This window comes from Manis pentadactyla, chromosome 11 (genome assembly GCF_030020395.1).
Source record: "Manis pentadactyla isolate mManPen7 chromosome 11, mManPen7.hap1, whole genome shotgun sequence".
NCBI lineage: Eukaryota > Metazoa > Chordata > Mammalia > Pholidota > Manidae > Manis > Manis pentadactyla.
This window is the reverse complement of record NC_080029.1, coordinates 24691192-24763280: the sequence shown is the minus strand read 5'-3', so window position 1 is coordinate 24763280 and position 72089 is coordinate 24691192. Positions and strand designations below refer to the sequence as shown.

The 72089-nt window shown below is 38.6% G+C and overlaps 3 protein-coding genes and 1 pseudogene across 3 annotated transcripts; 2 read left to right on the top strand and 2 right to left on the bottom strand.

Annotated features, from left to right (window-relative positions):
• Positions 1-15359: 15359 nt before the first annotated feature.
• Positions 15360-34730, bottom strand: ALKBH1 (alkB homolog 1, histone H2A dioxygenase). The gene is made up of 6 exons (XM_036913036.2): positions 34455-34730; positions 32147-32255; positions 27811-27973; positions 20202-20292; positions 17337-17530; positions 15360-16535 (listed from the first exon to the last, which is right to left on the bottom strand). The coding sequence occupies exons 1-6, from the start codon at positions 34728-34730 to the stop codon at positions 16106-16108; spliced, it is 1263 nt and encodes a 420-aa protein (XP_036768931.2). The 3' UTR covers positions 15360-16105.
• On the top strand, positions 28872-29941 carry LOC118926355 (ubiquitin carboxyl-terminal hydrolase isozyme L3-like; annotated as a pseudogene).
• On the top strand, positions 34704-40672 carry SLIRP (SRA stem-loop interacting RNA binding protein). The gene is made up of 4 exons (XM_036913037.2): positions 34704-34841; positions 37615-37673; positions 40012-40119; positions 40565-40672. Exons 1-4 carry the CDS (start codon positions 34745-34747, stop codon positions 40634-40636), a joined length of 336 nt encoding a protein of 111 aa, XP_036768932.2. The 5' UTR covers positions 34704-34744; the 3' UTR covers positions 40637-40672.
• SNW1 (SNW domain containing 1) lies at positions 40670-71407 on the bottom strand. The gene is made up of 14 exons (XM_036913035.2): positions 71287-71407; positions 67052-67205; positions 63479-63640; positions 53804-53899; positions 53599-53705; positions 52579-52683; positions 51723-51792; positions 50988-51053; positions 49403-49519; positions 48223-48364; positions 45541-45637; positions 43719-43836; positions 41426-41589; positions 40670-41348 (listed from the first exon to the last, which is right to left on the bottom strand). The coding sequence occupies exons 1-14, from the start codon at positions 71298-71300 to the stop codon at positions 41150-41152; spliced, it is 1611 nt and encodes a 536-aa protein (XP_036768930.1). The 5' UTR covers positions 71301-71407; the 3' UTR covers positions 40670-41149.
• Between the last annotated feature and the right edge of the window lie 682 nt (positions 71408-72089).

The following is a 72089-nucleotide window of genomic DNA, read 5'->3' as shown; positions in this document are numbered from 1 at the left end:
AGGTTTTCCAACTTGTTGGCATATAGGTTTTCATAGTAGTCTTTAATAATTCTTTGTATTTCTGTGGAGTCTGTCGTGATTTTTCCATTCTCATTTCTGATTCTGTTGATTTGTGTTGATTCTCTTTTTCTCTTAATAAGTTTGGCTAGAGGCTTATCTATTTTGTTTATTTTCTCAAAGAACCAGCTCTTGGTTTCATTGATCTTTGCTATTGTTTTATTATTCTCAATTTTGTTTATTTCTTCTCTGATCTTTATTATGTCTCTCCTTCTGCTGACTTTAGTCCTCATTTGTTCTTCTTTTTCCAATTTCAATAATTGTGATGTTGGACTATTCATTTGGGATTGTTCTTCCTTCTTCAAGTGTGCCTGGATCGCTATATACTTTCCTCTTAAGACTGCTTTCACTTCATCCCACAGAAGTTGGGGCTTTGTGTTATTGTTGTCATTTGTTTCTATATATTCCTTGATCTCTATTTTAATTTGTTCATTGATCTATTGATTATTTAGGAGCATGTTGTTAAGCCTCCATGTGTTTGTGAGCCTTTTTGTTTTCTTTGTAGAATTTATTTCTAGTTTTATACCTTTGTGGTCTGAAAAGTTGGTTGGTAGAATTTCAATATTTTGGATTTTGCTGAGGCTCTTTTTCTGGGCTAGTATGTGGTCTATTCTGGAGAATGTTCCATGTGCACTTGAGAAGAATGTATATCCTGTTGCTTTTGGATGTAGAGTTCTATAGATGTCTATTAGTTCCATCTGCTCTACTGTGTTGTTCAGTGCTTCCGTGTCCTTACTTATTTTCTGCCCGGTGGATCTATCCTTTGGGGTGAGTGGTGTGTTGAAGTCTCCTAGAATGAATGCATTGCAGTCTATTTCCCCCTTTAGTTCTGTTAGTATTTATTTCACATATGATGGTGCTCCTGTGTTGGGTGCAAATATATTTAGAATGGTTATATCCTCTTGTTGGACTGAGCCCTTTATCATTATGTAGTGTCCTTCTTTATCTCTTGTTACTTTCTTTGTTTTGAAGTCTATTTTGTTTGATATTAGTGCTGCAATCCCTGCTTTCTTCTCGCTGTTGTTTGCCTGAAATATGTTTTTCCATCCCTTGACTTTTAGTCTGTACATGTCTTTGGGTTTGAGGTGAGTTTCTTGTAAGCAGCATATAGATGGGTCTTGCTTTTTTATCCATTCTATTCCTCTGTGTCTTTTGATTGGTGCATTCAGTCCATTTACATTTAGGGTGACTATTGAAAGATATGTACTTATTGCCATTGCAGGCTTTAAATTTGTGGTTACCAAAGGTTCAAGGTTAGCCTCTTTAGTATCTTGCTGCCTAATTTAGCTCGCTTATTGAGCTGTTATATACACTGTCTGGAGATTCTTTTCTTCTCTCCCTTCTTATCCCTCCTCTTCCATTCTTCATATGTTGGGTGTTTTGTTCTGTGCTCTTTCTAGGAGTGCTCCCATCTAGAGCAGTCCCTGTAAGATGTCCTGTAGAGGTGGTTTGTGGGAAGCAAATTCCCTCAGCTTTTGCTTGTCTGGGAATTGTTTAATCCCGCCATCATATTTAAATGATAGTTGTACTGGATACAGTATCCTTGGTTCAAGGCCCTTCTGTTTCATTGTATTAAATATATCATGCCATTCTCTTCTGGCCTGTAGGGTTTCTGTTGAGAAATCTGATGTTAGCCTGATGGGTTTTCCTTTATAGGTGACCTTTTTCTCTCTAGTTGCGTTTAAAACTCTTTCCTTGTCCTTGATCTTTGCCATTTTAATTATTATGTGTCTTGGTGTTGTCCTCCTTGGGTCCTTTCTGTTGGGGGTTCTGTGTATTTCTGTGGTCTGTTCGATTATTTCCTCCCCCAGTGTGGGGAAGTTTTCAGCAATTATTTCTTCTAAGATACTTTCCATCTCTTTTCCTCTCTCTTCTTCTTCTGGGACCCCTATAATACGGATATTGTTCCTTTTGGATTGGTCACACATTTCTCTTAATGTTGTTTCATTCCTGGAGATCCTTTTGTCTCTCTCTATGTCAGCTTCTATGCGTTCCTGTTCTCTGATTTCAATTCCATCAATGGCCTCTTGCATCTTATCCATTCTGCTTATAAATCCTTCCAGAGTTTGTTTCATTTCTGTAATCTCCTTTCTGGCATCTGTGATCTCCCTCCGGACTTCATCCCATTTCTCTTACGTATTTCTCAGCATCTCTGTCAGCATGTTTATGATTTTTATTTTGAATTCTTTGTCAGGAAGACTGGTTAGGTCTGTCTCCTTCTCTAGTGTTGTCTCTGTGATCTTTGTCTGCCTGTAGCTTTGCCTTTTCATGGTGATAGGAATAGTCTGCAGAACTGGGATGAGTGATGGCTGGAAGGACTTCCCTTCTTGTTGGTTTGTGGCCCTCCTCTCCTGGGAGAACAGCGACCTCTAGTGGCTTGTGCTGCACAGCTGCGCGCAGACAGGGCTTCTGCTTCCTGCCCGGTTGCTATGGAGTTAATCTCCGCTGTTGCTGTGGGCGTGGCCTGGCTCGGGCGGCTGCTCCAAAGTGGTGGAGTCGCGTTGGAGCAGGAGCTGCTGGGAGGCTATTTATCTCCGTAAGGGGCCTCCCTGCTCCCTGCAGCCCAGGGGATTAGGGTGCCCAGAGATCCCCGGATTCCCTACCTCTGGATTAAGTGTCCCGCCCTGCCCCTTTAAGACTTCCAAAAAGCACCCGCCAAAACAAAACAACGCCCACCAAAAAATAAATAAATAAATAAAATAAAATAAATTTAAAAAAAAATGGCCGCTCGTTTTTCTTTATTCTCCTGCGCCAGCCTCAGGCCTCTGCTCACCGGTCTTTCTGCCCTGTTTCCCTAGTACTGGGGTCCCTATCCCTTTAAGACTTCCAAAAAGCGCTCGCCAAAACAAAACACCAAAAAAAGAAACCCAAAAATGACCTCTCACTTTTCTTTTGTTCTCCAGCACCAGCCTCCCATACCTGCTCGCCGGTCTTGCTGCCCTGTTTCCCTAGTATTGGGGTCCCTTCCCTTTAAGACTTCCAAAAACACTCACCTCAACAAAACAGCAACAACAACAACAACAACAAAATGGCCGCTCGCTTTTCTTATGTCCTCCGGCACCAGGCCTCTGGTACCCCTCACCGTTCTTGCTGCCCTATTTCTCTAGTGTCCAGGGCCCCGCGCACACACTGTGTCTGCACTCTGGCCCGGATGGCTGGGGCTGGGTGTTCGGCAGTCCTGGGCTCCGTCTCCCTCCCGCTCTGCCTGCTCTTCTCCTGCCGGGAGCTGGGGGGAGGGGCGCTCGGCTCCCGCGGGGCCGGGGCTTGTATCTTACCCCCATAGCGAGGCGCTGGGTTCTCGCAGGTGTGGATGTGTCTGGATGTTGTTCTGTGCCCTCTGGTCTTTATTCTAGGAAGAGTTGTGTTTGTTATATTTTCATAGATATATGTGGTTTTGGGAGGAGATTCCCACTGCTCTACTCATGCCGCCATCTTGGCTCCGCCCCTAAAGAAACATTTTAAGACTCTTTAACAAAACAGACCAGTAGTCTATATTTATATTACACCATTTATTTTGTTTTGCAACTGGCACATTCTCCAATTCGTTATAAAATAAAACTGAAGTGATTGTCACCATAAAAAAAACTCAAAAAACTCCCCAGAGAGTTATGAAGTATGGTTCTTAACAAACTGTTCAGCAAATGAACAATAACTCAGCCCACCTTGAGGGCAGGGCAGGCAGTCTTGACTGGTATGCTCCCAGACCAAGAAGCTGCTATTCTGGGAAAGAATCTGCAGTAAATTTCTTATGTTAATTTTGCAGAATTATCTGAAGGACTGATGAGAAAAGAGACTGAATGTCTCATCAAGGATGAACACTCTAAGACCACCTAATAGGTTCACACCCCTAGCCGTTGATCACATTCCTAAAAATCCTCAGCTGTCTATAAATCCCCTAGACAACGCACAACTACGGACTTTCTTGTCCTCTCCTGGCTTGCACCAGGAGCTCTTTCCTCTCACTTTATCTCTAAATAAAAGCCTCTCCTACCTTGAGTGTTTGCTAAGTTCATTCTTCAACTCCGTGAACAAGAACCCCAGCATAATTTTCAGGGAGAGTCACTCCACTTTATGGGTGGGAATGTGGTTCTGGAAATTACTTAATGAACAGCAAGTAGTGGCAGAGAGCCAAAAGAGAATGGAAAATGCTGTTGTCCAGTTTGGTAGATCATCCATGACATGCACATCTATTTTGTATGTACAGCTATTCCAATGTCTGATTACATTTCTTTCTTATCATTAGGAATCTAGTGAAATATTGATACTTCCTTCCTTTGCTCTTTCTCTAAAGATTCGTCTTTCTCACCCACTGAACCACTAGTCAGTCTTGTCATATCTCTAGCCTTGGACATTCCAAGCTCCATTTCCCCATGTTTGATTGAAAAAAAAAAGCTTTCCACAATTTTTCTAGACTGTAACCTTGAGGTTAGCTTTTACTTTAAAAAAAATTTTTTTTAGCTTTTACTTTTTTATCTGAATTATGTGTCAACAAATCCTCATCACTTTCATATGTCTCTTGGATATGTTGGGGGGTGGTGTTGTGTATTTTCCTCTGTTCCTGTCCTTGCCACAACAAAGAACTGAAGGGCACAGACACAGTAGTGAAGCAGAGTAAAAGTTTTATTTAAAGTTAGTTAAAGAGAGAAAAAATACAGGCAACCTCAGGGAGGAGAGGTACTCTGAAAGGTTGGAGAGAGAAAGTTGAAAGCTACACACTTAGAAAGTGCAGGCAACCTCAGAGGAGCACACTGAAAAGTTGGGGGTTCCCCACTTGTGGGTGAAATTGCAATATTTCCAGAATCTCTCACCTGGCTTTAGTGCATCTGTGTATCAATAGGTGTTTCCAAGGGGTGGAGAGAATTAGACCATTTACATATCAATAGGTAATTACAACAGTGAATGAAGGCTTTTCTGGTCCAGAGAAGTTGGGTGGAGCCCCTCTTCTGCTGCAGCCTGGTCAAGAGAGAGACCGGACTTCTTGTAAGAAATAAGCAGGTTTCTTAACTTTATTTCTTCCTTTGACTGATTTTGGTTTTAAAGGTATTTTGCCCCAGGATTCCACCCCTGGAATTACTCCCTTTTAAGGATTTTTCAGGAATTTGACAAAGGGCTAGGTGTGCAGACTTGTTAAGTTGTCCCCAAATATTTAAAATTAACTTAACCCAAGAAATTTACTGCTCTGATTTCTCCCTGAGATACCAGCTTCTTGGTCCAGGAGCATATCAAACAAGACTGCCTGCCCTGCCCTGCCCCCAAGGTAGGCTGTTTATTGTCTGTTTGCTAAAGAATAAGTTAAGAATCTTACTTCTCAACTTCCTGGGTTTTAAAATGCAATCTTTTCTGTAAGATAGAATCCTTCCTGCCTTTTACTATGTTGTTTACGGCTGGGCCTGCTTGATAAATGAATTGCCCAGGTTGCAAATTACTCGATTAGGGCTAAAGGAGGAAAAACAGCATATAGGTAAAGTTAAAAAATTAAGCTGGGCCTTTTAGCAGGCTAAAGTAAATCTTACAATGGCATGATCTAATTGACACAATGAAGACATGGGCTGTGCTCAGATACTTTTTCTTATCAGGGGAATATTCAAATATTCCAGGCCACATTGCCGCTGGCCTTTTGAGCTTTAACTGATTAACTCATTAACTTTGTGATTCTTTTCTGGCTCTCTAGTTTTAACTGGTTAACTCTGATTGCCTTGTAGTGGACTTTACTGGCCTTAATTCTCTCTTTACTCTGCTCATATTTATTTTCCTGCCTAACAGATACACCCTTTCATTTATTTTCTTAAGTTTACCCAAGTACCACATGAACACAAAGTACAGAATCATAAAAGTAAAGAGTGGAAGATGCCCACAGTCATTTGTTTAATGCTACAAATTCTCTGCACGGCAAGCCCTGCACCTCTTCTCAATGTAACTTTGCCATTCATCTTATTAAGAGGTGGAGCCTATTTCCTCATCCCTTAAAACTGGGCTGACCTTTGACTTGCTTGAGCCAAGAGCTTGCTGCAGGCACGATGTTATTGAGTTCTAGAGCCTGGGCCTGCAGAAGTCTAGCTGCATCTGCTTTCACCAGCTTGGAAAGCTGCTTGGGACACCATGTAAGGAAGGGGCTACACCACCGCAGTGAGAGGCTATGTAGACTGAGGCAACCTGGCTGGCAGCCATCACCAACAGAATGCTGCTGTGTCTGGGAGCTCAGAGGGAACCAGCAGGGGAGTGACCTAGCAGCCAACCTACAGAATCAGGAAATATAATGTTTTTGGTGTTTAAATCCCTAGTATTAGGGTGGTTTGTTTTGCAGCAAAGGATAACTGAAACCACTCTCATCACCCCTCTCTTGATCCCAGTCTTCTCAGCTCTTTCCCGGCGCATTATGAATACCCATGTGTATACAACTACAAAGCTAAGATGTGTAAGTGGAATCACACTTTACATACTGCTATATTTTCATGTGGATACATATGGATTATATAACTCTTTAAAATCTCTATGAGGACTTATTATGCAGATGTACCACCATTTATTACCTATTCCGTGTTAATAGGCATTTAGGCCATTTCCAATTTTCCACTGCTACAAATTCTATTGCAGTGAATATCTCTGTCCCCTCCCTGTCTCCCTGCTCTGACCCACCCTGTCCACCGCTGCCTGAGTTAAGGGAGGGGCAGAAACAGAACAGCAGGTGCTTAGGGGCCCCTGGGTAGGTACCTGCAGGGTTTGGGTCTAACCCCTATTTTCTCAAGAAAACAGAGCAGCATTTGTGCCAGAGGGCCACCACTTCTCTCCCTCCCTATCCTCTTGGACATTGTCACGGGGGTGGAGATGACACATAAAGGAGACTTACAGGGGAAGATGGAGATAGGGCTGTGTGCTAGGAATGCTGGGAAAGCCTGAATCCCAGTGTGTCGCCTCTGCAGGGGCCCGTCACAGAGGGTTTGCGCCCGTCCAGCGCTCCCAGTTCCCTGAATGTCCTGTGCTGTCTGCGGGAGCTTCTGGAGTCTCTCTGTGGCAAGGTGCTGCAGGATAGGGCCTGACATGGGTATCTGTGATGGGGTGGTGAGTGCAGGGCATGGGCTGCGCTTCTGCGGAGGGATTTCTGCCAGAGGAGTGTGTGTGCATCACGCGGCTGCGGGGCTGCAAGCAGGGCGCTAGCTGTGCCTGAATGTAGATGTGACCCAACTCAGGGATCTGCTGCTGTTAAATGAAGCGAGGCATCGCCATGGCAACACAGTTCTCTGCTCCCAGGCAGATGCCAAGCCCTTAAATTATATTTTTTTCTGGCTGAGAGCTTCGCAATTGCTTCTGGTCTCCAAAGCAGTGGGACTGTCAGGGCACCAGATGCCTCACCCTCATCTCCAACCTTTCCTCAAAGCCTGAGAGGTGATAACTGGGGGAGCTGTCTGGGCGGCACGATGAATTTTGTTTGGGGGAGTAGCCTCTGGTGAAGGGGGTTGGGCAGAGCCACGGACAGCCCACTTTGATTCTCTCCTGGCCCAGGGATGGGGGATTAACTTGCGCCAGCACTGCGTTCTAGGAGAAAAACTGCACAATGAATGTCAGTGGAAGCGCCAATCATCTCTTCCACCAATCATTTCCTTTCCTTCCACTCATTGTCTTTCCTTTGAAGAGGAAAGCATCCCCACCTCCTTGGCCACAGCCGACTGGAGTGTGGGTAGACGACTGGCCCGCAGAAAACCAGGCCAGTTCTCTCCGAGCGGTTCGGATTCTGGCTAATGTCTATATGCAACCAATCTGGGAGGCCAGAGACAGAAGGTGCCACTTGGGGGCAACCCTGTGTAAGTAGAACCAGCAAAGAGGGTCCACAGTCAGATGGCAGACCGCATGGGAAATCAAAACCAGAGGGGAAGGAGGGCAGGAGAGAGAAATAGGGTGTTGCTGATGCCTTTCCTGATTCCAGTTTATAGGGAGGCTGAGTGCACTTCCTGCCTTAGGTTGTTTTTTGTGATGTGGTAGGTTTGAGTCTTGTAGTGGAATGACCCCTGGTTAAGGCATGAGGAGGACTTGGATAGGGTCTGGCTGATGAGGCTGGAAGTGCCTTTTCTAGCTGCATTCCCACTCAGGATAATCAGTGAAGCCCTCAGAAAAGGCTGCTCAGGCACCTGTACATGCAAAAGGATGCTGCTACCTTTCTGCAGCCCGTTGACTGCAAAGGAGTTTTGTGTTATACATTGTCACATGAAAAGTATGACAAAGAAAATTTTATTCAATCATCCAATGACATTTTATTAAGCAGCTACTCTGTACCAAGCAGTATTTCAGGTGTCAAGGAAATATCAGTGAACAAGACAGAAAAAAGCCTGCCTGTAGGGGCTAATTTTTGGGAGAACACACATAATAAATTGAAGATGTAATAGCAGACACTGTTAAGGGCTATGAACAAAATAAATGAGTCTCTCAATGTGAGTTGTATAGAATCATAAACTAGTAAGGTTTCAAAAAGTCCTCAGAAGTTTCCAGATGAAACAATAGAAATAATAAATGGCCTTTAGCCAAACAGGAGGGTAGTGAGGCTAACCCAAGCTCATTCTTTGTTGGCTTTTATGTCACTTCCTACAGGAAGCCTTTCCCTACCAACTCTGGATTAAGTGCCCCTCTCATTGCACCTAGTATTTGGCCCATCACAGCATACTTTATGGTGATCACCTGTTTATATAGGTATCTTCCCCACTCACTGTAGGACCTGAGGTCAGAGACAATGCCTGTCACATTCACATAACACAGTGAGTCCCACTTCATAGATGCTTACTAAATAGTCGCTGGATGAATAAATAACAAGGGCTGATGCCTGACTGACAGCATCAACACTGATACTTGTTTTACCCTGTAGGCAATCCTTCCACCAAGTGACCCCTCCAAAGGCAGGTGTAGTTGATGACAGACATGGCATGATGGTCTTCAGAGATGAGAAACATCTTCCATAGCCAGAAGCCCAGGAGAGGTGTTTCGTTCACTCTTTTCCAGCTCTTGAGATCGGAGCCTTCAGGTTGACCACCTCTTAAAGATGAAGAAGCAAAGTCTGTAGGGCCTTTATCTGGTGGCTCACAGGAAGTGCTTGGTTACTGTTGATGGGAGCAAATGGAAGCAGCCAGCCATTGGCTGGCCACACTTGGCAGGCCTAATCTCAATGTGGGGACAGGACAGTTAATTCCTAAAGGAACACACAGAACACCCAGGAGAAGTGCACATGCACAAACACTCACCAGTGTGCCAAAGACAGCAAGATTTTACCTCTTGTCCCTCTTGCCCCCCTCCCTCCCCCAGAGCTTAAAGGCAATAAATTTTAGGTCCCTATGGACCTCAATGCTACCTGTTCACCTATGGCACGAGAATACAGTAATCCTTTTCAGAAGGGGATGGTGGCCCTTACGAATTGGTTCAACCTTAAGGTTGACTGGTTATGGCCAGCAACTGAAGCCTGCAACCAGTATGGTGGAGGTAGAACAAGATTTCTTGGATCCTTTAAGTTCAGCAAGCTACCTGAACTTGAGATATACAAAAACACGATGGAGGCTGGCTCCCTTGCCTGGATGGGCAGATCACATAGTCTCTAGCCAGCCCATGGGGACTCGAAGCCAGAGATCAGAACTAAGCCTTTGTGATAGTAAATAAACCCAGTTGCTTTCTGCATCTTTGAATGCAATACCAGTTCTTATTTATAACAGGAAATTTCCAGAGTCTGCAGAAAAATAAATTTCCTCCATTTTTATTATTGCATGATTTTTTATTGGGTTTGCTGTGCATGTTTAAAAAAATTTATGTAAGTAATGTATACATAATATGTTCTTATAAATAATCAGACAACACAAAAGCACATAGAGTAAAAAATATCTTCTACCACCTCCCAATCTCTCCTCTCCACTATTACATTTAGATGTATTGTCTTCCGTGTTTACAAACATGTATGTGCATACACATATAAGTCCTGTTTAGTTTTTACATATTAATCTTTTATATATATACATAATACAATAGTTCAACATATTATTTTTATACTGTATATAACATTTTATAATTTCATGTTTTTCAATAAACAACATATCTTGGAGCTCATTTCATGTCAGTGCATAGTATTAATGTTCCATAATGTGTATGAACCATACTTGAGCTCTTTCCCCAATTAACACTGACTGGTTGTTTTGTTTTCCACTACTATGAACAACACTATAATGAACATCTTTTTACACATATCATCATGTCCTACTATAGGCATTTCTATGGGGAAGATGATACCTAGTAGAATTGCTGGGTCACGTTTAGCTAAACACTCATAATTAATAAATAGCTTTATCAATTTCATTCTCACAGTAGTGTGAGTTCCCATTTCCACACATCCCATAAACACTGGATAGCAATTCACTGAAATATATACTGAGTAACTGTGAGCCAAGCACTGTTCTAGAATAGGGTACATCTCTGCCTTGTGGCACTTAGTCTAATGGAGGGAAACAATGAACAACCTATCATTTATCACATCTTCTTAAAAAGTATTATTTCCTTATTTAGGAAACTACGTGGAATTTTATGTCATAAGTGCTATGAGAAAATAGAGTATGATAAAGGAAACTAGAAATGCCAGTGGGACTGAGATCGTGAATAGGGTAGTCCGGGAATGCTTCACTCAGGCGATATTTGCTCCTTTCTTGAATGAGGTGAGTGTAACTCTTGCGAAGGAGAGGGTTCTGGGCAAAGGCTGGGGGCAAAAAGTGCTTGGTTTGTTCAGAGTTGCATCAAGGCCAGTGGAGCTTGAACAGAGGGGGGTATGAGGACCAAGAGGAAATGGGCCAGATTGCGGAGGGACTTGTAGGCAACAAAAAGGACCTAGTGTGAAGAGAGTTTTGAGAACAAGAGTGACATGATCTGCTTTAGGTGTTAACAGCTTCCCTCTGGCTGGGATGTTAAGAATCAACTGTGGAGGTAGTATGTGGGGACAAGCGAGGAAGGAGTCAAGAGGTTATTGCAATAATCCAGTTGAGAGAGAATAGTGGCTTGGGCCTGGGCAGCAACACTGAGGTGGACAGAAGTGGTTAGATTCTGGATACTTTGAAAGTAGAGCCAACAACAGTTGCTTAGAAATAGGGTGTGAGGGAGGAGTCAAGAAATTATGATCTCCTTAATTTTGCCAAATGGAGGGATACAAATCTATACCTCATTAATTTGCACTTCCCTAACTGCTAGTGAGGCTAGCATCTTTTCACAGGTTTACTGGCTATTTGTATTTTCTTGATACAGTTTTGTTTCCTTTCTTTTGGTTAATGAGTGATTTCCTTACCAAAAATCTTGCCCATGGGGTAGCTTTGTTTTCTGCTTACCCAAACTCTGGGATTAATTTCTCATTTTAGAAATACAGTATTGGAGAGATGTGTCTTGCCAATGGGTTTCAGCCCCAGGCAAGTTCGCTATGGATTCAATGTGACCAAACAAATTGACAGCAAGACGTCCTTTGGGGTGAAAGGGTTTATTAGCCGGCTTGTTCTCCCAGCGGGAGGCCGAACACTAGTGTCTCTGCCTCCACCCAGAGCACTGGGCCGAGCTCTCTATACAGCGCAGTAATAGCTTATTGCCTAAAGGTGTGGAAGCAGTAGCCTAGCAACAGGCCAGTTACATCATCAGGTGGTTTAAGTTCACTTAGGATCGTGGCCATAGGAACCTCAACTTCCCCACAGATGGTATGCTTACAAATGAGAAAACGGGGGCTCAGTTGAGTGGCTTTTTCAGTCTCACAGCTAAATGTTGGAGCTGTAATTAAAATTTAGCTTTCCTGATAACCACTTTATTTTACTTTCCATCTTACTATACCATCTTATCTTATCTTATTAAATCTGTTTTACCAATAAAAGTAATTGAGAGCCAACAAACTCATCTCCATAAGGGCTCAAATTTGGATGGGCTAGTTGATCAAAAGAAGTGTCAATGAAAATTTACTACCCAGGCTAAGAAACTAGATTTGCATTGCTTTTTTGCACTGTAGCCTTTGAAACAGGAGAAAACAGTAGAGGCAGCTTTCCTGCCTAGCCCACAGCCCCACCATGCTGAGATCAATAATCATTCCCCTCCTTTCCGCCTCATCACCATTCTAATTTGCCTTAATCGAATCCACCTAGGGCAGTAGAGCTTTTTTTTCCTACTCTAATAAACCGACCTTTCAGATTAAGAGAAAAGAGAAAAGACCAGCTTGTTTTAGTGGAAAAGGAATTGGGGAAATTAGAACATGGCAAACCAAGTCTTGCTGAGTCTGTCCTGTTCAGCCGACATCTGTCTCACTGCGGGCCTGGGATCCTTCTAGGAGAAACCTGATGTGGGGGTGCAGGAAACACGCAGAGGTGCTACTGAAATAAGAAGCAGAGAGTATTGAGAGGGTCCATCTCAGCCAGACATATTTTAAAGCAAGATTATCAGAGACTGAAAGGGCCCAGACTGGAATGCAGCTGATGAGGGTGCACATTTGCAAAGGTGAGTGGACACTACAATGCCGCTGATGGGAGGCTTAGGGTGTGCCTCATCTGACCCCTTTAAAAAGCAGCACAAAGGCCTTCTTCCAAACAGCAATTTATACTGGCTACAAAGAATTTGGAAGAGATAAGATTATTACCCTTTAGCCTTTTCTGTGCGTGTACACACTGCATACAAAACACACTGGTAAAATGCTGTGCATATTATATTAAATGGTTTTGCTCAGTTAACATATTGAGCATTTCCTTCAATTATAAATCTCTCTTTAAAACATGATTGATAGTGGCTGTGTAGTATCTTATTACATGAAATAAGTCTGTCAAGCCCCTTTTGTTAGGACAATGTTGATGTTCTTAGATTTGCATTCTAACAAATTTCAGGTAGAGGCAGAATTACCAGAGTATTTCCCCCCCAAAAAAAATAGATTCCAAAGATTTTCAATGGAATAATCAGAAATGTAGAAAGGCACAAATAAAACCAACATCAACTATAATTTCACCTCTGTTCATTTTGCTTTACATACCCATTGTTTTTAAACAAACATGTAAGCATTCTATAAAAGGCTACTATGCAGTTCCATAATTGGATTTTCTGACAAATAACAGCATAATAACGTCCCCTATATCTGTTCTTCCAAAACTTAATGGCTACAGTTTTCTACTGTGTAGTAATGCCATATCCACTAGGCTAGTAAGTGACACGGAGGCAGGTACTTGGTGCAAAAAACAGTGCCTGTTAACTCAGGGCAGTGTTCAATAACCACTTAATCAAATGAATACATGAATTTAATCAACCTGTTGCTGGATATTGAACTCATTTCAAACTTTGACTATTATGACATTTGTACACAAAAATCTTGGGGACAGCTCTATTTCCTTAGATGCAACTCTTAGACATGAAATTTATTGGGTTAAATGGTGTATTTTAAAACAATTAGGATAACCATATAATTTATCATCAAGCGAGATCACTTCTGAGAGGAAAAGGGGGCATAATTCAGGACTATCCTGGCCAAACTGGGATATATAATTAGATGTTACGTGATGCTAAACACTACCTTAGAGGCTACGGCAATTTAAATTCCCACTAGCAGAGTATTAGAGCACCAATTTCCCCAGGCCTAACATTTGTGACTCCACTCTCGACACCACATTATGTCCTAGATAACAGTGAATATCTACTTGGTATTTTTGACATGAAATAATGAAGAAAATAAGACAATCATCCCCTTGGTTACTTCTGGCTTCAGGTTCCTTTCTAGGGGTCTAATTTTCCTTCCCAGGTATTGGCAAAAGTTTTCTATAAAAGGCCAGGTCATATCTTTTAGGGTTTATTAGTCTATATGGTCTCTGCTTCAATTATTAAACTCTTGTTATTCTAGCATGAAAGCAACCACAGATAATCTGTAAATTAATGTGGTTGTGTTCTAATAAAACTTTATTTATAATACAGAATTTTGTATTTCATATAATTTTCATGTGTCACAAAATATTATTCTTTTGATTCTCCTCTTCCCCAAACCATTTAAAAAATGGTTGTCATTTTTTAAGTTGGTGGGTAGTACAAAAACAGGAGGTGGGTCATAGTTTGCTGACCCTGACTTAGAAAATGTTTGGTAGACAACTGAAACCTAGGGGATCATCCTGGGGTAAATGTAGAAAAATCTCCAATTTTTACTTTTTCCTTAATTGTACACTTTTCTGTGTATTGTCAAAGTAGAATGCATTATATACACCTTCAACTCTACGTGCTTCACAAAAATAAATGGAAGAAAGAGACACACACAGAGAGAATTTAATTATGCAAACAATTCTGCTCACCATCCCACTCAAGCACATCTGCACAGCGAGCCTGGGCTGGGAGAGGGGAATCTGCTACCCGGCCTCAGTTTCCACATGCTCCTCATGGCATCTTGCTTCATGGAGTGTGAGTTTACAGTTGGAAAATGTTATTTTTGTACAACACTGCTCCCAAACACAAGCCAACACTTTTTTCTGATACTCAATTGAATGAACAGCCATCTAACGCTGAAGGATAAGCTGACCCATTAGATTTACAAAACAGTATGCTGGTTTCCAGTGGGTCACATATAATGTACATTATGGAAAATTTAAGGGATTCTTTTCCAGCAGTAATTTTAATTATATGACATTTTCCTATCATGCACTAATTTAAAAATCCGGTTACACACAAGGGATGAATCTATTAATTTTTACTACATTAAAAAACCTATGAAGGATTATGTTATGAACACAATAGTCAATGCTTTTAAGAAACAAAAAGGCAAGACCAAGGAGAAATGCAAATTCAGCAAGTCATGCTGCAAGCAGCAGGCATCAAGGTGGCTTCCAGCCAGTCACCCACACAAACAAGCTGGGATGTTCTAAGAGCCCACAGAGGAATAAAATATTGGCACATCATGTTTTTAGAAAGGAGCACTAAATTCTCAGTATCATTTGAAATATTAATATCCCTCTAGAAAGATGGTAGTAAATATTATCTTCATTTTATGAATGAGGAACCAGGCCCAGTGAAGTATAAAATAACCAACTCAGGGTAGATCGAGTTGAGTTGGTGGGGGTGCAAAGATTAAAATTTGGTGCTTCATCCACTTTCCAAGCTGTCTCCAATCAAAAAAGACAGCCGTGACAGGAATAGCAAGGAATATTCTCATCGGTGAGGCAGCACAAAGAATACTTGGGGCAGAGCAGGATGGTGCAGGGCAGAAACAGCCAGGGGCCCCAGTAGCACAAACAGTAAATACTGCAAGGAATAACAGGAAAAGAACTAATCCATGATACACTAACCTTTGAAAACAGATACAGATCTTTAATTTAAAATAGATTAAGTTTATTCATGGAGAAAACAGTTATATAACACCCTTGGGACTTACAATTAATATTGCACTAAAAAGCCAAGAGGAAGACATAAGAGACCGAGAGACATCTGGCGAATCCACTGTTCCCCTTTCCTCGGGTTTACAGATTTACCTTTTAGCTGAGAAAGCTGTAACTTCTCTTCTACGGGATGGCACTTCCAGTCCCACTGTCTAATTGTGTGCAGAAGTCCTCTATCAAGGCGAGAAAAGATGGAAGAGAAGATCACAGAATCTGATGTTGACTAGAAGATTAACGAAGGTGATAGACTCACGGTTGGTTCATGGAACCACAATTTTACCACAGATCACTAGATGGGGTGGTGGGAGAGTATTGTATAATGTTTCCCATTAATAAAATATGAGGTATTTAAAGACTCCATAGATATGGCAACTCACTTCTACCTCCCTCAGAGGTAATGGCTGAGGCTGAGAAGGCAGTTGTGGAAAGTCATACTTCCTTGGACTTCTCCCATCGGTGCCAACACCTACCTAGGACTGGACCATATCAAACACTTCCCTGAACAAACTGGTCAATCAGTTTACTCCTCAGGATGGGTTCCAAGGCAACAGTGTGATCAATGATGATTTTCCCTGCCTGTTTTTGGCTTGTCTTGGTGCTAAAGTCTACGGCAATACAAAACATAACGGTAATTTACTGTAAGACCTGCTTGAGTAAAAGAACTGGTTCTCCAAGTCTCAGCTGTCAGCGGTTAACCTAGCTCGTTTTACTTGGCTCTTCTCATCATCCAGATGGCAGAAACCTTCTGTACTGGCGTCTCTTATATTCTCCTCCACAGGTTCCAGAGGGAATTCCTGGTCTGTGGCCAGTACCTGTCGGACGGTCATGTTAACACGAGCAGTTTTCAAGTAGCTGGTGCACACCTGCCAGTCCTCCACTGAACAGGGCTCTGCCACTGAGTCTCTGGGAAGGTCAGCTGGTAGAGGTGTCTCCAGGCAGCAAGGCAGGCTTTCCCCCTTGGGGCTTGGAAGAACCTTTGGAACTGCATGGTTCAGCAGACGGCTGAAACCTGACATTACCATTATGTCACCACTGTGCATGAACATGGCTGTTGGAGCTTCATCTCTTTTGAGGCCACCCAGGAGAAAGATGGCCGACTGGCCGAAACTACAAAAACACAAGTAAAACAATGAACAACAGTTTCTGTTAGCAACCATGGTAGGGAAGTTACTGTTAATGGCATTATTTTCTAACTTTAGCTCAATACATATTGCTACCAAATCCTCCTTTTTCAACTGAGCTAAGATCCTTCTTTTTTGGCTTGTGTCTATGAGTGACCAATCCACGATCTGCTACTTAAATTTATGACAGCCCACAGGACTGCTGGAAAATATGAAGTAATTTAATACTCAAATTAAAAACTTAGTTTTAACATTACCCATATACACATTATTGATGCATCTTTACGATTTAAGTCTTCCAATGAAATTATTTGAGTCCTTTATGTTATGTGTCATTCCTGATCATTTTAAAGATAGGGCAATTAACAAAAGATTCTCTTCAGGTGCTTTCTTTGTGAGATACACGTGTAGTAGTTTGCACAAATTTAAACTTATGTTCAGGGAGACAAGGAGAGCAAACTATTCCAGCTTTTAGCTTTGCTCTTCTCTAGTTCAAAAAAGATTGCTCACTCTGCCTTACGGCTTTCCACTTGTCTGTTCTACAGACACTGACAATACCTGTCATTACAAAAGGCAGACTCCATGAGTCTTAAACAGAAGTATTTACTGTAATTTGGTCATTATTCTTAGAGGACTAGGCTAATTTTACTTATGATACGTTGTTAAGATGCCCGGAAGTAAAAGATTAGAGTTCAACTATTTTGTAAATCTTAATGTATTTATTTATTAGCTTAAAAATGTGTTAGAAAAAAGTGACAAAAATTCCAAATCCCTAGAACTAACTTACCTGAATGACAACAGGGGTTTGGAGTAATCTAGTTCAGATTTGTCTACATGGATTCCCAGTGTGGAGTCCAATCGGTAGTAATTCAGGATACCTGCTTCGGCCTGGAAACTCTGAAATCCACAGGCTGCAGCTACTTGCTCTGAGAGGAAAGCCAGGTCAGAAGGGAAAGGTGTATAATGATCTGCTGAGTATTTCTTTGATAAAAGTAGGGAAAATAAGAAAAATAAACAGTGACCTCAGGAAAACAGAAAGCTGTGGCATAAAATCAATCACCACTTTAAAATCATCTAACTTACATGTAGTATTAACATAGCATGATTTATCCATCCATTTTTAAGGCACTTAGTAATCTAATGATGAGCTATTCAAGATACTGGGCACTGATTATATGGTAGGCACTGTGCTATGATTTATATAAATTAGACCGATTCACCCTGCATGGAGTCTACACATGAAGCAATTACCACACCTCTCTCTAGTATACTTTAATCCCCAACAGGATAGTTCTCTTAAGCTGAAAAGGCAACTCAAAACTGCTACTGCCAAGAGATTCCTAAGGGAACATGACAACTAAATGTAACTGGCATAGTGGATGGGATCATGGCACAGAAAAAGGACATAATTAAAAATAAGGAAATGTGAATCAAGTATGAACCTCATTATACAATAACATATTGCTATGGTTTACTAATTGAGACAAAGGTACCATATTCATTAATGTAAGATGTTAACAGTAAAGAGAATTGGTTGTAGGGTATATAGGAAGTCTCTGTATTTTCAACTTTTCTGTAGATTTAATAATACTATCTTAAAATATAAAGTATTAAAAAAAAAAGACCACTCAAATATTTTAGCCAGTTTGGTTTTGGGGCTTTCAACCCTGCAACATGCTTAGTGTTGATTTCACTGGTGTACCTGATGGTATGACATACTCAAAACGTCAAACTGACTGACACTGTGCGTCAAGGCAGGACTTTAAAATACAAGTGATTTTCAACACTTACCTCCCAGAAGTGTCTCTATTTTTAGCACCTAGGGATCACAAATATTTGTTCTAAAAAAACCTCCAAAATCTTCAAACTCCCCTCTACAATGCCCCCCAAAACCCAAACCTCAAAAGGCCAGAATCTCTCTACAAAAGCTATACAATCCCTGAGAGTGACAAGGCAGCCATCGCCGGCGCTGGTGAGTGTGAGGGCTCTGTGGTCATGTAAGCGGTAGCAGCCCGACACTCTTGATGCCCCTCTGATGTCTCCCTTTGCTCCACCGACCTCAAATCTGACTGGAAATTCATTTGTGTCTCTTATCTCTGCTGGTTTCCTAAAAATGTATTCTAGCTGGAGCAACAGATCCATAGCTCTGGAGAGAATGTATCTACTTTGGCTAGAAGTGAGCTTTAACTTGAGGTTAAGGAAGACTTTTCTAAAGTCTTTGATGTCTGGCCAAGCCTTTTCAGTTTTAGTCTTTATTTTTTTTCTACTCCTGTTCCTGAACTGCAAATACAAGAGTTTTAATTTAATTTCTCAAAGCTAAGGGTGTAGTGAGAGAACTTCAAGGATTTCTCAACTATTTTAAGTTTTAGTTTTTCAGAAGAGCTGCTATCGTAGCATTAGGTCGCTACTGCTGTAATGAAATAATTACTTTCGGGCTTTTAGCCCTATCCGAACTGTGTGCACTATCCTTGTCTCTGATTACTCATTCAGAGTTTTTGATAATTTTCACTCCAATTCTCTTTAGTAAATGAGGATTACTTCGAGGACCTTATAATATAGTAATAACAATAATCCTAATAGTATCAGCAATAAAAATGGTAATATAAAAAATAAGCTAACATTTACTGTGTTAATGCACATAAGCACTTAGAAGACCTAGACACTGCTGTCATCACTATGTAGGCATTCATCATTTAATTCTCACAGCTACCTTATGAGGTAGGCCCTATCCTTACTGAAAGCAGGCTTCAAACCTAGGCTGTCTAACCCAAAGAAAATTACATGGCATTTCCCCAGATATATATATCTGGTTTTCCATTAAATCTGTATCACTGAAAATAAGAATTATATTCATGATATCATTATATTATGAATATTTTTGAGAAACATTTACCATTATTTTGACCAGTTAATATATAACAATTAATATATCTGTTAATAAGCTGGGTTCATGGAACCATGGAACTTTAAAAAAGTAACTGGTTAGTAGGAGGACGGTCTATAACACTATTTTATTCAGTTTACTCTTAAAATTAGTCCTTCCACTTGGTGTGAACATCTCAGTGAGACAAGAGACTTCTCTGTCAGTGATAAAGGAGGCATTTTCTGAAACACAGAGGTCAGGAAAGAAGAAACTGTACCTCAAGAAAACATGGAACTCTGTTACGTGCAGGCCCTTCCTTCCCATATCTCCTGCTCAGATCTTATATAGCAGCAAAAGTATCTAGATCTTGAAAGTTCTTTTGTGAGTTGATGGAGAACACCAGAAGTATATGGAGCATCTTTTACTCCAAGCAGATACTTTGTAGAAAATAAATTCTTGGCAACATTAAACAATAACAGAAAAAAGGACTGTAATTGAGAGCTGCTCTTAAATACAGTAAAGAAAAATTTGTATCCCTGAAACCTGTTTAGAGAAAGCACTGATCTCTGTTGAAATAATACAACCTGAGGGCATATGAAGAAATTTTCTCTTGATAAATATTCATTCCTTTTGAGATAATTTATCAAGAGGACTTTGGGAGGTTAATGAAAGAGATCTTCCCACAAATGGATAATCTGTTACTTTAAGCTTAGACAGGAATAAATCACACAATGGGCCCAAGAAACATAAACTAGGGAAACAATGAAGCTAGCAGGAAAATTTGAATACCTTACTGTCCCAGTTATAATGGTAGCCTAGGGTCACCCAGCGCAGTTTCTCTAGTAAACTTCGGGGTCTCCGTTTATTCACTTCCTTACACCTGTAATGATTGGAGACAAAAGAGGACTTATTTATCTTAAATGGCAGCAGTGGCCCTTTGTACAGACCATGAAGTCTAAATATGGTTCCATGGTGTAAGTTGTTAGCCAAGATCTTGACAGCGGTTAATGAGAACAGATAAATGAGTTGACCAAGAATATACTAAAAAACATGTTAGCATTTTTTAAATTAAGGTATCACTGATATACACTCTTATGAAGGTTTCACAAGAAAAACAATGTGGTTATTACATTCACCCTCATTGTTAAGTCCCCCTATACCCATCTGCAGTCACTGTCCATCAGTGCATAAGATGCCACAGAGTCCCTGTTTGTCTTCTCTGAGCTAGTCTTCCCATGATCCCACACACACCATGTGCACCAATCATGATACCCCACAATCCCCTTCTCTCTCCCTCCACCTCCAACTCCCCTACCCGCCCCTTGGAGTCTGCGAGTTTGCTGCTATTTTGTTCCTTCAGTTCCTTCAATGAGGGAAATCATTTAGTACTTGTCTTTCTCTGCCTGACTTATTTCACTGAGCATAATACCCTCTAGCTCCATCCATGTTGTTGCAAATGGTAGGATTTGTTTCTTTCTTATGGCTGAATAGTATTCCATTGTGTATCTGTACCACATCTTGGTATCCATTCATCTACTGATGGACACTCAGGTTGCTTCCATATCTTGGCTAATGTTAAGTTGTGCTGCAATAAACATAGGGGAGCATGTCTTTTCGAATCTGAGAAGTTGTTTTCTTTGGGTAAATTCCTAGGAGTGAAGTTCCTGGGTCAAATGGTATTTCTATTTTTAGTTTTTTTGAGGAACCTCCATGTTGGTTTCCACAATGGTTGAACTAGTTTACATTCCTATCAGCAGTGTAGGAGGGTTCCCCTTTCTCCGCATCCTTGCCAGCATTTGTTGTTCTTAGTCTTTTCTATGTTGGCTATCCTAACTGGTGTGAGGTGTTATCTTACTGTTGTTTAATTTGCATTTCCCTGATAATTAGCGATTTGGAGCATCTTTTCATATGCCTGTGAGCCATCTGAATTTCTTCTTCGGAGAAGTGTCTGTTCATATCCTCCACCCATTTTTTAATAGGGTTATTTGCTTTTTGGGTGTTGAGGCATGTGAGTTCTTTATATATTTTGGATGTTAACCCCTTGTCAGATATGTCATTTACAAATATGTTCTCCCATACTGTAGGATACCTTTTTGTTCTGCTACATGGTAGCATTTCTAATTTCTAGTCTTTGGTTCTAAATCTTCTGCTGATTGTGATCAATATTAAATGGCAAATCTCTAGCATCACTGATAAAACAAAAATGACAACATAAATGTCTTTACCTATCCATGGGAAATGGGGCCATGGGCACTATGGGTAATTGAAAATTTGGCTAACAGAACATATTTAATTTGGTTTGCTAAAAGTGGGGTATGATCAATCACAACTATCACTATGTCTATAATGATGGTAGCTTCCCAGAATTGCAGGTTGTCAGCAAAATGTAGTATATAATAAAAAATTACTGGTCTAACATGACTTCTTTAACCCTGTATAACAAAGCTTAGATAATTGAGGCTTAGCTAATGATTAAGGACCACTGTAATTGATTTGGTTTCTGACATCCCCTTGTTCAAAACACAGGTTTCTGTAAAACAGAGAGGTGCCTCTTCTGCAATTAAATCTTATCTGATCAAAATCTACAGGTTAACTACTCTTTTCTAAAGAGGAAGCTTGTCTGATTTACCTCTAAATATCTAAATACAAGAATGCTAGTCTTAATTACTCTATTTAGTGTATTCTGTATAACTTACATAAATAATAAAATTGTTTTTTTGTCCAAGAACTAAACACCATACTTGGTTTGAAAAAGAAGAGTTGACTGCTTTAAAGAGTTTATATTCTGACAGGAGATGACAGGTTAGTATTAGAAAAATGAGGGGAAAATTCAAGGCAGCATAAAATCTAGTACTAAACTGAAGAGCCCAAGACTGACAGCCACCAGAATTAAGAAGAGGAAAGCTCAAAGTCAGTTGTCTAATCACTTAGGGCTTCATGGCAGAGTTGGGAGCTGAGCATGGCACTGAAGAATGACCAGCATTTAAACAGGGAGTGATGCAGTAAGCAACGCTGGCGTACAGCAGAAGCAGAAGCAAAGGATTTGCTATTAGAGACTCACACTGTAAGTGGTACTCATCTTGATGTTTGACAAAGACTTTACAGAACAGACGCTATCTGTCCTCATGCAGTTTACATTCTAAGGACATCGTGACACATACATACATCAAGAGCAGTAGCTACAATGGAATCAACACTCATTTATTTAGGATAGCTGTGCAGCAAAGAGGCCTAGCAGGTCCGTTATTCCTTGAAAAGCTTGCTTACAAGGCTGGCCCTTGGCAGGTGACTGGGACTTGGATTTTGGGATGGTTCACACCATTCCTGGAATTGTAGTTTACTGCGCTTAGTGCCTGTACAACAATATGGGTTTACGTTAACACCTGTTTTTCTTGTGGGAGTTTAGAATTTTGGGACATGTTACGTTAACACCTGTTTTTCTTGTGGGAGTTTAGAATTTTGGGACATGTCGGGCGAGACTACTTATGTGACAGCCCCCAGGAAAAACCTGGGCACTGAGCTTCTCTGGTAGACGACACTTTGCATGTTATCAAAACTCACTGCTGGGGGAATTTAGCACATCTTGGAGAGCAGTCTGGAAGCTTGATCCTGGTTTTCTCTGGACTTTGTTCAATGTACTTTTTTCCTTCACCAGTTTTGTTTTGTATTCCTTCACTATAATAAATCTTATTCATGAGTACATCTATATGCTGAATCCTGTGAGTCCTCCTGGTGTACCAATGAACTTGGATATGGTCCTGTGGATTCATGGTACAAGAGACAGACAACTATTACCAATTTAGGGGAAACACATACACAGGCTTAGCCAGTGACTACAACTAGCTGATGTGAACAGTCAGTATGTATAAACAGCATTCATTATTTAAATTTTCTGTGTGTAAGTAAAAATACAAAACAAAACAAACTTAAAAAAATGTAATGTAGTTATCAACACAACATGATTTCTATCAATGTTTCTTCAGCTAAAGGTACAAATAAATGAATTCCTTGATGTTCCCCTCTGGAAAGCATGCTAGTAGTCTTGAGACAGAAAAATAACTACCCTACAGAGGTGATCCATTCTACTTATGTCTCTTGCCAAAATATTATCTGGTCCCCAAGGGCCTCTTGGGTAGTAAAGAATGCAAAAAATTCACTCTTGGGCATTGTGAATAGTGTAAAGCCAAAACCAAGCTTAACACATTCCCAGATCATTTCCAGGTAGAAAATCCTGATGGACTGATGAAGGGGCAGGCTGCCCTCTTTTTAAACCTGATTTTGTCCAAAAAAGAGGCCAAGAAGGCTCAGTGCCAACAGAGCTGCCATATCCACTGTAAGGAATGCAGGGAATATGTGGCACCTAACTTAACTTTAAATCCTTATCTAATTATCCAAAAGAATGTTTTCAAGCAGGTAGGAAGGACCCTAAATACTGCTCCTCACTGCAAACAGAAACACACTAGGCTCTGTGCCCCTGCCGCTCCTCCACGCACTCATAGGACAACCACAGGCGAGCTGGCTACCTTCTCCCCTGGGGAATGTGCCCACACAGCAGTGCACTCACTTGTCGTCACAGATAAGCGCTTTATTTCAGTGCTAGCATTTCTCTCAGCGATCACGTTCCACAGCACTGTTTTCAGCTGAACCCTTATCGGGTGTAAATGAACTCCTATGCTGGGTAGTTTGGGTGTCATAACTAAACAGTGGTATTTTCTTTTCTTTTCTTTCTTGCCTCAAGGGATATTAGTGAATCACTGTGAAAGCAAAAATACTCAGGACAGAGAAAGTCTGAGGTTATTTATGATAAAAAAAATGTCTTCAAAATCCTAGTCCCAGTTGTGTTCTCACAGCACCTTGCCACTTGCCCTATTCAAGTATGTGGCTTTGGTGGTGTAAGTTTCTTACACTAGGTACCGGCATTCCTACTTTAATAGTCCCTTCCTCAAAGGAAGAGATGGAATTTTAATCTTACTATCTGTTCTACCACCAAATATTTCCTAAAATACAAATGTACATTATTTTATTAATCAAAATAAGATAGAAAGTGCTACAGTCTTTAATTGATCTTTCTCAAATTTAGCACTATGCTTTTATTAATTTAACTAAAGTAGTATTTCCTGAGCATGTTTTAATATATACAAAGAACTATGGGTGGCATCAAGACTGCAAAAATTGCAAGGCCTGGAGGTGGGGGCAGGGGCACAGTGGGCAATGGGAGGGAGAAGGGCCAGATGAGTGGATCCACTGTCATAAATGCTATCATAGATAGCATCATAAAACCTAAAAGGAGTAGAAAGGAGAAGGGATTAATTCTGCTTCCACATTGAAGTTATCAATGGAAAAAAGCTTTCATATATGCAAAAATGAATACAATGCATTTCATAAACTATTTATGGAATAAATACATAAGTTGCTTTATTTAAACTTGTATTTCCCCTTGTCCTGTTCTTTAAAAAGTTACCTTTGAGTAGATAATATATTCGCAAAGTTCAAGTTACAAAAAGTTAACTATTGACTAATTAATTCACAAATATTTATTTGGGAACTACCAGGTACTTTAGAATAAAAATGGAGGCCAAGGGGATAAAGAGGGGAAACTGGGGACTAATTTTAACTGAATGATAAGGAATCATGTCTCATAAGATGATTATTAGGACAAAGACCTAAAGGAAGCAAGCTGTTGGTTGTCTAAGGAAGGAGGTTTTCACTAGAAGGAACAGCTTGTACATAGAATCTGAGCATGTCTCATGTGTTTAAGGAATAGCACGGAGGTCAGGATGGCTGGAAAAGGATAAATAGAAAGCACTGGTAGATGAGGTTAGAGAGGTGGCTGGGGGCCAGATTATGCAGGTCTTGCACTCTATGGTTAAGACTTGATTTTATTCTAAAAGAAATGGGATTGTATAACAAAGAATTTGACTGGCCTTTGTTCCTGATTCTTGGGAGGGAGCTTTTGAATCCTTGGCACTTTTAGGAGATAAAGAAGTATCTGTTACTCACAGTGGGCCCTAGGACCACACCTGAGTTTATGCTAAGGTGATGACTCAGGATGTGGTCTTGTCAAGCTACAAGGACCAAGCATGTGATCAGAGGGTTGAAGTTCTGCGTCAAGTGTTATTAGTCAGACCTTAGGGGATAGGTGGGAGGCTAGAGATTGAGTTCAGTCATACAGATAATGATTCAATCAATCATGCCCAAGTAGTGAAACCTCAATAAAGACTCTGAACACTAAGGCTTGGGAGAGCTTCCTGGGAGGGTGACATGTCCTGATTCCACGGGAAGAGGACCTGAAAGTTCTGCATTTAAGACCTCCCTGGACATCATCTTATGATGTCTGGGAAAATGGCGAGATCTGGCATGTACTGTCAGGATGACTCTAACTGACCATGATTCCAGCATCTTGTAATGGCTTATCCAGTCTAATCCTTTTGTTTCCCTGATGAGGAAAGTGAAACATCTATCACATAGTGACACAGAAGGGGAAATAGGGCAGTCATCTATTTTCAATGCCACCAGCAATGTCTGGGCATATCATTTTCTTCAAACTCTTGACAACAGAAGTTATGACCATCACATTTTTAATTTTTGCTTATTTATGAGACAAAAAAGTATACCTCACCATTGTGTACAGGATGATTTAGTAAAGAGATTCATCTGAGCTATCTTAGATGACAACTGTGAGGAAAAAATCAATTACTTAAAAACACAGGCTGGTTTAATAACAAACTTGAAAGCTCTCTTTGACTAATTTTTCACTCAACTATGATCTTCCTTTACTTTGCTCTCAATTCTAAAGACACTACTGAAAGCTTAATGAGGCTTTCCTCACTGCTCCTGCCTACAGCAACCTACAAACCAAGGAGGCTTTAAAGGAAAACCAATGGATTTTAGTTTTCCTTTCCCCTTTCAACTTAAGAAACTTCTATTTTCCCTAGTAGAATTAGCATGACAGTTTCTGAAAACTGCATCACCAGAGTCACTAAGGTCCAAATTTAACAGACAAAGCTGGTATAATGGTCTTCACAGGCTGTTTTAAGGATTTCTCACATTTTATCTTGTTCAAGCTCACACTATTAAATGAGGAAAGGACTACCATGAGGCACGGAGAGGTTAAGAACTTGCTCAATTCACAGAGCTAGTAAGTGGCAGAGCTGGGATTTGAAGCTAGGCAATCTGAGTCTAGAACCAGTGCTCTACATCACTAACTCTTTACACTCTGACCCTGACCTACCTGTCCTGCTTCATCTCTTACCAATTCCACCCATGACTTCTAGGAAGCATTTTGCATAACCTACCTCCAATTTAGTCACCTAAGGGACCATTCCTGTAATGCCTTATAAACTTTATCCCTGTCAAATTGTATTTAATTATGTATCTCTGTTTTTGACTAGCCTACAAAATTCCTTGAAGGCAGGAGTGTCTTATCTGTCTTTGAATCTCTTAACACTCAAGCACAGTGTCTGATATGCAGTGGGACTCAACAGCCATTTGCTGAACAAACACATGAATGCACACACCCTGTGCTTCTATCTCATGTAACAACTTATTAAATATTAACTCTTTCTCAGGCTGCTTTCTCTAATCAAAGCAGTCTTCTTGCTTTTCCAACAAGAAAAAGGCAAACTCCTAATCATTTCTGAAGACCCAGCACAAATGGACAGAGAAAAAAGAGGATAATGGACCTAATTAAGAAATCTTTTTTCCCTTTTCACACCTGCTTCCTGTCCTGAAAAATTCTTTTTTTGGCTCTCACAGCACTTTTCTAAACACCTATCGTAACACTTTCTGAGGCTCTATTATAATTATTCCTTTGATACCTAGTTCCTGCTATAGACTGCATTTCTGAGTGCAGGGACGACATCCTATTTATCTTTGTATCTCCAATGCTTACCATCGCCTGGTACACAACTGACCTCCAATAAATTTTTGTGGAATGAATGAATGTTGAAACAACATTAAAGTATAAACATTAGTTCTCATAAAGAACAACTAATACCAAAAATGGCTAGTAGCAATGACTTCATCTGTAAGAATAAAGAGCTTTCAGTGTCACTTTTTTCTGGTATACCACAAGTCTTCAAAGGAACTTACTTTAAAAAGAAAAAAGGGCTGAAGGTGAATGAAAATGGGTCAGCTAATGATTAATGAGGATGAAGTCACTATCTAAGCTATGATAAGCAAATCTTTAAAATGGATTGCAATTTCACATAACTGTCAAAGCATTTGTCCATATGTTCCTGGGGGAAAGAATATAATTGTGCTTGCTGTACTTGTGTGGAAATGAAGGAAAAACAAACAGGTCAGTCACTTTCACTGCATTACTATACAGTAGTTCCTTTCAAGATCTGTGATGACCACAGCTGAATAGTAACCCTTTATTGTGACTGATATGACTTACCTCAGAAACTCTTTGCTCTGTTCCCAGAGATCTTGAGTTTCTTCTTCAGTCATGTGTTTGTCCAGGTTACACACATTAGGTTTCTGGGAATATAACTTAAGGCACTGCTTCACCCAGTGCCACTGGTAACCGGGGAGAAAGGGGTTTGGTATAAAAATAAATCCTATATAAAAGGGCAGGGAAACAAGAAGGGGAGGGAATGCTGCATAAGTTATTAAGATAATTTATTTTTGCTGACATCTTTATAGTCACCACTTTGTTAATTACTCCCCATCCTCTTTACTCATGCCTCGAGTGATTTCCACACTTACAAGCAAATGCTCTTGTTCCTATCCTCCAGTTTTCCAGGAGCTCCTTCAAATTAATAAAAAGCTAAGTTTTGATCATGAACCTAAGACATTTACCATTATGCAAATATTTGGCTTTCTGGGTTATTCGTTAGAGAAACAAATATTCTGTAACTACCCAAAACAGTTTTATTGTTTTTCCAACAAGAAAAAGGCAAACTTCGAATAAGTTTTGAAGACCCAGCACAAAATGGACAGAGGGGAAAAAAGGATAATGGACATAATTAAAAGAATCTTTTTTCCTTGTTTGATAACTCCTTCCTGCCTGGAAGAATTATATCTTCTTCTGGCCCCCACAGCATTTTTCTCAACACCTATCACAGCATTTTCTGAGATCTACTATAAAGCAAACATTACTGAGCAAACTTTAGAAAAGAAACCATCAAAGGTCACTCCTGAAATTTTCACCAGGTCTTGTCATTTATAGAGGTGGTAACTGCTTCCTGCAGGTACTACCTTCGGGACTCAGTGTTCTCTTTTTGCTTTTTCTCTTTTCTGATATCTGGCTAACGATACTTTATATAGAATTGTCTCAGAATAACTGGTGCTGTGAGGGGCGGAAGTGGCAGCGGTGGCTGTGACAGCTGGTGCAGGAGGAGCCGGGCAGGGCAGCCCTGGAGGATCAGTGACCAGTGCTAGCTGCTGCTGGAGGCCAATTCTGAGGTCACCAACCAGATTCTCAAACAGTTAGGTTCACATCCTAACTGGCAGTTTGTTGATGTATATGGAATGGATCCTGACCTCCTTAGTACTCAAAACCAGTATGTGCAATGTTACTTCTGTTCCCAATAACAGAAAAGTATAATGTATTTAAAACAGAAGAGGAAAAAATAAAATCTCAGGGACAAGGTGTCACATCATCAGTATATTTCATGAAGCCAAACATCACCAGTGCCTGTGGAACAAGTGGAATGACCCATGCTATTGCCAACAATAAAGATGATGTACTTTGAATCTGGATCAACCTTGAAAAGGAGGTTTCTGTGGAGGAGTCTGGGTCAGTGAACCCTGAACAAGCTGGATACTGGAGAACTATGATGTTATTTGAATTACTCATGAGAGCAGTGCCCATGAAGGTCAGACTGAGGCACCAAGTATTGATGAAAAAGTAGAACTTCACTTTACTGCATCAGTTCATGTAGATGGGTATCTTTATGAATTAGATGGATGGAAACCATTTCCAATAAGCTATGGGGAAACTATTGATGAAACATTACTAGAGGATGCCATAGAAGTTTGCAAGGAGTTTATGGAAAGTGACCCTGATGAATTGTGATTCAGTGCAACTGCTCTTTCTGTAGCATAGTTTGCCAATAATGGAAACACCAAACATTTTGGTGTATTATTTGACTTCTGTTGTATTATTTGCAACAAAAATCAAATTTCTGCTGCCATACACTAACTGGAAAACTTCGATGTTTTCATTAACTTGACTGATTAAACTTTGTGTGAATTAAAAAAAAAATTGGTGTAATATCTGCTTCCTAAAGCCTGACTCATAAAATAGGGAAGATGGTATATGTATCTGTTCAGTGTGGCACAATGAAAATACCTACAGTGTGTGTGCTGAAAGAGCTTTCTGACCTTGAAACTAATCTAACCGTATTCTTCTCCTTTGTAAAAGAAGAATTACAATATTTAACAGGACTTCTAAGCATGGTAAGGATTTATTCATCAAACATTTAACAAACACACACCATGTACTTTCTTAAGAACCAAAGATGGAGAGGAGAAAAACTGTCATTAATAAAGGACCTAGAGATAGGATGGTAGAGACAGTTACAGAGATAACGTCTTTCAGAAGCTTGGCTATCTATGAAAGGAAATAAAAGCTGAGTAGTAGTCATAGAAGGATGAAGAAGCAAGGAGCTATTTCATGGTTTTTAGGGTTTGGAAAAACCTAAGTACACTTCTAGTTTATGAGCAAAGAGACCACAGCGAGGAACTGGTTGAAAGAGAAAGGAACACAGCAAAATCCTGAAAGCTAGAACAGGTGAAAGAAGGTAGGATCAAAAAGGTGAAGGCATTGGCTTTGAACTGAAGGAACTCCTCTTCCTCTAAAATACAAGAACATTTGCTTATAAATGTGGAGGCCACTTCTGCGTAAGAAAGAAAAAAATTTATGGGGAAAAACCTCGAATAATTTATCATTCTGCTAGCACCATTATTTCACAAAGTAAAGAATATTTTAATACCTCCAAAAATATCATAGGAAGAATACCTCTGATTAGTCCAAGCCTGAAGAGTGACAGGAAATTGTAAGACTTTTTTTAGGCAGTCCATTCAGGACAACTGTTGTCTTCCTTTTGTTGAGTTAAAACTTGCCTCTTTATTTTCACATTTTGGTCTTAGGTTCTAACACACAGAGCAACTCCAAATCAGTTCTTTTTTTCCACAATAAAAACCTCTAGCTTTATAGCTAACATTTGTAAGTATTTACTTTGTGCCAGGCACTGACCTAAGTACTTTATATGTACACTCACATTTAATCCTCATCGTAACCTTATGAAGTGGATGCTATTTGTACACACATTTTACATGGGGAACCCAAGGCCAAGAGAGTTTAAGAAACTTTCCGAAGTCATATAGCGGGAGATGGCAGAGCCAGGATCTGAACCCAGGAAGCCTGGCATTAGGACCTATGCCTTAACCCACTAGGATGCACTACTTCCCACTTCTTGTTGTGTATGACAGCCTTTTAAATGTTTAATGCCATCATGTTCCCCCTCAAATATCTTCTTCCTCAGACTTAGTCATCCTTCCTGCTCAATCTTGTAAGGACAGGTTGTGGTGTGCTCAGGTTCCTTATGAATAAGCCAGTTCCAGAAGTAAACACAATCTTGATATACTCAGAATAAAAGGAAACTGTCATCTCCCATGTTTTGAACATTACACTGATATTAAATGCAGCTCACAATCTCAGGAAGATAGAATAAAGGCTCTAAAGACATAATGAGGTACAAACTCAAAGGACATGGATTAAGTGTGAAATCCTACAAAACCTCAAAAAGTATGCCGTTTTGGACAGTACAAAACCAAAGAGGGGTTGAAAACTTGGCAGTCTGAACAATCTGTTAAGGGCAGAAGGCACAGCAACAGAGAAACATGGCCTTAGAAACAGGAGTTAGGCCTGAAAAGTAAAGGGTAGCCTTCAAGAACAAAAAGTGTGTGAAAGATTGCCAGTGATGCATGCTCCTCACTTACCCACATTCATGGGAACAGTGCTTTCATATATAAAAGCCATCATTGGACTATTTCCTTTGTGACTTCAGTATTGTTTAATACACACAGAACTAAAGTGCATGAAGCCTTTTGTAGCTGTTACACCTTCTCATGTTAACAAATACTTCAGTGGTCATAAGGTACTAAGAGCTATAACAGAGACCAGGCCCTTGGCACAATGAAAGTACTATTTCTTTCTGGGGATTTCTCTTGCTTTTAATCGATATTTGAAATCACAACTACAATGTCAACTTTATGTCCTCGAGAAAGAAACAGGATGACAAGACATAAGATTTGGCCAAATAAGGCATTCCCATATTTTCTAATTATTCCTAATATTTAATCTACAGTGGTCCTTGATCCTAGAAGAAAGGTTAGTAACATTACTGACTTATCATTATCTTTGTCTGTAATATGAGCTATCCAACATTACTAAAATTCAAATTCTAGATTCTTAGTCTATTAGGACTTTGATCTCTTTAACTATAATTTTTTCAAATGTTCAGCCTTGATGATAGTAACAAGTTTTGTCAATGGCCTAGTCTGTCACTTTCCGCAATATAAGGCAGGTACTAATGAATCCTGTTCTATTTTTTGGTTATGCTGAATAAATGGAAATCTTAGAAAAGGCAGAATTTAGGGGGGTTTTGGGAGTGAAACAGTTCTGTGTTTTGTTTTTTTCTTAGTCTATTAACTTGCTTATAGCTCCTTCTCTGAAATTAGATAAATGATGAGTAATTTTGCCTTCTAAGGTCAGCTGCACTCACCAGGATAGCCTTCAAGTCCATAGGCTCGCCACTTGCTGACTGGCTGAAGTCCTGCTCTATAGGCATCACGGTCACTGACTGCAGACACACTTAGCTGAGATCTGACCACCTAACAGCAAGAAAACAGTCAGAGGGCTAGAACTATTTTTTAGGTCAACTCTTGAGAACCTCAAACCTCTAAAGACATTTCTGGTATGGGACAAAGTTACAGTCAGAAGTCTGGGGTCCTAAACTTAGTTCTGCCACTTAATTGATGTAAGCCTTAAGTCACTTCTTAGATCCTCAGTTTCCTCATCAGGTTACTAGCAAATACTAGAGACCTATGTAAAATTAAGGTAAGTAGTAATGAGAAGTGGGCTGATTTTGGCCTGAAGACTATCTTTTCCTAGGATATCACTCGTTTGTGACTTCTTAAAGGACTCTGAATCATAAATGGTGTTTGGTGTACTGGAATATTGAGTTACAATGCTGTTTACTTTGGTAAGGGCTAACAGTGCTTCTGAGGCACTTGAATCCAGTTGATGTTTAAACAGACCTATAAGGAACATGAGGCTGGGGAGGGTGAGAGAGTGGAAAAAGAGTGCTCTATCCAGAAAAGAAATGTTTCAATAAAACATTGAGAACCCTGTTTGCTAAAGGGTATTTGTTCTTTTTTAAATGAAACTTCAGTCTGAAACTCAGAGCTTTTGGCCTTTTGTTAATTACTTAGAAATTATTTCTCAGGGGCTCATGAGATTTTCTTTGAATGTAAGAGCATCTTATGGATGGCTCACTAAATTGGTTAAGAGACCCAACATGCAGTCATTAAAGTAAGAACATTGAAAACTTTACTCTGAACAATGAACTTAGGGTCTGGCTTGCCTTATAACACATAAAATGTTCTCTTCCCAAGAGATCTGATCTCTTATCATATTCAGCAAGCATAGTGATTTCTAGACAAAATACCAACAAGTGGCTGGTGTAGGACTGGCTTCTATAATAAATGGCTATCTGGGACTCTCTGAGTCGTGACTAGCTAACTCTTCCAGGTACACAGGGGCCGATAAATGTTTTCATTTTAAACATTTTGTAATGATTTCTTAATTAGGCTATTTTTAATACTCCACTGTATTTCAGCAACACCCATAGAAATGAAGTTTATAGTCCTATTCTCTCATATGCTAAGTTAAACCAAACCTCTGAGCTTTCAAAAAAGTTTTTCTGCTTCCTCCCTTGCCAGATTGCTAACCATCACTTTCTCTACCACACTCATCAAATGTCTTGTAATGGCAATTTGCTTTTCTAATTAGCTACTTTCAATGTTTTGAGCTGGGAAACTAAATACCCAAGTTTTTATGTACTCTAGATAGTGCATTTACTGCTTACTGTTTAAAGCAGTGTACTAGAAAAATGTCCCTTTCTCAGGTGGATTACACTCTTAAAGCATGTAAAGTATTATGGTAAAATGTGGGTAAAAGGAGGTGAGTGAAAGTCTGAGATGCTCTCCATGAGTCAAGTATATTATTTTTGGGGTGCAGTCTTTGTTATTTTGACAACTCCAGGGGCCTTTCTGCCAACAAATGAAGTTTCAAAGAAACTGAGTTCTAAACAAAGATGGTGTTATTACAACATCCCAATTTTATTGAGAGCTATTACTAAGCTTGGAAAGAATGCCTCATTCAGTTATCTGTAGACAACACATTACAGATATCCTCAGCAACTGTAAGGAAAATATAAAGAAAATATACCTTACAACTGGGATTCTCCCTGGGTCCCCTTTATGTTACTTAATTTCCAAGGGGAAAGGCAGAAATAACAGATGATCCTTGCAGTCGTTTGCCCTTACTTTCAATACGGAGGGATTATCTCAGAAATCTTTCAAACCCTCTTTTTAAAAGCCTAAGAGACGCAAGGAACCAACGCACATCGAACGACTTAACCACATCGATCCCTCTGTTTTGGTATTACTTGGGTAGTTTTTTTTTTCGTGCTGCAGAGCGCTACCCTAACCTTTAACAACACGGTTTACGGGTTTTTACACAAATCAAAGCAGAAAAGCAAATGGTCAGTTAGTAGAGAAAATAAACACCAACTCCCAGACTTTTTTGACCGAGCCTCAGGAACGGCCGCGTTTGGAGAAACGGGCAGCAAAGCTCTTCATCGCCAAAACGTGACGCTTTGTCTAGAGGCCTAGGCTGGAGATAGAGGGTTCATCTCCGCGCTCGTGGAGAGCAGACATCGCTCATCAAGTCTGAAAGCGAAACGGGGTGAGGCCACTCCGCGAAGCGAGGCGACCGGAGGCGCGCGAGCGTCCTTCCTCTCTCCGTACCTTGTGGGCATCCGGCGCCGTGCCGCTGGCTGCGTGGGCCTCCGAGAAGTCAATGACCCCTCCCAGGTCTGCGGTCCCGGGACGGCTTTGCCGGTAGAAGCGGAAAAGCTTCCGAAAGGCGTCCTCCCCTGGCTCCGCCGCCAGGGTCGCAACGGAGCCCACGACCACTGCCATTTTCTTCATCTCGCGCGCCGACCTCCTCTGATCCGGAAGCAGATTCCCATGTCCCCGGATCCTACAGGTTCTTCCGGAGTCACGACTGTAGGTCGTGAACATCCTTCTGTCCAAAGATGGCGGCTTCGGCAATGAGGACCTCTGTGGCGCTGCGTACCGCTATTGGCAAGCCTGTTGCTTTTGTCAGAAAAATTCCCTGGACCGTGGCCTCCAGTGAGTGATGGAGATGTATCAGGGACGGAATATTTAGGTCCAAGCGATCCTCAAAAGCTCCACTTTCTGTGGTGCACTTAAGTCAGCGTGGTGGCTGGATTTCCAGGAGGCTGAGTGAGTTTGCTCCCAAGCAATCCAGTAAGCAGAAATCAGTTTGTTTGCAATTATCCGTTTAGGGATATACCTTAAGCCTTTGGGGCGCGTGCGTACGGTCTCTTGCTTTTTGGAGTGGTTCCGTGGAGAGTTTTTTTTACTTGAAAACCAAGATTTACGACTTAGAAGGGATTTTGACTGCAGTGTTGAGGATGGATCCAAAGTGTCAAGATTGTAGGGGAGGAGACGAACTAAAAGGTAGTTTCAGTAATTTAAAGATGAGGACCTGAACTAGGGTAGTGGTAGAGGGGGTGGTCTGATCTACCTATGTTAACAAAACAATCAACAGCTTTTCGTGATGATTTGAATGGGGGAAGAGTAGGGAATGAGGACAGGGAGGAATGACTTACAGGTTTTTGGCGTTGGAGAATTTCGTGGTTGGAATGTAGAAGTGGATGGAAAGGTGAGGAATCAAGTTTAAATGTGTTGAATTTGAGAAGCCTGTGAGGTCTCCCTCTGGTTAAGTAGAGTATCATTGTGTATCATTGATTGAGGAGTGCGCTCAGAAGTCATACTGCCTGAGTTGGAATTCCAACTGGACCATTTAATAGTTGTGTAAATTGACTTTACAAGGTAATTTGAGGAGAAGGCTCACCACTGTACCCTAGTTTCATCACCTATAAAATGGAGTCAATATTAGCTTCCTCATAGGATTGTTGATTTGGATTAAATGAGTTTACGTGTAAACTGCTTAGACTTGTGCTAGCTGCAGAATAAGTACCTCAATAAATGATAATTATTTTCATGATTATTGAAACAAGCTCATAGGAGAAGCCTAGGCTAGAGTTCTTCAGAAATTTAGTCCCTGTGAGTTGTTGAAGGATTACTAGACATTTATTCATTCAGCAGATACTACTCTCCTGTGTATCAGGCACTGTGGCCACAGCGAACTCAACACTTGGGGAGCTTATGGTGTAGTGGTCGGGGGTGAGGAGACTTTAAACCAACAAAAATAGGCAGCTGTTGAACCAGGGAGGTTTAGATGAATTAGGGGAAATAAGCAGGTGTCAATTAGCAAAACACAGGAACTGTAGTGTCTTGCCAATGGGTGTTCAGCCCCGGACAAGTTCGCTATGGATTCAGTGTGACCAAAGGAATTGACAGCAAAACGTTCTTTGGGGTGAAAAGGTTTATTACCTGGCTTGTTCTCCGGCGGTAGGTCGAGCACTAGCGTCTCTGCCTCTGCCCAGAGCACTGGGCCGAGCTCTCTCTATAGTGCAATAATAGCTTTTTGCCTACAGGTGTGGAAGCGGCAGCCCAGCAACAGACCAGTTACATCATCAGGTGGTTTAAGTCCAGTGAGGATCCTGGCCATAGGAACCCTAAGTTTCCCACATATAGTTTAGAAGAAAAAGATCACATAAGAGTTTATCTTTAAGATTATTCATCCTTGAGACCTCACAGGGCTAATACATTGTGTTGTATTGCAGTAGGATCCTAATAAAATAATATTAAGTGGATGCATTTGGCCTGGGTCTTGAAGAGCAATTACAGTGTAGGCAGGAGGAGATAGGATTATTGACATATCAAGGGGAAAGAACAATATGCAAGATGGGAATTTACAGGATGGGTGTGTACACAGAGTTTAATTTTTACTAGAGAGTAACTATGGCCAGCAGTGGGAAATAAGGCAGGAAGGGTAGGTAGGGTCAATTTAACAAGTTTTAGAGTATCAACTATTTAACTTAGTGTAAACTTTAAATTATGAAAGGCAAGTAAGCTGAGATTTTATTTGGAAATCTCTAATGTAGCTAGCAATATACTTTGTTATTGTTCCCCTATCTTCTGTGTGACCTTCTCACAGGGATTATAATTCATGCACCTAGCACAGTACTTTGTGAAAGACAGTATTTGCTGGGGATGAAGACCACAGTCAGTTCCAAAATTTATCTGTCCATGTCAGATAAAAACCTCATCACCTCCCCAAATCTGCTCTATTGCAGCTTTATACAGATGATCCCTTTATACAGAATGGTTCAACAAGTGATTTTTGACTTTATGGTGCTGTGAAAGTGACAGGAATTCAGTAGAAGCCTTACTTCAGATTTTGAATTTTGATCTTTTCCCGGGTTAATAATATGCAGTACTATTCTCTCTTGATATTGGGCAGCAGCAATGAACCAGAGCTCCCAGTTAAGCACATGATCATGAGGGTAAACCACCTATAATGCTTACAACCATTTTCTATCCATACAGTTACTATGTTTTTCATTTTCAGTATAGTTTTCAATAAATTGCATGAGAAATTCAGTACTTTGTTATAAAATAGGTTTTGTGGTAGGTGATTTTGCCTAACTATAGGCCAATGTGTTGTGAGTATGGTTAAGGTAGGCTAGGCTAAGCTATGATATGTTCAGTAGGTTAGGTGTATTCAGTGCATTTTTGATTTACAGTATTTTTCAGCTTATGGGTTTATCAGAATGTAACCCCATCATAAACCAATATGTATTTAGTACTATTACTGCTTCCTAAATCTTAAGGCTTCAAGGAATCAAAGTAGCTCCTGTTTTATAGGAAGTGTAGGGACTCTAGGACCCCTTTTGGTTTCTATCTACAGTCTAGGACAGAGGATACAAAATTTGTTAACTACCTTTAATATGTTTTCTCCTTTGCTACACAGATGAGCTGAGAGAGCACTTTGCACAATTTGGCCAAATACGAAAGTGCACTGTACCTTTTGTGAGTATTATCTTTTAAAAGAAGTGTTAATGTTACCATCTAATTCTTGATTTTTGTTAAAAGTGTATCAAGTTGTATGAATTTCTAATGGAGTGAACCTGTTCAGTCTTCATTGATGAAGTTACAGATAATACTGATTAGAAAGTAAAAAACCTTATGGTAGGTATTTGTGTTTTTTATTGTTGCATAACAAATTACTACCAACTTAATGACTCAAAACTACATATATTATCTCAGTTTCTTCAGATTAGGAGTATGGGCACAACCTTGCTTGGGTCCTTTTCTCAGGGTCTCACATAGCTGCAATCCTTGGGGCTGTGGTATCATCAGAGGCTCAACTGGGAGAGTGATCTCCATGCTCCCTCGGGTTGTTGGCAGAATTATTATTTCAACTGTAGGGCTGAGATACCTGCTTTATTGCTAGCTTTCAGCTGAAGCTGCTCTCAGATCCTAGGAGCGCCTGCAGTTCTTTGTTACCTAGCTTCTCTATAGGCTTTCTTCCAATATGGTAGCTTGCTTTTTCAGTCAGCAAGTGAGTCTCTCTTTTTCCAGTCTGCTAAAGTAGCCTTATAATGTAGTCATGGGAGTGACACCCATCACCCTTGCCATGAAACTTCTCAGGGGAGTAACATTCCACTTTTACCATATTCTCTTGGTTAGAAGCATGTCACAGGTCTTGCCCCCACTCTCAAGGGGAGAGAATTAACACTGGGTAACATGGCAGGACATGTGGAGGTCATGGGGGCATCTTAGAATTCTGCCTATGTAATATCTATTACTATAAGGTCTTAGGATAATTTTACAAAACTAATTGGAGAATTTTTTTTAACCTCTATCTTTGAGTACTTTTTTTTGAAGTGTTTTTATATTTATTATATTTCCTTTGCTTTCTTACAAGGGTGTGGAAATAAATTTGTTCTACTTTATCCTGGGCTCTGTTTTTCTGTGAGCTTTTTAGAATTACTGGTTTTTTGGGGGAGGTGGGAAGGTGATGTGATTACATGTGCTTTACTAAAACTTCTCTTTTTCCTCCTGGCACTAAAAAGGCTGTGATAAAAATATCAACCTAAAGTAAATTCTTAATTGTTGGTTTAATGTTTGTTAGTTGCCTTCCAAAGACCTAACACATTACTCATTATCTATTGCTAGTAGAGGTGTAGGAAAACTGGCAAATTGTTAAGTTTAACTGGTATATTCATTTTGGGAGAGAAGTTTGGCAAAATTGTCAAAATTAAGAATTTATATTTCCTTTCATCCAGCAATTGCATTTTTAGGGATTTAGTTTATAGAAATTTTTTGTCGAGAATGTTCAATGCAGCATTTTTTAATATTGCTGGAAATAGTCTAAACGTTCATCAGTGAGAATGATTTTAATAGAAATTAATTCACTGATACAATGTAATTTTATATAGTTGATTAAAAGAATAAGGCATATGTAATACAGACTTGAAACTCTTCCTGTAAGCTTAAAAACTAGTCAGTATGAAATTTGTATTTTTTTGAAGAGCATTTAAAAAAAATCTGTCATTTGGAGATAGAGGAGAGTGCTTTAGAAGTGGTCATATGTATCTGAGGTAAGGAGCAGTAAACCATTGGGACATTACCAGAAACTTTCCTGTGTTCTAGGCTAATAATTACAAAGTTACCTTGGAAGTACAGGGCAATTTATAAGAATTTTTTTGGGGGGGAAAGAAGCATATAACCTTGTTAAAAGGACTGAGGATGGTGTACACTGAATCAGTCTTTGTTACCTGTCCTTTATGTAGGAGGGCTAGTGGGGATGTGGGTCAGGGTGAGTCCAAGCACACCAGTCTCTGCAGGAGCTGATGCATAGGTTGAATTATAAGCACTCTGTGTTTTGCATAAGGGAAGTGGCAAAATTGTTTAAATTAACCAGTCTGGAACTAGATAAATAAGGGTAGAATTTTCTTTCTTCCTGTTTTTCATCAGGCGCATGTGATAATAGTAGTGGTAGTGATGAGGGTGATTTGTCTCAGAAATGCAATTAAGTTTGACACAATATCCTACTTTTTAGAAGTGAGGAAGTTAGAAATAAACACTTCTTTATGTGATCAAAATGTATCTTGACTGCTGTATCAGTGTGATTTGCATCTAGAATGACACAGAAGGCATTTTACCTGTTTTCCTTCTCCAATGGCAGCAGAAAAGCAGAATGTTAAGATTTATAGAGGGATTAAGCTTTGGGTATCTAGGAGGATGACATATTAAAATGTCTGCTCTCCCATTTTGACAGATAAAAACATTGGTAGTTTGATTTGGAGCTCATGTAAACTTCCTCAGGTTCATGGTTAATCTTTCTTAAATTTTGAGTTTTTAGGACAAAGAGACTGGCTTTCACAGAGGTATGGGTTGGGTTCAGTTTTCTTCAGAAGAAGAACTTCAGCATGTACTACAACATGAAAATCACATTATCGATGGAGTAAAGGTAATATTTTCCTATGTATCATGAGCTTTCAGAAGCGTGGAATGACAAGGACTTCAGGAAGTTTGTAACTGAAGTTGCTTTAATGTTTGCTAAAGAATGGTGGGGGTGGTAGAATGTCCAGTTCTAAGAGGTCTGGGGAGGGAAGTCCAGGAAGATTCTACTGATTAGCACGGTATATGCAACATGGAACAGTGGGAGTAGCAGTCTACTTACAAGTCGGGACACCTGGGGTTGAAATCCTGGCTTTTCCACTTACTATGTGACCTTGGGTCACACTGATTTACAATTTTTAACTGAGGTTCAGGGACTCTTAACAAGGAACAAATAACATTCTCTCGACTTACTGATGCTGACTCCCTAATAAAAAGGCTGTCTTAAAGTGGCGATTTTCAGTTTGACTGTTCTTACAGACACTGCCTTTCCTTATAGTGTTTTTTTTTTCCAGCTCCATGTTCAAGCTCAAAAACCAAGAATTTTGCAAGAGGATCAAACATGTGATGAAGAGAAAGATTTTTAAGAATATTGCCTATTAAATAAACAAAACTGAATATTATGTCTAAACGTTTTTATTTGAAAACAAATAGTTGCACCAAGCAAGAGCTTACTTTCCCCACTCCAAATTAAAACCACACAGTAGGGGCAAACATCATTTGGCAGGACAGTTCCAGTATGTGAACATCCTACTCACTGTGACTGGGGTAACTTTAGTCGTAAGCAGTTGTTTCTACACAAAATATTAACCCCAAAGTGCTAATGTCACACAAAAGGAAGTGGTCTTAATTTCATTTGTGGGGCGGGTATGTTCTATAAATGCCAAAAGGTGGGAGAAGCATAAACACAACCCACTCTTTAGAAAAAACTAAATAGTTCAAAGAATTTTCCATCGCCCCATCTCCTGTAATAAAAAGTAGTGCCTGGGGTCTAACACCCAGATTTTGGTTTTTATCCTGACCATTTACAAAATGTTCCCCCATATGACTTGCATCATTAGGGTTACAGAGAGTAGTTCATTCACTTTGAAGAGAGAGATCTACTCCTTCCTCCTCTTCTTGCCTTCGTGCTCATGTTCCTTGGGGCGGCTGCTATCTGAGGGTCTTTTAGAGCCACCATGCTGTTTGGCTTCTTCCAAAAACTTGTCCAAACCAAAAGGATCTTCCTCAAACTGAACTGGTCCTTCTCGGCCTCTTTGCCTACGGTCTGAACCAGAAAACTCCTTATCTGGAACAAATCTAGGGAAAAAGAAAAGGACTATGAAATACTTGGTCTTCACTGGTGCAAACATTGGAACAGCTGTATGACCTGGTACCTGTTGGTCTTTATTCTAGCTTCTAGGTCATCACCATACATGTCCTTGTCCAGATTTTTACTGGGTCTGTAAATATTCTGGGCCATATCTTTACTGCCTCTCCAGGCTTGATCATAAACATTGTAAATTTCATCTTCTCCACCTGCAAAACCACTGTCCATACCCTGTGGAAAAACAGGATATTAAATAAATATTATTTATTAAAAGTTGAATCTGATTACATTCATGTGAAAAGTAAACCCTTGCTCATTGACAGCTCACATTTCAACAGTCTGAACTACAAATTAAAAAGATCTTCATTAAATACCATTTAACCCAGTAATTCTACTCCAAGGAATTTACCCAAACAAGATCCCTGATTTGCAAAGACATGCACCCCTATGTTTATCGCTGTACTATTTGCAATAGCCAAGATAGGAAAACAACCTAAGTGTCCATTGATGGATGAAAGGATAAAGAAGCCTGGTACATATACAGAATGGAATATTTATTCAGTCATAAAAAAAGATCCTATTTACAACAACATGGATGGATCTAGAGGGTGGTATGCTCAGTGAAATAAGCCAGGCAGAGTAAGACAAATACATGACTTCACTTACTGTGGAGTATAAAAAAAGCAAAACAGAAGGAACAAAATAGTAGACTCATAGATACTGAGAGGGGACTAGTAATTACCAAGGGGAGGGGTTGGGGTGGGTGAAGGGGATTAAGGGGCACAATAATTCACAATTACAATATCAAGTTGTTTACTGGGATAGTGGTAGAGCACGGAGAATATAGTTAATGAGTTTGTAACATCTTTCTACATTGATAGATAGTAACCATGCAAGAGGACGTGAAGATTTGATAAGGTGGGTAACACTGTTGTGCATTTGAAACCAATATAAAATTATTTCAACAATACCTAAAAAAAAAATCTTCCTTAAAAAACTCACAAAGTCTATAAACTTTAAAGATCTGGCTACTCTAGTGAAGTCATTAATATTGGGGACTACTAGTATAAGCAAGTACTTGACAATTTCAATTTGTACAGATATAATGGCAAGAAGATGAATCTTAAAGCATTTATCTAATGCCATTTAGAGTAACAATGTTATACCCCCTAACTGCTTAAGAACGTCACTATTACAGCATGAGACAATAAGGTTCTTAATGAAAACTTTACACTTATCTCATATATTTGGGTGGTTCATTAATAAAGAGATGTGCTTTTTTAGAAATATTTTCATCACAACTTCTAAATGATTTAAGCTTAAGCTTCTAAGAGTGACTGTCATAAATATTATGTGGAACTTTCATGCCTAACCACCTCTGCTTGGGCAAAAGTTTATTGCCACTGCATAGTGTGTTAAGAATCAGGACAACCAACGTTTTCATTTTATTTCCAACAGTTACTAGCTAAACCTCTATGTGTCTCAATTTCTTCTGTAAACAGAGGTTGTAACAGGATGACCCTAGTGTTTTTGTTAGGATTGAGATAATACAAGTAAAAAGACTTAGAAAGATGCCAGAAATATAAAAAGCACTCAGTAACATATTAAACAGAACTCAAATGCTGCCTTCAAATCTTAAAACCTCCAGGTCATAATTCCCTTTCCCCCCTTATATCCCAGCAGACTTCATACCTTTATGTTCTTACTACAGTCAGCTTTGTTTTTATTTATATACACGCAAATGTGTCTTTCCTAGTAGACTAGAGGGATCCTTGAGGGCAAAGGTGCATCTATCTTTGATCTCACGGACTTATGTACAGTAAATAATCAATTTGGGTACTTCTTCAGGCCTAATGTGTCCTAACTAGTTAATAATAACTGGTACTAGAAACCAGGTTTCCTGATAAGTAATCTAGTACTTTAGTCTTAGAGCTTCATTTTTCAAAAATCCCAAGTTTATGTGTTTCAATAGCATTAACATTTTTTTTCAAAGATCAATGAACAATAATCCAAGAAACACGTTCGTAGGACACTATTATCACACTTTATTTTAGAAATAAAAACAATATACCAGAACCAAACTTTTATCACCTGATTTCTTTCATTTTCTACGAGTATCTCAAATCTTAGCCAACTGTAAGAGGTCAACATCAGAGCTATTTCATCTTGTCTTTTCAGTTATAACATGCAGCTTCTATTTTTTTGTCATCATGCTAGCCTTAGCTGACTCAAATCTTTAATATGTTAACTTCCTTTTCCCCAAGGGTCAGTACTATTAACGAACTATAGAAATGATCCCTGAAAGTATAGTCTTGGGTCAGTACTATTAACACTTAGGATATGCTCTAAGTTCCCTGTACCTTGGATTGGTTGAAGAGCCTTTGGTCATACTGAACTTCATTGGAAGTCCGAGGATTGGGTACACCAAGGGCAATGACTTCACTGATATCCCGATTTTCATTTCTCTGCAGTTTGGACCTGTTTTGAAATATAATGCCACTAACTGAAAACTTCACAGACAAGTTGAATTTCAATTTAAAAACAACCAATCTCAGAAGCAAAGGAAATGAGTATGTCTTGTTCACATCTTCTGAACTGATAATGCATAATCAGTTGGCAGTCCTCACAGCATTTTAGATACACGATTATTAGAAGAGGTAGGGTTTTACAATTAGGCTGTCCTGTTAGCTGGAAAGAACTGCTGAGAGACTCATTCTTGATGTGAAAGTTTTTAATACAAGCAACACCTTACAATGCAGGCTGAGATATGAAATTGGTATGATCTATATTTGCTATTATTATATGAAGGTTGGAGGGGTACTGGATGCAAACTAGATGTATCATATGAACTGTTTTCAATAAACTAGAATCAGTTCTTGTACTTCACCACATTTAGAAATTTTATCCTATTAGAATCTGAGGAAAACATGTCAATGACTGGATTACCCAGGATGATTTTCAACATTCAGATTAATTTAATTCCCCTGCTGCTTCAGTATGCATGCAATCTACATTGCAATGAAACGATGGTAACTGTCATCATTTATTTTAGAAGCTCAGGTCTTTGTTTCCTACAGATAATCTGATTTTCATCCAATCAGAATTCTACAGCTTTTCTATGTTACATTTCTCATAGCCACTTCACTGGTTTTAAGGGCCCAATTTATCTGCAGAGTCATGTTGATTTTTATAGCTTAGGAATTTCAGACCAAAGTGTCACTTAACTGCACACTTTCACATTTCATTCCTCTCTCTCCTATACTGTACATTTACCCATGACTCTAAATTCAGATTTTCTGCTTCTCCCTGACTCACTTCCCCAGGGAGATGAAATATGCCATTAAACAACAAAGACCACCACCAGAAGGAACATTCTTTTTCATGTTTAAGATATGATTTGAAAAAAACAGATTGTATCAGCTGATATAATGATGAAAGCATGCGAAATTGCTTATTTGGAAAGAAAAGATTTTATATTTGCATTTAACCCTCCCTCAGAATTCCACCTACGTATTACTGCATTTCCTATACTTTTTTGCAATTTCAGTCTTCAGCCTTTGGTAAACCACAGACTTCACTAATCCCTCTTTTATTCCAAGCCCCATACATGCAACCTGTTTGTTCTATACAAATTTGTACTAATACTGCTTAGTCAATTTTCCAAATAATTTTATGATAGCTGTCTTTCTAAATTTAAGTGAAAATGCTCACAGAAGAGGCCAATTTCCACTTCTTCGAAAACCTGCTCTTCCCCCAAAATGTACTCAGTACAGTATTCTGCATGTAAAAGGATCTCAATAAAAGTAAAGCAGCGTATTTCCTGCCTAAAGGGACAGGCACATAATAAATTTGGCTCATCATTTGAAATTGGAAAAGAACGAGCGGAACAGTCCTATGCATTTTCTTTTCACAAACATGATCTGATTTCACTTTTCTACATTTTCATTATTCTCAATTCTACCTGACTCTACAGGGTGATTGAAGAAAAAAATTACTTCCAGGGATAGTCAATTCTTCTGCTAAGAAAAAGTAGTTTAGTGCAAGAAAATAAGTGCTGATTTATTAAGTTATCAAACTAGAAAGGAAGAAGAGCAAAACTCATCTTAGGAGACTAAACCACCTCGCTAAAAGGTTCATAAAGGCCACTCTTTATAATTTGTATTTATCTCAAATAGCACCTACCTTTTATCAGGGGCTGCCCTGGAAAGATTCCGGTCATGCTGTCTCTCTTTTCGTCTGTCATGCCGGATTTCATCCCTCTCTCGTGCCTCCCCATCCTCTACGTGGATAGAGTTGAAAATTACTTCATCATTGTATTACCCATTAATATTTTGAACAAGAGAACATCAGTTAAACCATACACAGAAAATTTCATGAACTTCTTTGTAGTCACATTCAGCCCTTTTAACTGTAGTTACTTTTAACCTTACTTGCAATTCACTTGAAACATTATTGGTTTCATATTTGAATGTAAATTCCGAAATCATGCATGCAGATGAAGTGTTTGGGGTAAACTGTACTGATGTCTTTAGCTTACTTTGAAATGCATCAAAGTAGTAAGGTGGATTGATAGATGGGTATAGAGATGGGTAGATATGTGATAAGGCAAATTTAACAAGGTTAATTGTTAAAAAAAATGTTAACTGTAGTCTATGTGGTGGAGATACGGCTTTTCACTATACAATTCCTAAAACTTTTTTCTATGTGTTTTAAAATTTTCCTATTAAAATGCTAGGAAAAAAGAATTATAGATAAGTTATATTTTCAAAGATTGACTTTGTATACAAAACCTTTTGCTTGTGCTCCACAGGGGCTGGTGGCATCTTGAACTCCATCTATTTTGTTTATGTCTACATTTTCTCTACTCTCTCCAGTCTGAAGAGAGCATGAGCTTTGGAGCCAGCCTATCTGTATTCAAATCCTGTTTCTACGACAGATTAGCAATGTAACCTGGTGTGGGTTACTTAACCACTGTGAACCTTAGTCTCCTCTGTAAAACAGTGACAATAGTTAGAACGACTGCATACAGTTGAAGGGATTATATAAGTGCTCCAAGTGTTTGCCAAAGTAAGTACTCAATAAATGTTATTTTTTATTAATATCTGGCTATGGATTTTTCAACATTTTAATTAATTTCCCAAGAACCATTCTGTTGTTTTTTTTCTTATCAGTGTAGAGAACTTAGACACAGGGAAGTTTCACTTCTAATTACCTTCAGTGGCTAGGTGTACTACAGGCAAATTTTTATATTTTGCTTCATCAAGTCATTCAAATAAGATTCAAGGAAGTGGATCACTACTTAAAATCCTGGTAACTTCCTTACAGTTGCATCTTCTAGGCCCCTACAACCAACTGCCTGCTTGACACCTCCATGTTAAACTTAACATGTCCACAACTAAATTCCTAATCTTTTCCTCTCAAATCTCTTCCCTGTGTAGCACTCCCAACGTCAGTAAGTGGCAACTCAATCCTTCCCAGCTGCTCAGGTCAAAAGTTCTGGAGTCATCCTGGACTCCTCTTCCCTTATACTTCTAGCTAATCCAAGCAGATATTGTCAGCTACTGGATGTATGTCCAAATACATCCAGTATCTGACCATGTTTTCACTACCTCTCATTATCAGCTCTGATGTGGATTACTGCAGTAACCTTCCAAATGGTTTCCCTGCTTCACCAAAGGCCCATTCCACAGCCTTCTAATGTATGTCAGATCATGTCACTCTGCTCAAAACCCTTCAATTGCTTTCCTTGTTACTTGAAGTAAAATCCATGTCCTTAAAATGGCTAAAAGGCCACATACTTTCTTTCCAACAAAACTGCACTTTAATTTCAGAAAATGTCCTAACTACTCATCTGTTTGCCATAACTACTCTGACAACTCATGTCCTAGGACTCAGCTTTCTTACTCTAATCTCTCCATAGAGGCCTCCCTGGCTTTTCCCTGAACCCGACTCAGGGTCTTTGTATTTGCTATTCCTTCTCTCTCTGGGGTGATCTTACCCCAATTATCCACGGCTCATACTTCCTTACTTCCTTCAAGTTTTTGTGCTAATGTTACCATCTCAGAAATGAGGCCTGTTTTGTTCACTCCCTCCTTTTGGTACTTTTGACCCCCTTCTCTGTTTTATTATTTTCTCCAGAGCAATTATTACCTTCTAATGTACTAAATGATTAACTTTTTAAATCTTTCTAACACTCATTAGAGCTATACCCTTCCAGCATGTCCAACAGAAAACCTTATGTCTAGAAGGGAACCTTGCACATAGTAGATACTCAATGAAATGAATGGATAATTAATTGCACTAGTCTAGGATTTATTAAAGAAACGAAAATCACCCTGACAATTTTCTTGAATTAGAATTAGTCTTCTCATTCTAACTGAATTAATATACTAATGTAGACCACTAAATAAAGCCAGAGAGAAAATATTGGCAGACTTAATGATTAGAGGCATGTTAGCCTACAAGATAGAAAAACTCGGTTATTTTACATGTGGGGATGCTAAATTATTCAGTTGGAGATCTCCTTTCTCTTTCTAAGATCCAAGAAAATTAAAATATGAGAAAACCAATCCTATCATTTAAGTAATGCATAATTTTTGAAAGTATATTGCTCAGAACTTTAAAAACTTCCAGTGTAGCCCCATAATTAAGGTCCATATTTAACTATATAGTCTTCATTTTCTACTGCTTCAGTTAATATGGCAGAAATTACTTTCAATTCTACATTATTTCTGAAGTATCTACATTCTCTGTATATGTATGTACTACTTTTGCTTGTTTTTACAGTAAAAACAATTCAGATTTTCAAAATAAGATACATACCGTTCACAAAGTAAATTCAACTCAGTAATGAGACTGTCATACCTTTTTCCACATGGGTTTTGATCCCAGCTCTTCTCTCCCTGGCTTTCTGGGCCATTTCTCTAAGTTTTTCTTCATGTTTCTCCTTTTCTTTTTGAGCCATCTTTCTCTCTACTTGAGCACGCATTTCCACAGCTTCCCGAGCCTGTTGTTAAGTAAGCAGTAATTACTTAGTAAAGCCAGATGTTAAGTAAGATACTATCAGTGGATAAAGAATGAGAGCTTGTAGCTATCATCTAACTTTCTACAGAAGTCTGGCTTAAAAGAGCAGTTATAAAGAGTTCAGGTTTGTTACTGATGATTAAAACAAAGATTCCTGTAGACTAAAACACAGCTCACATGGAAGACACTGCAAATGTAGTTTTTCACTCTGGGCAATATTTTAGTGGTTGAAACTATAGTGACCCCAATCACTTTTATAAGTCAGTGTTTCACTACTGCTTTCTCAGAGACAATCTAAATAATAAAATTAAACAAGAGTTCGATTTTCAGTATCAGTAACAAAAGAAACTGGTTATGTTTTCAAAATCAATCAAATCAACTCAAAGTCTTGGCCTACATCTGCAAGAGACAATTTTTAAGAGTGTTCACTGCAATACAGAAGCTATACTTTTTTACATTTAAACACATGCCATGATGTGTGAGAACTTCAAAATCATGTATTAATACCATAATATTAATAGATGGATGCCATTTTCTGTAGCATTCAATTCATCAGATGTTTATTTGCCCTTTGCTGGTACTGACCTTTTGGGAGACATCTACATTTAAAAGAGGAAAATTAATGAAGCTACAAATAGTAGCTAGAAATCTTTACAATATGGTAACAACCTAATGAACCATTATTCCGGAATGTTGTGAGGAAGTCACATTATCAGTGGTGAGGTATGTGTATTGAGTCTACAAAGGCTGAATCCAGGTACAGAGTTGCAACTAGCCCCTGCCATCTCTGGCAACCATACCACAGTTAAGAGCCTCTCTAGGTACTCAATACTGTAGCTAAAATAACAGTATCTTATGTAAATCAAACCATCATGCTGAATGCCTTAGAGTTTACAGTGATGTATGTCAATTATTCCTCAATGTAACTGGAGAAACCCCCAAGCAAAGAGTATCTTAGGTAACCAAGAATGGGTTTACAAATTATCAAGAGCATTAAACAACTTAATTCTAATAGGCCTACCTTCCGATCAGCAATGTAGAGGGCTTCAGCCAGTTTGGCAAAATTTTCATTGATGTGAACTGTCTGCAGTCCTCTTCCATCAGCGGCCAGACGTTTGTCTAATGGAATTGTATAACCCTAGTGCGAAAGCAGAGAACACCAGTCACAAAAGTGTGATAATAGATTCTTTAAAATTAGATTTAAATATACCCATTTTGACAACCACTTAGCTGTAGTTCTTTTCTTACATCCTTCTTCACAATTATGCAACCACAGCAACAGCTGGCAATGGGTGCTTTGTGAGCAGGACTGTTTAAGCACTTTACATGTATGGTCCCATTGAACCTTCACAGTGACTCTGTAAGGCTGGTAACATTATTATTTCCACTTCACAGATGAAGATACTGAGGGTAGAGAGCTTAGGAAATGGGATTTAAACTTGGGCAGTAAGACCTCAGAGTTCAAGTGCTGGGAAAACAGATTCTCATGTTAATTATTGTGAATTATAATAAAAGGAAATCACTATCAAATAGCTACATCGTTGTTCTATAAGAAAATAAACAGACACACAAAGGTGCAATGAATTACTAAAATCATGGTATCTATAGGTAGTTTAATCTGTGGTACTGTTTTAATGACTTGCCAGATTCTGAGAACCCTGTAAGTTTTAATAAATGGAAAAAAGATAAAAGTTTGCTAGATAAATGAGATTTTGTGTTCTGAAATTTTGTATCCTATTTCAACAACTCAAGGAATATGCTTGACCATCCATGTGTAATTTTCAGGCTTAGCTTTATTTTTCCAGATTTCTGACTAGACTCCCAAATGCTGACCTCTAGGTCCATGGTCTTTATTCCTAATACAAGAATTGTTATAGAATCAGCTCAAGAAACCATATAGTTACATACATATTAATCGATGTAATATGTACATCCAAATCAGACCAATCTATTTGTTTTAGGATGGGTACGTAACTTCCTTTAAGGAATAATTTACGTTTAATCCATGGGTTAAATTGACCTTCTTCACCACTAAAAACAGAATCACCAAATATGATTTGGAGGAAAAGAGTAGATAGTGATTACAAATTTTATTCTACATGATTTTAGATTCTTCATGACTCCTGGAAGCTTTGACAATTAGTAGAGATAAAAAGGATTTCAATAGCTTACACATGCATTGTAGTAAACAGAAACAAATAGTTTAACAATTAAAGTACTGGACATACCCAAACATTTACTCTGTTTGTCATATAATTATATAAATTAGTAGTTTCTTTCAGAAGTAATTTTAGATATAAATTTGAGTTTCTGAAAGAATACTGTTGTTCATTGATATGTTACTTTACTCTACCTATTCCTTCTCTGTGTGCTTCTTGTAACTAAAATTCACAAAAAGAAACTACATGGTATTCATGTGCCTGGCATACTACATATCTATTACATTAAAAAAAAAGTCAAGTCATGTAAGTTGTGTGTTCCTATTTGAAAACATTCAGCTAAATAAGATGCTAAGATTTCATCTAAAGTTACCCAGGCTGAAGTGCCTTCCTGGGTGCTTTCTAGTAGGTTCTAATAATAGAATAATTTTATGACAACTTAATTACCTTTGCATTTTTCCAGTTTGAAATACAAGGAGGAATCTTCCACTCTTGTTGTTCTTTCACAGTCATCTGATTTGACAGAAGAATGGAAGAAGAGACATTTTTAGATTTATAGTCTAGTTAAAAGCCCAAGTGCAATCTTTTTCTTCAAAGACAGCTTAATATACACTGACATATGGGTGGATTTAGTCGAAGGCCAAAGTGCCATTTGTTTGGTAGCACTATATACTATGTTTTCATATCATGGATTCTAGTAATAACTTTAATATAAAAATTGAAAAATAATCCACAAGTTATTTTTGATAGTAAGAAATGCTGGTTAGTATTTTTCCATATTTAAAGTGACATGACTTCTCTCAGATGAAGACTTGTTCTTTCAGTTGGGTAATAAAACATGCCTAAAAAAAGCCACTTGGATTATCAGAGAACTAATGATCCCAAGCACTCACTTCCTATAATTATGATAAATCCTTCTCGTCAAATAGCAGACCCTGCTCATTATTAAAAACAGGGGTTAGGTTAATAATAATAAAACTAATTTATATACATTCTCATAAACACTCTGGAATTAGACACTATAGTCCTGAGTGGGTCCTTTTTTGACCTTGAAAAACAAATTTAAAAAACAGTATGTATAGGGAAATGTAGCTGTATAGGCGTCTAGACTTTATTCTATGAAAGTTACTTATGAATAATCATGAGTACAAAAAAAGTATTTTAGACTCCAGCGAAGTTTACCTTTCGACTAGGAGAATGCATGACAGGTGCAGGAGGAGAAGGTGGTCCCCGGGGAATTTTCTTATTGATCCTGAAGCATAAATCAAAGCACAACCAGAGAGTGTTATACATTTTCCCCTTTTAGTTATCATGTCTCATGTCTCCCATCCTCATTTTTATTATAAAAAGCATCAAACAGAGAGAATATAAAATGAATGCTCAGCTTTTATACAACAATTACTAAAACATGGCCAACCTTGTTACCATCACTACTCACCTCACCTCCAAAATACCATTACCATTTCACAGAGTGGTATACTTTTCTCCTTTGTAAAAGATGGCTTTACTGAGGTACAAATGACATGCAATTAACTAGATACTGAATATGTACAATCTAAGTTTTGAAACAGTACACACCTGTGAAACCATCATTACAGTCAGGACAGTGAAAATACCCATCACTTCTAAAAGTTTCTGTATGCCCCTTGCCTGTATCTCTTATTCCTCTCATCTCCTCAGTGTCCCTCCAATCCTTTCCCACAGGCATCCACTGATCTACCTCCTGTCACTATAGATGAGTTTGCATTCTCTAGAGTTTTATATAAACAGAATCATATAGTCTGTACTTGTTTTTGTCTGGCTTCTTTCAGCATAATTGAGATTCATCCACATTACTGCATTTACTAAAAGTTTGTGCCTTTTTATTGCTCCAGAGGATAGATGTATGGATAAATTTTATTGCTCCACAGTACAGATTCCATGTATAGATATTCCACAATGTGTTTCTCCATTCATTTGTTGAATGACTTCTGGGACATTTTTCTCCTTGATACCTTGTGAAGAACAGTGGTTCATTCTCAGGAATCCAGCTACTTACTTGAACCTCGGAGGCTCCATTGGATCTTTTTGCATTTCCACCATTCGAATAACTCTCTGTTTAGCTCCAGAGTTGAAAGCCACTCCTTGTTGAGATGGTGTATATCTGAAGAATGCAGATGAAACTAAAGATGTAACTAGTTCAAGCCTTCAAGAGGTATTCTTCTACTATTACAGTACTAAGCTAGATGGCGCTGTCAAATACTTTTGCAAAGTTTTCTTATTAATAGAAAACTGCAAAATATTTGGGTAAAGCGATAGCAATGGAGGTTAAGAGAACTAACAGCACTTGTAACAGTGTAAGTTACCAGCAAAATGTACACTAGAGTTGTATCAGTTTGCAAATAATCTATCCCTGTCCATTTTCTACCATGGAAGGCACAGGGTTCAGTTTCACAGATCAGAGGTCTAGAAAATAATAATTTTGTAGGTCGGCATTTGAGGAAAAAACAACCTGTAATATTCTCAGCAGGTAATTTACAGTTAGTAGTTTTTGACTAATCATAGATTATAAAACAGAGAAATAATAATGGTAGCAACTCTACCAGCTCTGAATTTTCCCATATCTATATGTGAATTATCTCTCTACACAAAGATTTAGTTGAGTGAAATCCCTCAAAATTTAGACATATTAGAGATACCTAGTGTTATGTAAATGATATTAATGTAGTATTAATATTCTATATTATGTAATATATATATTATGTAAAATATATAATTAATATTACATAATGACATATATATAGAAAACTAAATAATTTTAGTTTAGATCATAAACTGTAAGTAACTATTAATTTCTAAAAACAAAAAATATATTTTGGAAATAGCATAACAGCTATTATCTTTGAAGCAGACACCTTAAATTCTTCCACTGTCAATTGTTTTCAGAGTCAATAAACGTAAATCATTATTCAAAATATCAAATTTACATTTGTGACTAAGTAGGATAATGAAAGAATACCAGGACTTCCAAGTCCAATCAAGTCCGACCTGACACTAAGATTTCTAGGCATAATCATACCGGATATACTGAGCAGGAGCCAGTTTGTCTGCTGCTCGAACTGGCATGGCTGCAGCAACCTTCTGAGACACAGATTTTTCTAAGGCTACCCTTGTCTTTTCTGTTATCTGAAATAAGAAACACCACATTGAGTGGTTTGGAAGTTAATAAAAATGTAAAAAGTCATCTGACATAATTATATATATATATATCAATTCCCAGTTACCTCTTTAATGGCTTCTTCATCAGGTCTTTGCAGGTCTGGGTCATCTGCATTCATGACTTCCTTGGGAACCAGGTCAGTGTACTTGCTATAAATGACCTAAAATGTTCAAACACAAACAGACTTAAGAAAAGCAGATAATGAAAAGAAGTAACCTCATTAAGTCATTTCAGAAGTCAGCACACTTACAAATTTAGGACACAGATTTTGTCTTTTAGATTTTAAAACCAAGAAAGCTTAAAAATACATACTGAAATTACTGCCCTGGCTATACAAGTTAATAATTTTCCTTTGACCTCATATATTTAAATTATTTGAGATTGTCTAATCAAGTCAGTACCCAAATAAATTGTGCCAACAAAATCTTATGCATCAGTGATCCCTATTTTTGAGCCTCACTAGGACTTGAAATTAATCATGATATAAATTGCCTAGAGCACCATTATTTTGGATTACAAGCTCATCAGAATTTAAGTCAGGTTACCAAATAATTTCCAAATTAACTGGGCCTGGAAAATTTCACTGACCTCACCCTACTTACAATGTTTGTCTTTTCTGGCATCAACTCTATTCACAGACTAAGGAAAATGAACATATGCTATGGTCAAAAAACTCCGAAGATTTTCTTCCATGAAAAAAATAAAAAATATAAAACAAAATACATTCTGTATACACAACTTATTTTACACTCATTATTCAAATTCAGGACTGCTATCTGATTTCTACTAGGCTCCACATGGTTTTTATTAGGCTGACAGTGATGTGGTTAGCCCCCAACAAATAGAAACATTACTTACTTTCATGTCTGTCTATATGTCTCAAATATTTTCATGAGAACTTACATGGCAGATTTTACAGAAAAAAAAAGAGGTACTGGAAATTTAACAAATAAGTAGCATACTAGATTCTGCTGCTTGAGTCAGGAATTCTTTGACACCATAAGAAAGGGCAACTTTCAACTATGAAAGAAAACAGAATTCCTGGGCACCTGAGATCTTCAAAAATACTCTTCAGAAGAAAACTCTTTATTACTATAAGCCAAAGTCCTATATCAAAAATTGAATTCTATTACGACATTCCTTTAAAATAGCTTAAAGGAAATGCACACTATTCTTAATTTCTTACTCTGAACAACAGAGCAAAAAACACTTTATGGCCTGTACGGCCTGACCTGGCTTTGCTAAAACTTCAATTTTTCCCTGTACCTTTTTGCTCTTTCATTCATTTTGCTTCAGCCACATGGGCACTTGTATTTTTTTTTTTTTTTAACACAATATGCTTCTCCCCAATTCTGGGACTTTATAGAGTGTTGTTCCCAGTTCTTTGAGTTCTCAACCTGAGTCTCAGTTCAAAGGTCATGCATGCATTGGTGAGGCCTCTGTTGACTACCCTTGCTAAAGCAGCAACCCTTCCCACCCAATCAATTAAGTGTTAAGCACTCTTGTTTACTATCTTAAAAACACTGCTCATTATTTGGAATTATTTATCTATGTTACCTGTTTTTCTGTGTCCTCTATTTCAGTAATAACAATAATAATTATAATAGTTAGCATCTATTAATCACTTATTTTGTGTCACTGTTATTTAGCTATATATATATATTAACTAATTTAACTTTCATATTGACCCTATGAGGAATGCACAATGATTAGTCCTACATTACTGATGAGGAATCTATTATTCATGAAAATATCTCCAGCACCTGTAATCAGGCCTGGTCCACAAAGGCTATTCAGTCAATACTTTTTGTACAAATGCATGTACAAACTTATGAATTTTAAAGATGCTCTATTCCATGCTAAAGGTGACTGTATTTTAGGGCCTGCAGAACATTGTATGTAAGCTGTTGATTCCCAGAAAAACTATCTCATGGCTACAGACTGAAATCTCTAGCTTGTTTTTCTCAGGAATGAGAAAAAGGGTCAGGTGAGAAAGTATAGATGATTTACGACAAAACATATAATCCTGATATGTGAGCTCCTAGTGTCACCATCTTCTCGGAGTGCTCATTTTCTAAGGGACCCAAAGGCTCACTCTATGAGAAGACTGAGACTCGGTGCATTTAGATCACACAGCTAATAACTGACTGCAAGTCTTATTTCTCTTTGGGATGAAAAAATCTACACAAGAATTCTAGTTCTCTAGAAAATAATGCCAAGATTATGAAGGGTTAATTTATTTTATACAGCAATCATTACAGGAAGGGATACTAAGTAAATGGCTCCCTGGTAGTCATGTATGCTCAACATAAAGTCTCAATACTAATTTAGCATACAAGAGCCATTTGCTTCTTATTTGGGTATTCCAAAGTTAATAACTCCTTAAATGAGCATCAATAAGATTCTACCATCTTACAAAGCTGAGTGAAGGACATCTGAAGAGCAAGATTCCTCCATGGTTATTAACTATAAAACCCCCAATTTTTTTGCCTTAGAACCAAATGTGCTGAAGAAACTCAATACATCCCAGGGGGCAAAGGGGTTGGAGAGGGTTATCTGAAAAATACAATTTACTCTTGAAGATATCATGAGCACATATCATCTTTGTGAGTAACATAAAGCAACAACTCACCTGTGAAACAGACTTTTTTTAATTACTGAAAAATAATGAAGGGCTGGATTGACTAAAAGGATAAGCCTGTCAGTATATTCACCACTTCTGAGGTAGAAAGAAAACACTATCATTAGGTTTAGCTAGTTTGTGAAATCATACAAACAAGGTAACAATGTACAATTTATTTTGGGGTCAGTTTAAAGTTGTGGGACTTTTTTTGGTGGGGGAGGGGTTGAAGGCATTCTTCTAGGTAATATCATGTATGTAACATTTCCTTTATAACTATTTCAGAATGGAAAATTTAAACACCAAGGCTTTTTATCAAGACATATCACTTAAGTCACAATTGGGGAAAAAACCCATTTACTTTTACCAAGGTTTACTTCAAGAATATTTTCCCCCTCCGAATTTTGTATTACGAGTAAGTCTTGTACACAGTATTTACACAGAGAGCTCAGACTTGCCCCACCCAGCACATTATCCCTTGGAATCTTGCCTTGTTCCTCATCTCTTCTACCTATGGCAAGCATATTTCATTCTTGCTCTTTCATTATTAATATTTTAGTGAGAATTTCCCAGTTTCTGAAGAATACCCAATTTCCTCTGATGTACATGAGGAATCTGCACTATAGTGCAAATTCAATAATCCAATAAACTATTTTCATACTACATCAAACACTCTGCATGTCTGACTCTTAAATGATAGTGAATTTTTAAAATCCCATTTTGTACACTGAGTGGCCAATTCCTACTTCTAAATCAGGAACATCAGTGGTTTAAAAACAGGGTATTGCAGTCGCCTCCAACTCCCTTCCTAGACCTCTGTAAATATGTTAGGTATTTCTGGTAAAGGCAATGGGGGCAAGAAAGCATTACTGGCATTTAACAGGTAGTGCCAGTTATATTGAACACTATACAATGTTCATGACAGTCCCAAACCATCAAGAAGTGTCTCCCACCCCTATTTCCCCTATTGCCAAAGCACAGAATGCATTTGGTTAATACTGAGTTATTAGGTGCATTCAAAACTTTATGCATCAATACATCAACTTTCTTAACAATTAAAGTACATATTTATTAAGTCTGTATAAGGAATTCAAATGTATTTTCCAGGGTATAAAGTCCAGCAAGGAAATACAGCCACCAGAAATTATGTTAGAACAGTCCAGGTAGTCCTTCTAATCACAATCTTGTCATCAATTCATTGCATGCCCTATTCATTTTTTTTAAATCCTTACTGTACTTTTTTTTAAAGACTTTGTTTCTGGAGCAGTTTTAGGTTCATAACAAAATTAAGAGTAAGATGTAGAGATTTCCTATATAACCCCTGCCCCTACACTTCCACAGCTTCCTCCATATGAACCTACTATAAACTAGTAGTTTGGGGTTCATTTCTAATGGCTGCATTATAGACAAACATATAAGGCTTTTAGTTTTTTAAAATTATTATTAAGGTATTATTGATATACACTCTTTTGAAGGTTTCACTGGAAAAACAATGTGGTTACTACAATCACTCATATTATAAGTCCCCACTGATACACTATTGCAGTCACTGTCCATCAGTGTAGTAAGATGCCACAGAGTCACTATTTGCCTTCTCTGCCTTCTATTGCCTACAGTCTTCCCCATGATCCCCCCCACACCATGTGTGCCAATCATAATACCCCTCAATCCCCTTCTCCCTCCCTACCCTACTCCTCCCCTTTGGTAAACACTAGTCCCTTCTTGGAGTCTGTGAATTTGCTGCTGTTTTGTTCCTTCAGTATTGCTTCACTGTTATACTCCACAAATGAGGGAAATCATTTAGTACTTGTCTTTCTTTGCCTGGCTTATTTCACTGAGCATAATACCCTCCAGCTCCGTCTATGTTGCTGCAAATGATAGGATTTGTTTATTTCTTATGGCTGAATAGTATTCCATTGTGTATATGTACCACGTCTTCTTTATCCATTCATCTACTGATGGACACTTAGGTTGCTTCCATATCTTGGCTAATGTAAATAGTGCTGCAATAAACACAGGGGTGCATATGTCTTTTTGAATCTGAGAACTTGTATTCTTTGGGTAAATTCCTAGGAGTGGAATTCCTGGGTCAAATGGTATTTCTATTTTTAGTTTTTTGAGGAACCTCCATATTGCTTTCCACAATGGTTGAACTAGCTTACATTCCCACCAGCAGTGTAGGAGGGTTCCCCTTTCTCCGCATCCTCGCCAGCATTTGTTGTTCTTAGTCTTTTTGATGCTGGCCATCCTAACTGCTGTGAGGTGATATTTCATTGTGGTTTTTATTTATATTTCCCTGATAATTAGTGATGTGGAGCATCTTTTCATGTGTCTGTTGGCCATCTGAATTTCTTCTTTGGAGAATTCTGTTCATATCCTCTGCCCATTTTTTAATAGGGTTATTTGCTTTTTGGGTGTTGAGGCGTGTGAGTTCTTTATATATTTTGGATGTTAACCCCTTGTTAGATATGTCGTTTACAAATATATTCTCCTATACTGTAGGATGCCTTTTTGTTCTGTTGATGGTGTCCTTTGCTGTACAGAAGCTTTTTAGTTTGATGTAGTCCCAAGTGTTCATTTTTGCTTTTGTTTCCCTTGCTCAAGGAGATGTGTTCAGGAAAAAGTTGCTCATGTTTATATTCAGGAGATTTTTGCCTATGCTTTATGGTTTCATGACTTACATTCAGGTCTTTGATCCATTTCAAGTTTACTTTTGTGTATGGGGTTAGAGAATAATCCAGTTTCATTCTTTTGCATGTAGCTGTCCAGTTTTGCCAACACCAGTTGTTAAAGAGGCTGTTATTTCCCCACTGTGTGTCCATGGCTCCTTTATGGTATATTAATTGACCATATATGCTTAAGTTTATATCTAGGCTCTCTAGTCTGTTCCATTGGTCTACGGTTCTGTTCTTGTACCAGTACCAAATTGTCCGGATTACTGTGGCTTTGTAGCAGAGCTTGAAGTCAGGGAGAGTAATTCCCCCTGCTATTCTTCCTTCTCAGGATTGTTTTGGCTATTCAGGGTCTTTTGTGGTTCCATATGAATTTTAGAACTATTTGCTCTAGTTCGTTGAAGAATGCTGTTGGTATTTTGACAGTAATTGCATTGAATCTGTAGATTGCTTTAGGAAGGATGGCCATTTTGACAATATTAATTCTTCCTATCCATGAGCATGGGATGTGTTTACCTTTATTGGTATCTTCTTTCTCTCATGAGTGTCTTGTAGTTTTCAGAGTATAGGTCTTTCACTTCCTTGGTTAGGTTTGTTCCTAGGTAGTTATTTATTCTTTTTGATGCAATTGTGAATGGAATTGTTTCCTGATTTCTCTTTCTGCTAGTTCATCGTTAGTGTATAGGAATGCAAGAGATTTCTGTGTATTTATTTTGTATCCTGCAACTTTGCTGAATTCAGATATTAGATCTAGTAGTTTTGGAGTGGATTCTTTAGGGTGTTTTATGTACAATATCATGTCATCTGCAAACAGTGACAGTTTAACTTCTTCTTTACCAATCTGGATGCCTTTTATTTCTTTGTATTGTCTGATTCATCAGGCTTTTATCTTATAAAGCAACAATATTTCAGAAACCTTGTTTGGCTAGACTACTGAAATCTAAGAATAAATGGCTCAGTTTTAACATTCTTACTCTACTTTCAGTACAAAATAATCACCAAAAGGCATGGTTGTTAAGAGAAAGCAAAAACCTTTTAGACATTCCTTAGAAATCAGATAAAATTCAAGGTTTTTTTCCAATCTTGAAATATAATACAAAAATGGGTTAAAACTGTATTTTATATAACTTGCTCATGGCAAATTACTGTCCTAAATGTTGCTTTTTCCTAACATATAAGAGAGGAGAGGAAGCACATGCCAGTAAAGAACAATGATTCTTCCAAAGGAAAGATGCACCATAACAGGCAGCTGGAGCCCAGGGCAGGCCTCCATGGCACAGGACAAATGTCCAGTATATTTTCTGCATATACAGGGACCTACTTTGCCTTTTGCAGAGGTGGATTAGGTTTCCTTACTGGTTTCAGGAGTAGTTTTCTGTTATTCAATGAAAACAGGTATCATTCTTCCAACAAACACTGGTGAACAAGCTGTCAGGTACTACACTGGGGCCAAAGAGGAAAATATAAAGAAATAAGCTCTGTCCTCAAAGAACTTATACTCAGGTAGTGAATAGATAATTACAACAAAAGGTGATGACTGCTATAATAAACATTGGGCACAGGGAGGAAGGATACCCAATGTAGCCAGGGAAGACAGGGAGAATACCCTGAAATATACAAAAACGTAACAGTGACTTATGATTATAAATCAATAGAATTTAGTGAAAGAATAGGAGGAGGGCTCCCCCAGGCACAGGAGGGCCATGGGAGTTCCCAAGGCAAGAGAGAACATGTCATCTTAGGGGAGCTGCAAGTAGTTCCTCATGGTAGACATTTACAGGGGATGCTTGAAAGCTTTTTTGTCTTTAACAGCCACCAACAAAGGTGATGACTTTGTAGTGAAAATAAAGAGAATGGCTAAACTGGACTATTTATTTCTGGCTTTCAGTATTCTGATCATGACAGTTGAGAATAGGCTAAAAAGGTAAGTAAGCAAGAGGTCAAGTGTACCAGAAGCAGCTTGGCGGTTCTTGTCCTAAAGGCCACCGTGTGTGTTTATATAAGAGTGGGGAGAAATAAAACAGATAAACAGTGATGAATTAATTTTTTTAGGCAGGTAAGACAAAGGCCAAGGAGATGGGTTCAGAGTCTGCTGCAATAAATCAAGGAAGAAATGACAAGGGCCCGAACTAAGTAGCAGGAAAGGGGGATATACTTGAGAAGTTAGGGGGAGATAAGTTAGATCATGGTGACTAAACAAATGGCAGGTCTGAGACAACACAAAAGAATAGGATGATTGCTAAGCAACGCTTTTTAGGGTCCATACCGGCATTATGCCACTTTTGAAATGTGAATATCCACTGAACCACTAAGTCTACTATTAAGAATTTATTTTAAACAAATACCTTTGTGCAAAGATGTCTGTACAGGATCTTGAATAAAGCACTGCTTGCAAAACTAAAAACTGGAAACCATCAATGCTTAAAAAAAATTGGGACACAGCACATCATAGATTTCTATACAGATTTTTTTTAATGAAGTAGATCTGTATTTACTAACAATAATCTTCAAAATATATTATGCAAAAAAAGGAAGTATGTGGAAGTTATGAGTATTAAAATCTCACTCATGGAAAAAAGATATATATGTTTATGTGTGTGTGTGTATAAAGTGGGAAACATATACATAAACATCTAAATCCATAACAAAGGTCTAGAAAGATATATATCACTGAAGTAGTTATTAGGGAAATAAAGTGGGAGAAGTAGGCAGGACTGTACACTTACGTACTATAGGTACCTTTTACCATAGGAATACATTATTAGTATAATTAAAAATATATCAGTAAGCTGATGGGAAAAAGGACTCCTAGGTTTTTAGAATATTCAATCAGGAAATTATCATTGGCAATCACTGAGTTAGAGAATAGAGAAGGTAGATTAAGTGGGAAATTATGCATCTAGATTTGGACTAGGCTGAGACAGTAAGATATAAGGACCTAGAGCCCAGGAGAGAAAACTGTGCTGCGGACACAGAACTGGCATTCATGGGCATTTGAGTAAAATTTTAGCCAAGGGAAAAAATTAGATTAAGTCAAAGAGAATGTGTTTTGAGAAAAAAGTGCTAGAGACCTTCCCCAGAAAGCTATGTCAGCAGACTGACTGAGGTGAGCCATATTACAGTGAAATGAAGAGTGAAAGGGAGGTACAGACATAGAGGGAGGAGAAAACACCTCTTGCAAAAATCTTGAAGGAAAGTGAAGAAAATTAGATGGAAATTTGGTGGTAGCCAGAAGGAGCCTTGAGGGTAGTCAGAGAAAAACTTTTTCTTTCAAAAGATGAAAAAAGCAAGCATATTCAAATGCTAGAAGCCAGAAGAGGAAAGGTGAAAGATTTCTTGAGAATACCAAGAAAATGAGGTAGTAAAGGAAAGGGGAAGGGATGCAATCGAGGATACACTAGAATACATTTGGCAAGATGAAGTTCAGATAGAAGAGATTTTTTTATAGAGACAAAATGAAAACTCAAGACAAAAAAACAAGTTCAGGATAAGGAAAGCTGACAATTTTCTTCCAAAAAGTCTTTACATGCTAACTGATGGGGAGGCACCAAGAGCTGAGAGGGAATGGAGAGGAACAGGAGTTAAAGCTTAGAGGAACACCAAGACAGCCCCAAAGAAACCTGAGATATAAATGTGGGTGACTGCATAATTGTTTCCCCCCAAAACTTAGCCAAGACGTAGGAGCAAAGGATGGCTTATCATTAGTGATATTTTAGAGGGTACAATAAAAAGGTATGGGGCAGAGAGAGAGAGGCAAAGGACAGGTATAGAAGGCTCTCAAGTATTTTTCCTAACATCTTCCATTCTAAAGAGATCCTTTACCTCTATTTGGAGTATTTACTTTTAAGAAAAAAACTAGGTCTCCTTAAAAACAGTTTTTTGGCTCTGAGTGTACTGCTCTGGGATGAGATTATTTTAAGTAAATTTTATTTTTGGTTTTTGGATTACTTTGTAAGCAGGGCCATCCTAAATCCAGATAGCAATAGTTAGTTTTGTACTAAATTGAGGGAGAAAGATGTTTGTGTGATTTATTACATTCAAATGAACTATTCAAATAATTTAGTATCTATGTAAGTACTTTGTAAATACATGGAGAATTGGAGGGGACTATAGACAAAACTAATTTTTGGTTTTCTTAGGGTGTTAGGATCGAAGATTTAAAAAAAAATTTGCTAGCACTTAAAAAATGTTAGGAGTATAAAATAATTAATTTAAAATGTAAAATGAGTAAGTAAAAACTCTAAGTATATGTAGGCTCTTGTCATTTGGGGGAACTGCAAAGGAAAAAAATCATTGTTATGAAGTCATTTCTTCAATTAGCCTTAGTGTTATTTCACTGCTAATTTTACATAAACTAAATGACTAGAGATCTAACATTTCCACATAATAACAAAAACCTCTTCACAAAATATCTATGAATGGGAATAAAAATGAATGAGAGGATTACCTTGTCTTTTGACTGTCCTTGTCGAGCAATTGCATCATATTTAATTTTTCCTTCAGCATCCACCTGAATAGCCAGTGCATTTGACATTTTTTTCTTTCGGCCCATATCCAATGGATACTGGGCCACATGGATCTCTGGAAAAGCACCTCCATCTCCAAAATCCTATATATTGAAAAGAGGTAGAAGAATATTTAACAGTAATTTGAGATTCAAGATTCATTTATTCATTCAACAAATAATTATTGAACCCTTATTATGCAAGATGCTAGAGATGAGGCAGTAAACAAAAGAGAAGTCCCTGAGCTTGTGGAGTGTATATCCTAGCGGGAAAACATATAAAAAGCATCTTTGGCTTGTGATAATGATAAATGCCTGGAAAGTAATAAAAGGACTTGGTAGAATGGGCTACTTTGAATAGTGTGGCTGGGATGGCTTAGTGAAGAGGTAACCTGAGCTAATGTCTGAATGCTGAGAACTCAGTCCTGAGAAGATCTGAGATCTGAGCGAACATTTTCTAGGCATATCAAGTAGTGAATGTGAAGGCACCACTGCAAGAACAAGCTTGGCAAGTTCTAGGAAATGAGTGTCTGGTGGGGCTCTAGTTTACTGCGGACAGAGGAACAGACACATAGGTGATACACTTGTGTGGGCAGATGAACACCAAATTATGAAAGGGTTTCTGGACCATGGGCAAGGACTCTGGTTTTTATGTATGTGGCAGGAATAAACTGAGCAAAGTGTTTAGGATGAGGAAAAGATTTTTAGTTTAAGCATACAAGATTTTCTTAGTGAGCAACAAGTTAAGCTATAGTAAGGGCAGAAATGTAAAGAATTTTTTTCTTGGAACCAGATTTTAATTACTTATTCAGTGTTCAATGAGAAGCAAATAAATAGAAGGACCCAGAAATGAGTTCACCACATTTTGAATGATTATTATATACAATTATTTAGAAGAGAAAACTAAGACTCCTAAAGAGAGCAAGCAAATTTTGTCAGTGAAGTTAATGAAGTTCAGTATTACCAAAAAAAGTAGATCATCAAATAAACATGAATAATATAGTTTAATAGATAATATAATTTTTGAATAGTTGTTAAATTTAGTAATAGTTGCTTAGTGTCTTTTAATAATTTACAATATATAATCCACATATACTATATTATCTCATTTAATTCTTGTAATTTTTCAATACTTCCTATTTTTATATGGAAAAAAATTCAAGTCTAGAAACATTTAAGTGACTTTCCCAAGGTCTCATGGCTAGCATATGCAGGACCTGAGCCCAGATCCTCTGACTCCAAAAACACCCTGTATTTTCTATTTCTACTAAATTGAAATACCTTTTAGCTCAAAAAAGGCAAGTCCCTACTATTAAAAAATGATAGGAAAAATATATAAAAATTAATCTTTTAGAGGGAGCTTGAAAATTTTATGAAAGTAACTACTTTTATATAAGACCTTCTCCTTCAAGGAACATTCCATTAGATCCTGGATATATGATTTCCTAGGTACAATATGCTTACTTGCTAAAGAAAGTTTTGACATTTTTAAAAACAATGTGCCAAGAGAGATATTTTCTTATAAATCAGGCAGAAATAGTTAAAGCATTCCCCAAAAAAGTGTTACCTGTACCCAGGCCCTCAGTGTGACACACGCTCAGATTTGCTAGAGTTCTTCAACTATAATAAGCATTTGAGAACTGTAGATGTAGTCATTAAGTGTGCCAGAAAATCACAGCTTTCACTTTGAAAACTAGAACAAAATGCTTTCCTCCTCAGAACATTCACTCCCCTCAAGAAGCATTTATGATATTTCCAGATTAGCTGGCCATTTTGGTTTGATTTTCAAATAAACTGTTCTGTTCCACAAGGCTATAAGAAACCTCTGATGCTTAAGTAAGATCTTCAAAAGCTAACAGTATCTGCATGTCTTAATGCTGAAATGGATGTAAGATGAGGGTTCTGCTGTATGTAAAATGATGCCTGCCACCCCCATTCTGGAATGTACAGAGAGGCCAAATGAGTGTCTATATTCCCTCAAAAGAGTCACTCAAGTCGTCTATAAGAAAATACCAATCACTGCCTTTTTGTCCCAGATGAGGGGGCATTACAGCTTCCTTGATCTTTTATTTTGCTCTACTTCTAAATTGCCCTATCAGTGAAAGCAAAAACAACAACAAAAATCTCTTCATAATTGTAGTAAGACTGGTCACCACACAGTAGAAGTAATAAGGACCGAAGGATAGCTAAGGGAAAAATAAACAAGGAATACATTATAAGACATGACTTAGTTGGGTGTTCATTTTCTAGGCTCTATAAAGAGCAGGCAGCAGGGAATAACACACATGAGAAAGGCTGAGAATACAGATGGCTTTTTGTAGGGTGCTAGGCAACAAGTTTCAATCCAATGAATACTCGGTTCACTATAATCACCACTTGGAAGCATATGAAAAAAAGCTAAGGGCATGAGCCCTTCACATTTGTTAAGTAAAAATCATAACCATGTAAGAACAACATATAACAAACTGATAAGATGAATATAACTGGGTACAAAAATGAATGGTATAGGCACTGAGATTTTTAATAGGGCAGGGACATTCCTTGGGAAGTGGAGGAGAAAAATTTTCAGGAGTCAGAATGAATACTGGGAGATGGAGAAGAAAAAGACTGATGCCAGAGGAGGAGGTCCTGGGGAGGCAAAATAGTCTCAAATGTTTGCTTTTCTCCCTAGATAAAAAGGGCGATCAAGCATCGGAAGTCTATCCTGGAATTAGGGAAAGGAATATGTATTAAACTGATGTACAGGATCCTAAGTAATTAGGAGGATAGGTGCTGCCAAAGAGCTTGTTCTTTGGGAACAAGCTAGAGATCTATAAAAAGATCATTCCAGATTCTTCCTTCTCCCTCCCTCCCTTCAAATCAACTATTAAATTCTGTCTCTTACACCTTCTAAAATTTTATCTAATCTGTGTATTAGGCATGTAATTAACATTCTCAAAATGAAGACAAGAAAACAGATGAAGACAGGTTAGGCTCTGCCCAGGGTCAAACAAACAGTAACTAACTGATGTAAAAACAGTTGTTATTTATTTATTTACTTTTTAAAACTCCTTGTCAGTGCTCTTTCCACTATTCCTAATGGAAAGGATCTCAGAAAAGGAAATGCTGCTGGAGTTTTCCCTGGAGGAAGGTTGTCTCTTCAGGGTTATATGTTGTGCAAGTAGGAAGGAGGGTGGGAAGAGCACCCGAACATGAAATGGTTCTTTCGTTTTTTTCCTCTTACCTTCCCATTATTTTCCATACGCTATAATCCTGGATTTATAAAGAGTATGCTAGCTTCTTTTGTACATGTTTAATAGTTTGACATAAGAAGAGATATAAACTGGTACAATTCTCCTGTGATCACAAAGCAGTGATAAGAATAAAAAGATCAATCTTCTGAGAGGACCACAGGTCTTGAGAGCTCACAATCAAAACTTCTATCATGTTGACATTATTGACATTCATATACCAAGGCTATAGGGTTTAAGTTTATTTTACAAAAGTGCTATAACATATATCAGCACAATTATTTACCTCTAGTAACCGAGGTATCCAGCCTTTCCGGTACCCGTATGGGGGAGGTTCCCTCCGGGAGGAGACCAGTGAAGTCTGTCGTGATCTCTGGGATCTTGCCTTTTCTTCAGCCTCAAGCTGGTCCTGAGATAGCTGAGTAGGTGCAGGTAAAAAGCTACAAGCAAAGATAATAAAAGTCAGAATTAAAAACTCTTACATTTGATTATTGCAATTTGGCCATCAGAGACTGTTTTCCTGAAATACTTTTTCCTCTGAGCAAAAGAGCAAACTTTTTAATGACTTATGGTAGTATCAGGTATCAGTCATTTATTTTGCTTGGAAGAAAATAAGTACACAGAGACATACAGGAAAAACATTTGACTAGGATGCAGGCAAATGTTGCTAGAATAAAAAATTAAATATGTTACATAAGAAATTATTGAGTTTTTATGTTTCACACTTCTTTCCTTATAATAAGCAAGTAAATATTCTCAATTACCAGGAGCCAACTGTTTAGTATACGGTTTTCTTAGTGTCTTTACTATTCTTATACTCCTTATTTTTAACTATTTTACTCTTATGCTTCTTACTTTTTAACTATTTTAGTGTCAATACAAAAAAAAAAAAGGAACAGAACTGAATGTAACAAAGAAGTAGATAAAAGAAGGAAAACACAAGTTGCATATTTAAGTGGTTTTCCCAAGGGTATCTAGTTTAGAGTGCAATTTAAAACTTAAAAGGTCAGAGAGTCAAAGCAGAAATTCTAAAGATGTAATCTGTTATTCTTTAATCAAAGCAGTCTTTTTTCTATTAAACTATTCTTAACTTCTTAAGTATGATATTATAGAGATACCCCAAAGTGCCACAAAAGGATTCAAGTAGATGAATAATATGTTTAATGGAAAAGCTAAGGTTCCTTTGTGATTCTTGGCTAGTAAGCATATATGAATAAGCAGTAGAGCTTATTTATTAAAAAAATATTTATTGATTGCTTGGGTACAGGCACTGTGGTAGGCAGACAATGACTATAAACTAAAAAAGACAGCTTACAGTCCTGCAGGGGAAAAGAGACAAATACCTACATAAACCCATAATTACAAATTATATTAACTGATGAAAGGAAAAGTACAGAGTTCAATGACAGCACACATCAGAGAGATCTAATCCAGCCTAGATGGTGGGGTAATGTGATGGCTAGTGCTCGGAGTTCAAATCCTCCCTATGCCACTTACTAACCTGGACACACTACTTGGAAAGCTCCTCGAAGTATTAAATGAGAAAATCCATGAATGACTTGGCACAGAGTCTAGTTACTATTCAATACATGTTCCACAAATATCTGATTGTTTGGTGCTCTCCCATGACTCCCCGAGTTTGGGTGAGTTGCCCGCAATCCATGCTCCCCCAAGACCTGCTATGCACCACTACTTTAACACCTATTTTTCTGTTTTGCAATCTTCTCTTCAGTTACCTTTCTCTCACTAGACTATGAGCAACTTGAGGGCAGGAATCATGCCTTCTGCTTCTTTCATCCCGAACTCTCCAGATATTGTTGGGCTCACAGCAGAGGCTACTTAAATGTTTGCAGGAGAAATAAATTCACTCTGCCTTTGGCACTGACCATCTTTGTGTCACTACTGCCTTACTGCCTTTCTTTAAACAAACCATCTCAAGATCTTTACATCTGCTATTTTTTCTCTGCTGTAAAATATTCTATATACTTATTAAGAACATTTTTTTCCTATAGTGCTTTTACAGAAAACTCTCCTCCAGACATTTTATGGCTTGCTTCTTAGCACTGAATTACACCTCCCCACAGTAGCTGTTTTCTGACCACCTTGTACAAAACAGGACTCTGCCCCACACTTTGTCACCCTCTATCTCTTTATTTTATTCCTAGTACTTATTACCTGAAATTGCATTATTGACTATTTACTCATAAGGTCTGTCTCTTCTAGAATGTAAGCTCTGTGAGAATAAGGAGTTTGCCTGACTAATTCAATACTCTAAAACCAGTACTAACATAGTGCCTGGCACATGGTTGACCTTCAACAAATATTTACTAACTGAATGAAGGAATGGAGTCAAAAGTTTTGGGCTTCTACCATAGTTACTTTCAGTAGACCATGTAAATCCAATACATAGGAAGGATACAAAGACAGTTACAAAGAAGCCAAAAATATTTACTACATTTCCTGACCTTCTGTTGGAAGACTGGTCACTAAAATTATCAAAAAGCAGACAGCCTACCAAAGCAGAGTTTGGACAATCCAGTAAACAGGTAATCTGGCCTAGATTACAGTGAGAACATATTCTAACCTTCTAGGGGGTCTCTGTTGTTCCCTGTAATGGATGACATTTTCACAAAGAGACATGCTTCTATGGTGGGGGTGGGAGGCAGGGGAACACTGTGGACTGCATATGCAAGCAGAAAGTCTACCTCAGTGGTTCTCAAATGGGGGCAAAATATCTACAATGTAGAAATTTGAAAGTGTCTGGAGATATTTTGATTGTCAGGACTTGGGGGTAGGGAGTAAAGGGGGTGCCACTGGCATCTAGTGGGCAGAGGCGAAAGATGCTGCTAAACATCTCACTCTGCACAGAACAGCCCCATACAAGGACAAATTATCCAGTTCAAAATGTCAACAGTGCCACTGTTCAGACAACTTAGTCTCCCCTTTCCCTTTTACTAAAGAAAGCATAGTAAATGCAAGTGATATTATTAGCTGCATAACCTTAAATACATTTGAATTTACAAAGTTAGATCAGTATGACTGTTTAAATCTTTGGTGAGTAAAACAATCACTGATGACACTGACTGTAACACATGTACGTCAAGCCCTCACAGTTAAGAACCCCCGGTGGATCTTGGAGCTAAGAGCACTTAACGTGGGAACTTGAGACATCTCTAAAATTCAAATCAGCTAGAACTCAACAAAATCAGAAAGCTATGTAGTCCTCAAGGATAGCCATTTAAAGACTGCACTCTACCATTGCCATTTTAAGCACACAATACCCACTGCATTTTTCCTGTGTCCTTCTCGAATTCCACCTTTTCCACAGAACCTTTCCTCATAACTACTTATATTTGCCTCCTACCTAAAGGGCACTCAAATATTTGCTACCTGTAACATTTACAAAGGAAACTCTCTAGTCCATTCAGCTCATTTCATCTGATTCTCTTGGTACTTAAGGTTAGCACTACACAAACAAGCATTTTGTATTGTTTTTTCTTTCCTATCTATATGCATTCTACCTCATCTTCCCTGCAGCCAGGCTGTCATAATTCCTTTTTAAAAAAAACAACCCCTATGATAGTGCAAGGCACCCAAAAATAATTATCAAAAGAATTTTGGGTTAAAACGTTAGGATTCATAATTGTCATCAGCCAGGAAGAATATGTGTGAGGAGAATGCAATGTGTTTAGGGAGATCAAGCTTATGTCCTAGAATGATTACTTTTTTACAACCCTCTTTAACACTCAACTTTTCCTGTTGCATTCGCATGGGAAGTTCTATTTACATGGGGGCAGCAAGGCTGCGCGGACTAGGAGTTACGTAACTCCTTGGAATCTCCCACTTAGGCATCTTTTTCTCAAAGGCGGGGACCACTTTGCAGGCGGTTACCAAGGCAACCGGGAACAGCGGATATCTCAAGTGGTTCCATCTACACAAGAAATTCTGGTACAAAGTTAAAGTGCGGAGCAGCGGCGCGCATTGGTAGATAGCGGTCACTACTGTGCCTAATTTAAAACTCTTTGTTCAGCGCCGGGCCCCTTTTCTCAGGCATCCTTGTTTCGCGGCAGATAGGCGAGAGCTTCGTTAGACAAACGGCCCTATACCAGGCAGTCGCCTCCCGCCAGCTCCGCTCTGCTCAGACAAAAAAAGCCCCTGCCCTCCACACTCCCCTCGCGCCCACTGGAGCCGCGGACCCGAGGGAGCGCTCTCCACACCCGGAGATGCGGAAGCGAAGGCACGTGCGACTCCTCGGCTTCCGAAGCCCGAGGCCTGCTCGCCACCCTGCGGCTTTCGGCCCTGGTGAGGCGGCGAACTCAAGCCGGGAGGCCGCTCGGGAAAGACCCCAGCTTCGATGAGGCCTAGTCACCCCGGAGGCCCGCGGGAGGGCCTAGCGATGTTCTCGGCCCACGTCACTCGGTGCTCCGGGCCGGGTCACCGACCGGAGAGTGTGGGCAGAGAAATGAGAAAGGTGGGTACTCCCAGACCCTTCCGTATTGAGGACCCGAATCAACAACCCACCTGGTGAGCGCCATCTTCTTCCGCTTCTTCCAGTGCGAGCGACAGCACCGCGGGGCGGGCCTTTCCCGGCGACGGGGATGGGAGAGGAAAGGTGCGCGATGCGCAGGCGCCCTGGTCGAAGGGCCTTCTGGGACTTGTAGTTCTTTGAACACGACTACAGTTCTAACTAAATCAAGCGGATATCGTGGGAGAAGCGCTTCAGTTAAGAAAAGTAAACGCACAACCCGTACGCTATATTTCGAACAGGTTACATTTGAAGTGCCTGTTCGACAGCCATGTAAAGATGTCAAATAGGCAGTGTATATAGTTTGAAGTATGGGTTAAAGGTCTGGGCTGGAGACTTTTGGAGACTTAACTTCATAATATCAGATGAGATTACCTAGGAAGTGAGTGTATGTAGAGAAGTGAAGCAGCCTAAGAACAGACTTCTGGACTGAACTCCAGTGTTTAGAAGTTGCAGAGTTGAGGAAGAACCAATAAAGGACACTGGGGGCGAAAGTATCCGTCCTTCTTTTGGATCAGAAGCTATAAGGTTGTACGCTTGAGTTACAAGTATCTGTCTTTCCTGGTTTATAGCAAGAGCCTGTGGTAGGAAAGAATGAAGCCACCATGCAAAATGAAGGAGAGAACACAGGGGTAAAGAGAGTAAGAGACTGATAGATGTTGTGACCTCTGACATCATCATGGGAACTGGGTCCAGCAGCCCCTGAAGACCACACCACCTTGAATTTTTTAAATTAAGTGAGTCAATAAATGATTTTGTTGGTGTATGCTGGTTTGAGTTGATTCTCTATCATTCGCAA

What these genes read in the sequence shown, in the direction of transcription:
- ALKBH1 (XM_036913036.2), bottom strand. Translation starts at nt 34,730, where the DNA reads ATGTTCACGACCTACAGTCGTGACTCCGGAAGAACCTGTAGGATCCGG. An exon ending in CAGAGCAAAGAGTTTCTGAG is followed by an intron (nt 20,293 to 27,810) that starts GTAAGTCATATC and finishes CAATCATTACAG; the next exon opens with GTGTAAGGAAGTGAATAAAC. An exon ending in AAACCCCTGTTGTCATTCAG is followed by an intron (nt 16,536 to 17,336) that starts GTAAGTTAGTTC and finishes GTGTTTTTGTAG; the next exon opens with TTTCGGCCAGTCGGCCATCT.
- SLIRP (XM_036913037.2), top strand. Translation starts at nt 34,745, where the DNA reads ATGGCGGCTTCGGCAATGAGGACCTCTGTGGCGCTGCGTACCGCTATT. An exon ending in TCCCTGGACCGTGGCCTCCA is followed by an intron (nt 34,842 to 37,614) that starts GTGAGTGATGGA and finishes TTTGCTACACAG; the next exon opens with ATGAGCTGAGAGAGCACTTT. An exon ending in GAAAGTGCACTGTACCTTTT is followed by an intron (nt 37,674 to 40,011) that starts GTGAGTATTATC and finishes TTGAGTTTTTAG; the next exon opens with GACAAAGAGACTGGCTTTCA.
- SNW1 (XM_036913035.2), bottom strand. An exon ending in ATGAAGAAGCCATTAAAGAG is followed by an intron (nt 53,706 to 53,803) that starts GTAACTGGGAAT and finishes TTCTTATTTCAG; the next exon opens with ATAACAGAAAAGACAAGGGT. An exon ending in AGGGCAGCCCCTGATAAAAG is followed by an intron (nt 43,837 to 45,540) that starts GTAGGTGCTATT and finishes ATTTCAAAACAG; the next exon opens with GTCCAAACTGCAGAGAAATG.